Source organism: Panicum hallii, chromosome 5 (assembly GCF_002211085.1).
Source record: "Panicum hallii strain FIL2 chromosome 5, PHallii_v3.1, whole genome shotgun sequence".
Lineage (NCBI taxonomy): Eukaryota > Viridiplantae > Streptophyta > Magnoliopsida > Poales > Poaceae > Panicum > Panicum hallii.
In genome coordinates this window covers 31,177,564-31,249,652 of record NC_038046.1, presented here as the reverse complement: position 1 = coordinate 31,249,652, position 72,089 = coordinate 31,177,564, and the positions used below count along the sequence as shown (strand labels likewise).

General features: G+C 46.6%; 1 protein-coding gene and 1 pseudogene across 1 annotated transcript; both read left to right on the top strand.

Moving 5' to 3' along the window:
* Positions 1 to 28,753: 28,753 nt before the first annotated feature.
* On the top strand, positions 28,754 to 30,082 carry LOC112894210 (probable glutathione S-transferase GSTF1). The gene is made up of 3 exons (XM_025961844.1): positions 28,754 to 29,101; positions 29,230 to 29,278; positions 29,368 to 30,082. Exons 1-3 carry the CDS (start codon positions 28,949 to 28,951, stop codon positions 29,823 to 29,825), a joined length of 660 nt encoding a protein of 219 aa, XP_025817629.1. The 5' UTR covers positions 28,754 to 28,948; the 3' UTR covers positions 29,826 to 30,082.
* A 1,395-nt stretch (positions 30,083 to 31,477) lies between these two features.
* LOC112892599 lies at positions 31,478 to 68,256 on the top strand (annotated as a pseudogene).
* Positions 68,257 to 72,089: the final 3,833 nt, after the last annotated feature.

Below are 72,089 nucleotides of genomic sequence, written 5' to 3'. Positions count from 1 at the left end.
AGCCGGCTCGCCCGCTGCCGCAGAAGCGCGCCACCCAGCTCCTGCTCCCTCGCGCCGCATGCGCCAGCGCCTGCCACCGCGCTGCGCCAGCCTCCGCCCGAACCCGTGCCGAGCCGCCACTGCTCGCCAGCTCCTGCACCGTGCCCGAGCCGCGCCCACGTGCTTCCGCTCGCGAGCCGCCGCGCCGGCCCGCGCGCCGCATCCGCACACCAGCCCGCGCCCGCACCTGCGCCAGGCCTGCACGCCGCCGGAGCCGCACCGGGCCGCCGCCCTATGCACGGCCGAGCAGGGTGGAGTAGAGGGAAAGAAGCAGGGGGAATTCCCCTGGACAGAGGCGCCGCCGGCCAAGGAACAAAGAAGCGCCAGGGAGAAGATAAGGCAGAGAGAGAGAGAAAGAACAGAGGAGAAAGGGAAAAAGAACGTCCCAAGGACTTATGCGTAATTTTAGAAAATTTTAGGGACCTTTTTGTAAAGCATAAATTCCCATTAATCTAAAACCCGAATGAAGAAATGCCCAAAATGAAAGTTGGAGAGTTTTTCAAACTCTACAACATTGCTTTAGGGCCCAAGTTCAAAAACTCAAAACTTGCATTTTTACATGTGAATTTTTGAACAAAAATTGGATTTGAATTACTTTTGTCCTAAAGAGTGTAACTTTATAAAATTCAGGACCTAAATGCAAGCATTTATGACACGTCATGATGACGGGATAGACTCGTCATAATGATTGGATAGACATATCATGATGACTTGCACTTTTTACACTTTAGCCCTGAGTAATTTTGAAAGTTACTTTTGTAAACCAAATACTTGCATAAAAGGACTTGTACTTTTATAAAATTACATAAACACCCTTATTTTTACCATTTTACCCGAACTTTTACACAATTCAACACATGCATTTCTAATGCAACTTTTTGGATAAATATATATTTTTACAAGACATAAAGTAAGAAAAACATGTTTACAAAACCACCTTTCACTTATTTTGAAATTACCCTTATCCAAATACATTTTGCAAAAACAACCCTAGGTTTTTCTGTAATTACAAAAATACCCCTTTTTACTTGCACTTTAAATTTTCAAAAGCTTCACGCAAACACACACAAGCTTTACACAAACAAACACATACTTCACACTAACAAATTATAAGCCTAGCTTACAAATAATTGAACTGTCACAGAATAAGGAGCCCAACAAATTTTAGTTTGCATTTTTATGATTTTTCCTTGAATTGATATGGAATTTTAGAGTTGACGGCACAAATAACACAAGGGGGTCCTTAGGGCACTATTCCTATGAGTCACAGGCTTTGCAGATAGCCCCCTGGGCTTTCGAGTCTTCCAACCCGTGGTCCTTAGCCGGGGTCAGAGGGGGAGGTAGGGATTTCACCGGCCTGTTCTGGCGACGGTGATCGCCGGCGGCGAGGGTGGAGGGGTGGGAAAGCATCACTGAGTTCTCGCGCACCTGGGGGCGGTCGGGATTGGGTCGGGGTGGCTTGCTGCGGCGGCGTGACGAGGGCAGTGCGGCCAGCGGCGGAGATGAATGGCGGGAGCGGTGCTCCGGTGGTTGGGGGTGGCGAGGAAGTAGTCGAGGAGCTTCAGGGCGATGTGGAGAAGCTCGGGGTAGAGGCAATTGGGGTCGAGGAGGGTCGTAGAGGTGTGCTCCACGGTGGGCAGAAAGCGGCGGCGGGTGGAGATCGCCGGCACACGTCGGGGAGCCGGTGGGGTGCACTAGGGGATCAATTGAGGGGTTGCAGAGCTTCACGGGGTCACAAGGGAACTGGCTGGGGGGTTGTCGTGGTGCAGGGTTAGCTGAGGCGGCCTGTCCACGGTGAGCAGAAGGTGGCGGCGGAGCTCGTGCTGGCCGGAGCTGTGGAAGACGAGGCTTGGGTGCGTGAGGATGAAATTGAACGGGCTGGAGAGCACCAGTGGGTCACTGTGGTGCTCTAGCAGCGCTAGATTGGGGTTCAGAGGGAGTGAGGGTGGCTGACGATGGTGGGCAGTGGGGGCGGCAGAGGTCCGGTGAGGAAGTGAGCTCGGGGAAAGGAAAGTGCGGTGGAAAGGAAGTGCGGCAACGAGTAAACAAGATCACGGAGTAGTCGTGGGGCGTGTTTTAAGACCAGGAACGGTGCTACGGGTGCTAGCAGGAGCTGGCAATGACAGCGAGGGCGTGGCGGCCGGTGGTGGCTCGGGAATGCGTGGCGCGAGCAAAGGAGGGCAGCAGGGGAGGGGAAGAGGGCCGGGGAAGGGAGAGGACGACGCGTGGAGGTCGATGCAGCAGGAGGTGGAGCGGCGGCGGCGGCAGAGCGGCAGCCTGGGGCGAAGCACTGCGCCGGCGGCAGGAGGGCAGAGCAGAGCACGTGCCCGAGGAAGAAGAAGAGAGGGAGGGGGTCCGGGGGGCCTGTTTGAAAATTTTAGAAATCTCAGGGACCTCTCGGTAAACTAAAATTTCCCACTGATGTAGAAGTCTAATGAGAAAATGCCCAAAATGAAAGTTGGAAAGTTTTTCAAACCCTACAACTTTGAGTTAGGGTTCAAGTTCGAAAAGCCAAAGCTTGTAACTTTACATGTTAAATTTTGAGCAAAGGTGGAATTTGAATTACTTTTGTCCTTACTAAGATGGATTTGATGTAATTTTGGGTATGTTTACAAGTTTTCATGTGATGTCATGATGACTTGCATCCTTACATTTTGGCCCTAAGTAACTTTGAAAGTTACTTTTATATTTCAACAGTTTTGCACAAAAGGACCCATGATTTTTATTTTAATCACATCTAGGTCCCTGTTTTCATACAAAGGCCCATTTTGCATAGAATTCAACCAATCTTTTGCACTTTCTTTCCTATGGTGATATAAATTTGACACCTAGTGTCACATTTTTCCTAGGTTTTGATGCTATCTCCCATTCTTACCCAATTATGACTAAAGCGCCTATATTTTATAGAATTACAATTATACCCCTATTCCTTTGTACTACACACATACACCATAGCAAGCATACACTTTTTACACTAAAATCTAGTGTCTATATTTCTAATTACCTGAATGTCATAGTGATGGCCGTGATCTTCACAGGATTGGCTTCAATTCCCCAGTTGCTAACGATGAATCCGAGCAATTTCCCTGATGGTACTCTGAAAATGCACTTTGTTGGGTTGAGCTTCCACCAAAACTTGCGTAAAGTGCTGAACGTCTCTTCCAAGTCTGCAATCAAGTCGTCGGGATTTCTGATCTTGATGACCATGTCATCCACGTAGGCCTCAACATTCCGATGCAGCTAATCAGCGAAGCACATCTGGATTGCGCGTTGATTGGTTGCTCCATCATTTTTCAACCCGAAAGACATAGTCTTGTAGGCGTATGTCCCGAATGGGGTGATAAACGCGGTCTTTAGTTGATCTTCCTCCTTGAGCATGATCTGATGGTACCCCGAATAGCAGTCAAGGAAGCAGAGGAGTACACAACCCGCCGTCAAGTCGACAACTTGATCAATGCGCGGTAACCCGAAGTGATCCTTTGGGCAATGCTTATTGAGATCAGTGTAGTCAACGCAAAATCTCCATCCATTGTTCTTTTTCTTTACAAGGATGGGATTAGCTACCCACTCTGGATGGATTACTTCTTTAATGAAGCCAGCCGCTAGGAGTTTAGCTATTTCCCTTTTGATTGCCTCTCATTTGTCTTGAGCAAACCTGCGAAGGCGTTGCTTGTTGGGCATAGCCTGTGCGTGTACATTTAGACTATGCTCGATCAGTTCCTTGGGCACCCCTGGCATATCCACTGGTTTCCATGCGAATATGTCTCGGTTAGCCTGAAGAAAACTGACGAGCGCGATTTCCTATTTCTCATCTAAGTCTGCACCGATGACAGCGGTCTTAGATGAGTCGCCCTCCTGGAGCTGGATCATCTTGAGGGCTACATCGCCGGTCGACTGGATGCTCGACTTGCTGGCCTTCCTCGTAGGGATTTCCAGCCCGGCTTGGGAGAGTTGTTGCACGGCCGCGAGTACTTCTCCTGAAGCATCTGGCACACGCGTAGTCGAAGCGTACTGGATGGCCTCCTGGTTGCAATCATATGATTTCTTCAAGTCACCTCGGAGAGTGAGTACCCTACTTTGCCTTGGCATCTTGAGAAGTAAATAAACGTAATGCGGCACAGCCATGAATTTGGCCAGTGCCGGTCTGCCTAGTATGGCATGATATGAAGATTCAAAGTTCGCAACCTCGAATTTGATGAACTTCGTGTGGTAGTTCTCCCTTATGCCGAAGGTGACTGGAAGGTCCACCGTGCCAAGTGGATGCACTGCATTGCCTGGGACAATGTCGTAGAAGGGAGACTTGCTTGGGACGAGCATGTCCGTTAAGTCCAAGCCCATCTTTCTCAAAGTGCTGGCGAAGATGAGGTTGAGACCACTTCCGCTGTCATACTCTGGTGAGCTTGACTTCTGCCACCACCAGGTCCAGGACCAGGGGGAATTTGCCGGGCTCCGAGAAGATAGTCCACTGATCGTCTCGTGAAAATCAGATGGGGACCTCCGACCACCGGAGTGGTCATGGTACCACCGGCTCGACGGACATGATCTCTCGGAGAAGCAATTTTTGTTCCCTCCTGGAACTGATCTCTTCATCACCTCCGAAGATGACGTTGATGGTTTTCGAGGCATCTTGGAACTTCGCATTGTGCGATTTTTCCCCTTGGTCATCCTCTTCGGGCTCTTTATCCACTGGGTTGTTCTTCTTGTTGCTGCTAGGTTTGCTTTATGTCCTCCGGAGGTGGAAGCAATTGATTGCCACATGATTGGCACCTGGATGCCATGGGCATTTCTTCTGCAAGAGTTTTTTGAACTCCTCCTGCATCATTGTCTTCCTACCTCGCGAAGCACGATCCACAGCCACGATGAGGTCATCTGGCTTGCGCTTTCGGGATGGACCCGAGTAGTCCCGCTGGCTCTTGTCAGTACGGTTGTCACTTGTGCGCCTTAGGTTGTTGTCATTGCGCCTCGGGAACCGCTCTCGCATCTTTTCCTCTTGCTCGGACCAGTCGTGCATCATGTCATGAAGTCCTGCAATGGTTTTTGGTCTGTTCCGCCCAAAGTCTCTATAGATGCCTGGGTCGGTGATGCCATTGTAGAAGCAATGGTGGCTCGCACATCGAAGAAACGGCGTGTGTATGACCGTAGGAGCTTGTTGCGTACCTGTTTACACTGAGTAAGGTCATTGTGGCAGAACCAACCTGAATTATACCGGCTCAAGTACGCGAGTCCAATCCTGAGGGCTCCAACGTGCTTCAAACGGTATAATCCCTTGGCCTGTCGGGTAACGTCCCGATAAACCACCGATACACAGGATCAAATAAGGTTACCTCACACGAAGGTGAGTCCAGAGATACAATCACCCTCACATTTTACATCTCAGAGACTTACATTACAAGAGTTTCCAAAAGAAATACGAAGTTTCAAATCCAGAGAAAAGATTACACACCGTTAAAGCTATGGTTTTTGGCAGCGGAAAACATACGCGATGATCTACAGCACGTCGACAAGACGGGTGTCATGCTAAGCCCGGGCACGACATCACTCGATATCACCAGTGCTGGCCGGGGACGGATCCCATTCCACGGACCAACCTTCTGGGAGAGCACAGGGCCAAGGCAAGGAAAGAGTAGGGTCTTCAAGACATGACCTGCAAAACATATAACTAGCAAGGCTGAGTATACTAATACTCAGCAAGGCTTACCCGGGATTGGGTATACTTTAGCCCATAACTAGACTTATGGAAGCTTGAAATGGTTCTGGATTTAGTTTCAGCTGAAAAGCGATAAAGGTAGATCCTTAATGTCAACTTTTAGCTTTCAAATTCTATGTGATTATTCAATCTAGATGAGCACCTATAGCTATTCAATCATGGTAGAATCTTTGGTCAAACATCATCGTTGATAATCATATGATTGCTCTTATTACTCAATGTGGTAAAGGGGGTAAGCAGTCTCATTCATCGTGAGAGGCGGACGATTCCTGAATCGAGATTCAACCTTGCAAGGTAAACCTAACTCACACGCTTGGAACACCACAGGGTCGTTCCGAAGCAACCGTTTACCTTTGATTCCGACTCGTGGATCAGATCCACCACAAGCGACTGCCGGAACATACGCACTCCCAAAGTGCAGGACATACGTCTGTAGCGCGACTACAAAACTCGTATTCCTGGTTGCCCTTGCAACACGTATTTCCTCAATTGAACATAAGTAACCAGAAGAAGCAAAACGAGTGGTGGGAGGTATGTCCACTCCTCGGGCCGATTGGCTACTAGGCTTACCGCTTACCATATTTCACGACATGTGGTTAGTACTTTCAAACGCTTAACCACCGCTACCACACGCTGCGACCTTATCCAATTCAACAATAAAGACGGGGTATCACCTCAACCATGATACCTCATAAAACTCCCGTCCGTCATCCTTATAGTGATAACAGAAATGTAAACATTACAACTCCTATGTCGCGCGAGTGACAGAAAATCACCCGACTTCTACCGGCCCTATTAGCATAGCAGCTAGCCGGACTCAAGTGCTAGTATTCAATACATTGGTTCCTAGGAGAATTCAATTAGGGTTTCAAGCAATTCCTAAAAACTTAATGCATAGAATACGTAAATAGATATAGATTGCAGTGTAATAAAAATAGTAGGTTATGTCCAGGGCTTGCCTTTACTGGTGGGTCTGAAGTCAGTAAGTCAACATCTTCCGAACTTTGGTTCGGGCCTTCAGATAATCCTTTGGTGATGTTTATTTGGTCTTCAGGAAAATCCTCCGCCGACTCTGGGGAAATCTCGTAGATACCGTTGCTGAAGTAGTCGTGTCTACATGTAATGCAACATTACACTCAAGGTGTGCACATAAAACTATCTTATTTCACAATACAGTTGCAATTCAGCACTCATTTAACATACTATTCATATAACAAACACAAAGATCGGAAACTAACTTTGGTGGAGCTTTAGGAGGATAACTAATTAGAATCGGCTACTCGTTGAACATTACAATAGAGCCGATTGGAACAATAGGGGTTTAGCCGATGGAAAGGTGCATCGGTTTCCTAATTGATTGATGAAAGTATCGATCACTTCAGCAGAGGGATGATTCCTAAAACAGTTGTCTTAATTGAGATGTGCTTAAGTGTTACCCTAGGTAACTAGGTGTGGTTATATCGGCTCGATTACGTCAGGGCAATAGTTGAGTGACATACAGCCGATTGGAGTGTGGTTAAGGGTAGGTGACCGATAGGTAGATAGTCGATTGCTCAGCCGATAAATCGACTGATGGAAGGGTGTGGATAAGGATGAGAGAACTAAGGATCGATCGACTGTGTTTGACCGATATGGAAAAGCAACCAAAATCGGCTTGGGTCGGCCGATGGTGAGAACCCTAAGATTGTGTGTGTCTCTCTGATACATTGACTCTGTGCAGTCGATATAGAACAGAACAAAAGAATTGTATCGGCAGTAGCCAATACTAGAAAGGTAACAACTATATCAGCTAATCGGTCGACGATAGAAGTATCGACTAACAGCTGTTACACAGAAACATCCTAGACTCAAGGAAAGCGGATGCTTAGCAGCTGAATTGATAGCCAACGCTGAAGCATAGCCGCAGAGATGTTTTGGCTAAGCAGCAGACGCACAAGAACTAACGGGGATCCTTATACAACAAGGAACCTAAAGAAATAGCAATCGAGACGGGGACAATGTCTTAATGGCAGGGATATAAGCACTCATATGAAAGGATTAACGAAACATCACATATTTCTATTTAAGATCTATATTCTATGGCTTATTTTTTAGTTATAACACAAGCATACAATATAAAGCACAACAAAACATTCATGCCTTAACATTTGACCTAAACCACACATCAAAGACTTTCACTCAAGATCACAACATAAAACTTATAGGTTTTGACTTAGGGTTTCAAACGAAACTGATTTTACATTTTTATGAACTTCGTATGAAAATCTATGAAATGTAGAAGTTCATCGATTTGAAATAAAGAAAGTTCTGGAAATCTTACAGAAAACACCCTAGAACTATCTAAAACGTAGCAATCAAGTCCCTGGTCCGGGAAAACAGATAACAGGATGTTAACGATGATATCCCGGCAAAGGAATCGCCGGCATTAAGAAGATTCAGTAGGTTAGGGCAAACCTTGAGGTAATTTCGGATGTGGAGGAAGAGTGGGTAAAAAGTGAATTGCCGTGCTTGGTTGCATCGAGGCTCCTCCGAGCTCGTCACGCCTAACTGCCGCCTTCGCTCTATAACTTCTCCTTCCGACTTGCCGCACCATAAGCGCTTCTCCGCCTCCACGAGGATCGAGGGAGCTCACCGTGTGTGGTTCCTCTGAGCTCACCGCATCCGGTCGCCACCTCCACACATCATCGCTCTGTACGTCGTCGCCCTGCATGGTTATTCTTCTTCCTCTTGTTGCCGAGCCCGCACTCGCCTCGGCCTGGCCGCGTCGCAGGTCCCTCCGCGGCCGTCCTCGCCTAGGTACTGCCGTGCGTGACCTCGTCGCCCTCCGTGCGGGTCTGTCCTGAGCCCCCACACTTCAGCTCCATCCGCGCATCTCCGCGCTAACAACGCCGCGCGCTGCCATGCCTCCACGCGCTTCGATCCGTCGCTCCAACGCCTGATGCCGCACCGCTTGCCTGCCCAAATCCAGTCCCCGCTCTTGCCCGCTCATGCGTGCTTGTTCGCACTGCTGTTACTCCACTCGTGCGCCTAAGCCGCTTCGCTCCAGCACCGCCCGCGATCCGCTCCTGTGTCGCCACCGCGCACACCTGCTGCCACGCCACATCTGCTCCACGCTGACCCGAGCCGCTCACGAGTTTGCGTCACACCCTCACGCTGCCAGCTTGCAGGGCACGCGCGCGTCTGCTCCTGGGTCGAGCCGCGCCCACTTCCTGCGCGCCAGTGCGCCTTCACTCGCCCGCGCGCACGCGTTCGCTCCCGTGCACCTCCACGCCTCCCGCGCACGCTCCGCGCTCCTGCTGTCGTGCACGCCCGAGCCTTCCCCGTTCCACTCACCACCGTGCGCCATCTCGGGCCACCTGCTCCTACCCAGCTCCCACACCTGCCTCCTCGCGCCCGCGTCCGCCTGCACGCCGCTGCTGCCTGGCCAGCCTCCGCCCGAGCCCGAGCCGCTCGCTCGGCTCCGCCCTGCGCCGCTTGGGCTCTGGCCGCCCAGCGCCTCCCACGCGCGCGGGCCGCTCGCCCGCCGCCGAGCCGAGCCGCCGCGTCGCGCCTGGTGCCTGCTCCGCGCGCGCCCCCGGCTCCCGCCGCCAGCCGCGCGCTCCTCTGGCTCCCGCCGCCGGCCGCACGGCCTGCTGCCGCCTGATGCAGGAGAGGAAAAGAAAGAGAGAGAGAGAGAGGATACGGATCGGGACTGTGCTGCCGGTGGACAAAAGAAAGAAGGAAACACCAGGGAAGGATAAGGAAGAACAGAGGAGAAGAAGAAAAGTAACTTCCCAAGGACTTATGCGTAATTATAGAAAATTGCAAGGACCTATCTGTAAAACAAAATTTCACATCGATCTAAAACCCTAATGAAGAAATGCCCAAAATGAAAGTTGGAGAGTTTTTCAAACTCTACAATATTGCTTTAGGGCTCAAGTTCAAAAACTCAAAATTTACATTTTTACATGTGAATCTTTGAACAAAAGTCGGATTTAAATTACTTTTGTCCTAAAGAGCGTAATTTTATAAAATTCAGGACCTAAATGCAAGTATTTATGACACGTCATGATGACGGGATAGACTCGTCATAATGACTGGATAGACATGTCATGATGACTTGCACTTTTACACTTTAGTCCTGATTAATTTCGAAAGTTACTTTTGTAAATCAGAAACTTGCATAAAATGACTTGTACTTTTATAAAATTACATAAACACCCTTACTTTTACCATTTTACCCCAAACTTTTTACACACTTCAACACACACATTTCAAATACAACTTTTAAATAAACATACATTTTTTTACAAGGGATAACATAAGAAAAATATATTTACCAAAACCACTTCTCACTTATTTTGAAATTACCCTAATCCAAATACATTTTGCAAAAACAACCCTAGGTTTTTCTGTAATTACAAAAATACCCTTTTTATTTGCATTTTAAATTTTCAAAAGCTTCACACAAACATACGCAAGCTTTACACTAACAAGCACAAACTTCACACTAACAAATATGTGTCTAGTTTACAAACACATGAACTGTCACAGCCATGACGAGTACCTACGCGGATGATCGCCTCTTGGAAGTCGATCGAGTTTTTGCTGAGGCTCTCCAGCCTTGTGAGCAACGCAGGATCCAAAGCCATCGGGAAGTGGATGACCTTGGTGATGTTGGAGCCTCCTGCGACTTCTATGGCGGTGGAGTAGCATCGCAGCCATTGCTAGGGAGCTTGTTTGCCGTCGTACTTGGTGATCCTATTATCACCATAATTTAGGCGGGCCAGAAAGGTGGGCCATAGAGTAAGATGGGTTTGAAGGATAGTTATAATGGGCTTGCGGATCGGACCCTTTGCAGATGTTTTGGGCAAAGGTTGGCCGTGTATCTAGATAGGAATGTTTGTTTAAACGATTTAGATAGAGATAGCTAAGATTTGTGTTGTGATTGGTTAGGAAAGGCAAGTCTATGGACTATAAATATGTATCTTGGGTAAACAATATAGGAATCAATCAATCATTCACCAACAACTCTCGTCGCATCGCCACCCCTGTTCTAGGGTTTCTCGGGTAAGCGCCATGTGGCCCTGATCACGCCCTGCGTGATCGGGGCAGCATCATTCTTAGTTATTTACTTTTCGTGTTTCTCATTCTGAAGTGTTGTTGATGACGAGTAACACCAGTTATTTTAGCGTTTACAGGGTAGCATCGGCTCTTTCATGCGTTAATTGTGCTTTGCTTGTTACCTGTAAACGTCCGGCTGCCCATGTACTCGGTCTCGGGTATAAGGGCGGTGCCTTGCTTTGTTCTTGTTTAGTAGATCCAATCTATTATGGTTAGTCTTCGTGAATCGATGGTTTAGTTTAATATCTGCATGATTAGGTCCTTCAAATGGATTAAATGTTCTAGTAGTATTCTGGGTATTTTATAACAGCTTGAAAAGGGATTGTTCCGGGAATCGGCTTTTGGTTGGTTTTTAGGCCTCTATTTATGTTGTTATTTTCTTACCTTCAGCATCTATTAGGCTCAGTTACATGTAGGATGTTCCGATTACGTTGTGAAAGCCTTAATCGTTGTAGATTGGATTAGCTTAATGATTACAGAGCAAGATTTATATTACCATCGGATATATTTGCTTTATTTATAGATCCAATCCGGTACCCAGCACAATCGGCTCTTTACAGCCGATACCGGGAATCATCCGATGAGCCGATTACGGCTCGGACAAATATTTACATGTGTCTGTGCATGCAGGAAACTAACACATAACACCTTCCTGATCAGGTACAAGATCAGGTGGCACGCCTAGCAACTCAGAAGCCAAAGCGTGTGCCAGATCTCGGGCCGTTGACCGAGGGACCGGGGCCCACCAGCAGTCACGGGAGCCTCCCGGCTCCTCGTGTTGCCTGTCGCTGCTCGTCGGTGGGTTTTGACCGACAACACATTCTGGCACGTCCGGTGGGACAATCGTCGCCATCATCTTCTTCGACTCCATCGACTGCTATTGACGGGATGGCAAGGGATGAACCGATCACCTACGAGGAGCTACCTGCTGAACATAAGCAGAGATATGATGAGATTAAGGCTCAATTCGAAGCTGATGTCATCAGCTCTTTCGAGAGGAACCGCCACCACGGCGTCAAGTGGAAGGGGTTTTCACCCGAAGGCGCCCTTGATGGAGTGGATCTGTCCACCCCATCGGAGGACCGTACTAGAGCTCTATGGCAAGAAGTAAACTACGCAGTGGCCCACTAGCTACACCGACACTCTAAGAGCTTGGTTAACACTTTCGAGCGTGTTGCCCTGCGTGTGGTCCAGGAAATTATGAAGCATCAATACTCTCCAACGGGACCTACCTTGGGGAGCCACAAAGGGGAATTGCCATTCCAAGCTAGGCCACCACTATCTTATGCGCTCGCGGCTGCGGAGTCACATGGCTCTCTGGCCTACGTGGTTTACAAGGTGGGAGGTGATCCCATGGATCACCAATTCTTCAGCGAGCTGCCCAAGGAGATCCTGCATGGATATATGTGTGCTTATATACCGGACAGCAGTAATCCAGTACATTCAATATAGAGGGCAGCTAGAGGAGTCCCTGGAACGGATGCAGATAAACAGGAGTGGCTAGCAGCCTATGCCACCGGGCTAAGTCACGATAGTGCGCACTCGGCCCCAGGATCACAGACGGCGGAACAAATTAGTACCATTCTAAGAGAACAGTTTGGTATTCTACCAAAAAGGAGGGCAATCGGCTATACTAAGCCATATCCCAGTGATTATGACTTAATTCCCCTACCACCTAAGTATCGGCTTCCTGAATTCACTAAATTCAGTGCAGCAGAAGGATCTAGTTCTATTGAACATGTGAGCCGATACTTAGCGCAATTAGGGATGATCTCAGTATCGGATCCCTTGCGAGTAAGGTTTTTCTCGCAATCTCTCACAGGGCCAGCCTTTGGGTGGTATACATCATTAGGCCCTGATTCGATTCGCACCTGGAAGCAGCTTGAGGAACAATTCCATATTCAGTATCATTCGGAAGCTGCAGAAGCAGGAATTGCCGACTTGGCGTAAGTGCGGCAGAAGCGCGGGAAAACCGTGGCGAAATATGTCTGACGCTTCAGAGAAGTGAAGAACCGATGTTACTCGACACGGATTTCAGAGAAGGAGGCAGTCGAGTTGGCATCTTTGGGATTACTAAAGCCGATCAGAAGAAGCTATATCAAGATAAGTTCAAATGTCAAGTGGCATTGGTTGACACAGAAGAAGCTGAAGACTTTGGGGATGAGCAGGAGGTGGCAGTTGCAGAATGGACTCGGGGGGGGGGGGCAAACCCCGTGCCCTGTAAATGGGTGAAACAGAAAGGGCCTGTGAAGGGCTTCGACTTTGACTTTGGCAAAGTTGAACAGATATTCGATCTGTTATTGAAAGAAAAACAGTTGAAGTGTCCAGAAGGTTATAAGCCTCCTACAACATAGGAACTGAAGGGGAGATCATATTGCAAGTGGCATGACTCTTTCACCCGCAGCACAAGCGACTGCAAGGAACTCCATCGGCAGATCCAATCAGCTATCGAGCAAGGCCGATTGATGTTGGGCAAAACTGCTATGAAGGTCGATACCCAACCTTTCTCGAGTGTAAACATGGTAGAGGGTTGCGATCGGTCTGCGAGGCGGCAATTGGATTTCGTGCTCGGCATCAATATGGAAAGGTTGGCACCACACCGCCAAACCAAGAATAAAGAGGCTGATCCTAGTGATCGGCCCCAAAAAGAAGAAAAAGGATATGTCACAGAGGAACAAGTGAGGCATGTCAGGAATCAGCGCCCGACTTCTTCTAATCTCCTCAAGAAGTACGAGTACCAGTACCAGCAGCGTCTCCGGCGAGAATCAGAGGAAGAAGAGTATGAGCGCCATACTAGAAAGCGTTTGAAGAAACATGAAGACACGTGAGATCATTGGCATTACCCGTTCTTCAGGTATTATTGGGATTCTGGCATGAGTCGATTGCCTACTACCAGAGACTGCCCAGAGTGCGGACCTATGAAATCAAATGCAAAGGGGGTCTCGGTTTTCCACGTTTGGGACCTGTTCCAACTCAGCAAGAGCAGGTTCGATCGCCACAAAGGAGGGTGGACCTTGAGGAAGAAGAAGATAAGTATCATCATCCACGGTGGTGCTCTGATGGACTCAATCATTCTCAGAAATGCAGGGTTCAGCGGTTGCACAGCCTGGAAGAAGCTGAAGCCAGATCTCTCGAATCACTAAGGAAGGCGCACCCGGATTTGGCGGATAAGGTCTACCATGTGCAGAAAAGGGAGTCGCGCCCTCCCAGGAAGGAGTGGCAGCCGAAGTTGACAAGAGCCGATATGAGGACATCGGCTGATACACATATGGTATTTGAGCTCCATGCAGAATTCCATGCTCGAGCTCATGAGGAGTCAGTAGCTCAGCTTGACTTGGGACCCCGGCCGGTAATATTTGAGAAGCGACAAGCAAAGAATTACAAGCATTTGAAGGCTTTATATCTTAAGGGTTACATAAACGGCCAACCCGTTAATAAGATGTTGGTGGACATAGGAGCGGCAGTTAACATAATGCCATATTCAGTTCTGCGCCGCTTGGGGCGGTCCACCGGAGCTCTGATTAAGACCAATGTCACGCTGAGTGACTTCAACAGACAGACTTCAAAAGCTCAAGGCGTCCTCAGTGTGGATCTGACCATCGGAAACAAGACCGTCTCGACCTCTTTCTTCATCATCAATAGCAAGAGCACATACAACGTCCTACTTGGCAGGGATTGGATTCATACCAACTACTGCATCCCTTCCACAATGCATCAGTGTCTAATCCAGTGGGATGGAGATAAGGTAGAGGTGGTTCACGCAGATGATTCGATCGAGATCTTGCATGCTGCTATGAGCATTTGGGATGCGGAGGACGAGGAGCCGATATCAGGGATCAGTTTGGAGGGATGCGACCGCATTGAAGCTACAAAAAATAGGGTGAGGCTGGTCTTATCCACTGGCCTTACAGAGTAGATGAGTCACGGAGAACAAGCTGCTCCAACGCACTTAATGAGGCTGATTCCTGTGATCGGCCCCAAAAAATAAAGTGTAAACTTTTGATATCAAGTGTTGTGCATAGTCGTAGCAGTTACAGGAAGGCCCACTTTGACAGCCGGCCTTACTCTTGTTGTAAAGTTTCAGAAAGCAGTGAAAGACATAAAGCGGCCGATCTCGACGATCGGCCAAAATTCTTTTTATTATCTTCTTTGTCCATCTGCAGTATTGATTTAACAGATGATGGGAAACTAGGATATGGGTTTACATCGGCTGACGAGCTTAAAGAAATAGATATTGGTCCTGGGGATAAGCCACGACCAACATTTGTTATGAAAAAGTTACGCCCATATTTACGAGAGCCGATGATAGCCTTGCTAAAGGAATATACAGATTGCTTCGCCTGGGATTACACGGAGATGCCTGGGTTGGACAGAAGCATCGTTGAGCATCAGCTCCCTCTCAAGAATGGATTTCGGCCATTTCAACAGCGGGCATGACAGAAGAAGGCTGAGGTCCTGGTTGAAGTTAAAAAGGAAGTGGAGAAGATGCTAGAAGCAGGATTTATCAAGCCTTGCAGGTATGCTGAGTGGATTTCAAGTGTTGTACCTGTGCAAAAGAAGGATGGCCGATGGCGAGTCTGTGTGGACTTCAGAGACTTCAACAGGGCTACTCCAAAGGATGAATATCCGATGCCTGTTGCGAAGATATTAATTAACGTGGCTGCCGGTCATAAGATCTTGAGTTTTATGGATGGCAACGCCGGTTATAACCAGATCTTTATGGCTCCCAAGGATATAAACAAAACTGCATTCAGAGTACCTGGGGTAGTAGGTCTGTTCGAATATATGGTTATGACTTTTGGGTTGAAGAATGCTGGCGCTACATATCAATGTGCTATGAACTACATTTTTCATGACTTGATCGGCAAGCTGGTGGAAATCTATATTGATGATGTCGTGGTGAAGTCTGCATCGGTTGAAGGATATTTGGAGGATTCATGACAAGTTCTAGAATGAATTAGAAGGTTCGGGCTTTGAATGAATCCGATGAAGTGTGTTTTTGGCGTCTCGGCCAGTCAGTTTTTGGGTTTATTGGTTCATGAAAGGGGAATTGAGATCGGCCTAAAAAGTTAAGAAGCGGTGCGCACCATGGTACCACATACTACGAAGAGGGAGCTCCAGCAGCTTATTGGTAAGATTAACTTTGTCAGAAGGTTTATTTCCAATCTCTCCGGGCGGATTGAGCCTTTCATGGAGCTGGTAAAAATTAAAGCCAACGAAGAGTTTCGCTGGGGGCAAAGCAGCAACGGGCATTTGAAGAGATCAAGGAGTATCTATCAAAGCCACTTGTGCTTGTCCCACCCCAACAAGATAGGCTATTTTATGTGTACCTATCAGTAGATAACACCTCCATCGCGTCAGTAGTGATACAAGTGCATGACAACAAAGAGAGGGTTGTGTTCTACCTTAGCAGAAGGATGCTAGACGCGGAGACAAGGTATCCTGATATTGAAAAGTTATGCCTTTGTTTATTTTTTACATGCACCAACTTCATCATATCCTGCTATCGGCTGAGGTAATTATCATCTGCAAATCGGATGTCATAAAACATATGCTATCGGCTCCTGTGTTGAAAGGCTAATTGTGAAAATGGATGTTCGCATTGTCAGAATTCGATATCCGCTATCAACCCGCAAAGGCGGTAAAAGGGCAAGCATTGGCGGATATTATTGCAGAGAGGATTAATACTAATATAGTAGTACTTTCCATACGTGCATGGGCCATGTACTTTGACGGGTCAGTTTGCGGAGATGGATGTGGCATCGGTATCTTGCTGGTATCGCCTCGAGGGGCAACGTATTATTTTTCAATCCGATTGCATACCGCTTGCACCAATAACCTGGCAGAATATGAAGCAGTGCGTAGAGGTATGGAATTGCTCCTGGAGGCCGGGGCTGAAGCAGTGGAAATTTTTGGGGACTCGAAATTAGTAATCTCACAGCTCAAAGAAGATTACAAATGTGAGAGCGAGTTGCTTTTCCTGCTATGGGTACAATGCCAAGAGCTGATGACCCAATTCAGGTACATAAATTTCTACTGGATACCTAGGGCGCGAAACTCTGAAGCCAATGATTTGGCATAGATGGCTTTGGGGTACAAGGCTGTGACAGATGAAATCAACCTTCAGGTGCACCTCCTGGACCAAGGCGATTGGAGAGCCGATATCTTCAATTATTTGAAGGATTCGGCTCAGGGGGCACCCAAGAACATACACTACAAGGCTATGAGATATGTCCTGATAGGAGACGACATGTTCTATAGGACTTTGGAAGGATTGCTACTCAAGTGCCTAGGGCCGATTGAGTCCAATCAGCTCTTACATGAAGTTCACGAAGGAACCTGCGGGACTCACCAATCGGCTCACAAGATGAAGTGGCTGATTAGGCGATCTGGGTATTACTGGCCCACCATGCTTGAAGACTGCTTCAAATATTATAAAGGATGTCAAGCGTATCAGAGGTTCAGAAAGATTCAGATGGTACCAGCGTCAGTGATGAATCCCATTATCAAATCGTGGCTGTTTAGAGGCTGGGGGATGGACATGATCGGCGAAATTAATCCTCCATCCAGCAGAGGCCACTAATTTATTTTGGCCATCACGGACTACTTTACCAAGTGGGTAGAGGCGGTTCCCATAAAGTCAGTGGCATCCAAAGATGTTATCAATTTTATCAACGAACATGTCATTCATAGGTTCGGGATCCCTCAAACCACCACAACAGATGGAGGCTCGGTCTTTATTTCAGAAGAATTAAAGAAAAATGCCGCCAACATGGGCATCAAATTGATCAGGTCATCACCATATTATACCCAAGCAAATGGACAAGTTGAGGCATCCAATTAGAGCCTCATCAAGTTGATCAAGAGAAAGATTGATGAGTATCCTAGACGTTGGCACGAGGTCTTATCAGAGGCGTTGTGGGCATACCGTATATCTTGCCATGGAGCAACAAAAACCTCTCCTTATCACCTGGTGTAGACAAAAGGCTATTTTACTGTGGGAAATTACAGCCGGCTCAAGGCGTGTAGAGTTCCAGAATGACTTAACTGCTGAAGAGTATGCTACTCTGATGAATGATAATGTGGAAGACCTCACAGAACTCAGGCTTTGGTCACTTGAAAAGATCAAGGAAAATAAGGCCAAAGTAGCCCGCGCATACAACAAGAAAGTCAAGCCGAAGGAATTCCAAGTTGGAGATCCGGTTTGGGAAGCGGTGCTACCATCAGGGACTAAAGATGCAGCGTATGGCAAGTGGTCTCCAAATTGGCATGGGTCTTATAGGGTTGACCAAGTTCTATCTAGAAATGCATATATGCTTGAAGATATAGATGGCGTCAAGTTCCCGGTGGCGGTCAACGGTCAGCATCTCAAGAGATACTTCCCGAGCATGTGGGATGGTGAGCGGTGAACCTGATGTTGTACACCAGGCCGTAAGCCGATGTGACCAATGGGCCTGAATAAGGGAGTGCCGAAGCTGCGTGGAAGGGTACAAACCGACAGAACTCGATGGCCTGTATATGCAAAACTGGTAACATGTGCCAAAATAAGAATAAGGAAAGAAGGCCGATGCGTGCAGTCGGCCCACATATATAAAAGAAAAAAGAGAAGCATTTCGTGCCCAGCACACTAAGTTGACAGAATAGCCGATGTGCGACCATCGACTCTAGGGTTTTAAAGTGCCCAACACATTGGGACCATCGAACAGCCGATGTGTGACCATCGACTTTAGAGTTTAAAATGTACACATACAAGTTTATCTGTTAAAGAAGCAAGCCTACTGAAGAAATTCATCGATGGCAGTGATGGCCTTGAGACGGACATGATCAGCTTCAACAATCACTGCTTCGTCTTCGTCGTCCACTCCTGGCACCACCTTCTTACTCAGAGCACTCAGCTCGGCCAGATCCACCTTCAGTTGAGCAGTCAAGGCTTCTGCTTCCCGTTTGGAGCTTGCAATAAGGTCTTTTTCTTCTTGGATGCGCTTCTTGAGGTCTTCTAATTCCTTCTCCAGAAGAAGAAGCCGTTGAGTGTGCATAGACGTGTCAGCCTTAGCGTCCAGAATAGCTTTCTTCTCATTAACCGACCGGCACCTCTCGGCAATGTTGGCCTTCAAGGGGGTTTGAGAGCGATGGGTCTTAATCCTATGACGAGCTTGTGCTACTCTTGCCCGAAAGAAAGGGAGGTGCTCAGTTGGCCAGAGCTTGATTTGAAGAGCCACGGGAAGCTGAGAGTTGATCTCCTCGAGGATCTGCCTTACCGCACTGGAGTCCTGGACCAGGGCGTCGATCGGAGCTAACAGAATGTCCTTCACATGGAGAAGCTGACTGGCGACTCTGTTCGAATCCGGTTGAGGATCATCAGCTTCTAATATGGCCGATCCAACAGATGTAGGATCAAACGCGAGCAATTCCGAGAGGTTCAGGCCCTGAAGGGAGGCATGTGAGTAGAGCAGCATAGAAAAGAACGAAAATGATCTCGTGGTAAAACATACCTGTCCTAGGAGGGAAGTAGCGACAGCCGATGAAGTAGTGATCGACTCCTAAGGACGTGTCCCTTCTGGAGGAGGAACATTGACAGCAGGAGAAGCAAAGGTCGGCTCTCGAGGGTTCACCCTTTCAGAAGGAGGAGCGACAGCCAACAAAGCAGCGGTCGGCTCTTGCAGGCGTGCCCCTTTTGAAGGAAGATTGGCAGTCGACAAGGTGACAGCTGGCCTCTCCAGAGAGGAGCTAACGACCGACACAGCCACAACCGGCTCCTGCGGACCTTGAGGGGTGACTGGAGCATCAATCAACACCGTAGGGCCTTTCAGAGTTGTTGGGTCAGGATCCCGAAGGGTAACCAGAGCACTGACAGGCACTTCCACATCTTCTGGAACTTCTGAAGCTGAGTCGTTTTGGCATGGGGGTTCCTCCCCACTGGAAATGTCCACAACGATGGGCTGCAAGAAAGGGGAGACTAATCAGGATCCCGAAGGGTAACCAGAGCTTCTTGACTGGTGGAAGATGGCCCAGCTGCCTTCCGGATTTTCCTGACAAGTACCTTCCTCGTCTTAGCATGAGCCCAGGGGGCAACAACGTCAGAAGATCGTCTCCGCTCGGGGGTCAGCTTTGCGGTGCTGGGCTGGATCTGCATGATGCTTTTTGAAGGGGGAGGTGCGTTTTTTCCAAAGAGAACCATAGGCACAATTGGCGAGAATTGGAAGTTAGATCCATCATCGTTCTTAGGCTCCGGGCCATCCTCCTGTTGCAAAAGAGTAAATGGAATCAGAAAAGAATTCAGCAAAGTCAAAAGGAGAAACGATGGGTGGACGGTAATACCTCTTCTTCAGGGATTTCATACTCAGCATGAATCTGCTGCAGCATCGGCCCTAGGGCTCTCTGGAAAGCATGAGTCTTCCACATCAACCACCAGTCCTCGAAGCCGACAACTGGAGAAATGAAGGCGAGGTCAACAGGAATTGGGATGAAAAGGTCTGAAAATAGACTGTAGCATCTTTGGGTGGTGACGGCGCAGGAAGGTCTACCCTGTTTGATGTCAAATGATGAAGGAGGAAGTGTGGAGGGACTTGCCCAAGACCAAATTGCCGGGCTGCTATAACTGGCTGGTAAAACTTGTATCCTGGTTTGATGATCCAGTTGGAAGTGCTCATGCCGACTGGGAGGAGGCAAGGGCGAATCATGATAGAGTACAGGCACCGGGTGTAGATATTGTTGGTGAAGTCAGCCAATTGGAACGTGGCTGGGCTCTCAAAGATTTCAGACTCAGCATATGGGAGGAAGATTGGGTTGTCCAGGCCTTTGTAAAAAATCCTCAACCATCATGAGGCGTCTGAAGGATTCAACTTGCCGCCAAGGAGACTGTACAAGGCCTAGCCGAAGCTGGTGCATCGGATTTGCCTCCCACTTTGGTCCGAAAAAGAATTGTTGTCCAGAGAGGGGAAGTTTGGGATGAAATATTGAAAGTAAAGGTGAGCCCACAGCTAGATGAACCACCAGGGACCACCAGTCCTAAGTTTTTTCTGGGAAAGAAGGCTCAAGGACATCAGATGAAGATATCTGTAAATTTCTCCAAGGAATAATTACCAAGGCCAATAGTATGACCTTTAGCTAGCTCATACGCCAGAGGAAGATTATTCTTGGTTGGAGCAAGTGAAGGACCACAGAAGAGAAAGTGTTCTAGCCAAAGATTCAAGAAGGTTGTGTGTTCCTTCTCTGTCACAGGCCCTTTGGTTTTCAGATGTTGGTTCAGATATGCGCACTAGTTCGTGCACTCTGCTTTGGAAGATAGTTTGAAAGGAACTTCAGATAGTCTATAAGCAGAGGGACAGGTTGATGAGATGTCTAGACTAGTGATCATCATTACGTCTAGAAGGGTTGGAGTCATTGGACCATGTCCAAAGAGAAAACAGTTTAAGGCATCGGACCAAAAATAGCCGATGGTCTTTAGAAGGTTCTCATCCTTTTCGAGAAGGGAAAGAGATAGAGATAGAGCATCGGCTGTCCCTATGGATTCCCATGTAGGCTGGTAGGTGTTCGCCACTCTGTTATACCAAGTTACCCAGCCCTCGGGAGGATTCGGCCAAGCACGAAGGCTATCGGACCAGGAGTCTAGATCTATGTTTTGGCTCACGAATGGGATTCGATTAGCCTTGTAAGAAATTAGATCTATGGGCTTCTCGTAAGAATGGGGCCCAAGACAGAAAGAATTGGGGGAAGAAGGATGCGGTAAGAGGATATCAGAAGCCTGAAGAAACCCACAAAAGACAAAGTAATCGAAGAAAGGTCATTTAACAGCGCAAGGAATCTTATGATTACTGCATTAAATTAACAGAGGTCGGAGTTTTACCTTCAGACCAAAGACTTTCGCGTCAGTGTTCGAAGACTTCGCCATCGGAAACCTTGATGAAGTCAAGGACTTGGGGAATAGATCTAGGGTTGGCGGCGCAAGATTAAGCGCATATTCTGAGGCTCAGAGGAGAATTTTGTGGCTAGGGTTTATGAGCAAAAGGGGTTTTGGAAAGTAACCTGGATTTGGGGAATCTTCAGAGATCTATTTTGGAGAAGGGTCTGGATTGAAGTGGAAAATAAAATGAATTGAAGATCCGGTTCGAATCCAGGTCGGTATATTTTTGAGGAAGAGGAAGAAGCCATTGCAAGAGGAAGAAAAATCGGGCTAGATGTGGTTACTAATGTCTAAAGGGAGAAGACGATTAAGAAAAGTTGCTGGGGGTAGGTTTATAAAGGTGAAGTGGAGGGTGAATCGGCACCATAACGGTTTCCAAGGAGCTTGATGCAGAGCAATCACATTCCCTGGAAGTTGAAGAGGCGCGCCTGTACGGATTTTGGAAGTCAAAGAGACGAGGCGATTAAAAGGGAAATGGTTTCGGAATAATTATTGCCGAAACTATGGGGCATGTGTTATCGCCATAATTTAGGCGGGCCAGAAAGGTGGGCCGTAGAGCAAGATGGGTTTAAAGGATAGTTATAATAGGCTTGCGGATCGGACCCTTTGCAGATATTTTGGGCCAAGGTTGGCCGTGTATCTAGATAGGTATGTTTGTTTAAATGGTTTAGATAGAGATAGTTAAGATTTGTGTTGTGATTGGTTAGGAAAGGCAAGTCTACAGACTATAAATATGTATCTTGAGTAAACAATACAGGAATCAATCAATCATTCACCAACAACTCTCGGCGCATCGCCACCCCTGTTCTAGGGTTTCTCGGGTAAGCGCCGTGCGGCCCCGATCACGCCCTGCGTGATCGGGGCAGCATCATTCTTACTTATTTACTTTTCATGTTTCTCATTCTGAAGCGTTGTTGATGACGAGTAACACCAGTTATTTTAGCGTTTACAGGGTAGCATCGGCTCTTTCATGCGTTAATTGTGCTTTGCTTGTTACCTGTAAACGTCCGGCTGCCCATGTACTCGGTCTCGGGTATAAGGGCGGTGCCTTGCTTTGTTCTTGTTTAGTAAATCTAATCTATTATAATTTGTCTTCGTGAATCGAGGGTTTAGTTTAATATCTGCATGATTAGGCCCTTCAAACGGATTGAATGTTCCGGCAGTATTCTGGATATTTTATAACAGCTTGAAAAGGGATTGTTCCGGGAATCGGCTGTTGGTTGGTTTTTAGGCCTCTGTTTAGGTTGTTGTTTTGTTACCTTTAGCATCTGTTAGGCTCAGTTACGTGTAGGATGTTCCGATTACGTAGTGAAAGCCTTAATCATTGTAGATTGGATTAGCTTAGTGATTACAGAGCAAGATTTATATTACCATCGGATATATTTGCTTTATTTATAGATCCGATCCGGTACCCAGCACAATCGGCTCTTTACAGCCGATACCGGGAATCATCCGATGAGCCGATCACGGCTCGGACTAATGATTACACATGTCTGTGCATGCAGGAAACTAACACATAACACCTTCCTAATCAGGTACAAGGTTAGGTGGCACGCCTAGCAACTCAAAAGCCAGGGCGTGTACCGGATCTCGGGACGTTGACCGAGGGACCTGGGCCCACCAGCAGTCCCGGGAGCCTCCCGGCTCCTCCTGTTGCGTGTCGCTGCTCGCCGGTGGGTTTTGACCGACAACAGATCCCAATCGGCTTGAAGCCCTTAGGGTACATGTAAATTCTGAATCGTGCTGTGAACGCTGGAAAGTGATCACTGCAGTCGGTACCCTCTGGATCGGCTACTTCACGCTCCCTGCGTCTAGACTCAATTATGGACCGTGCATTGCGTCCTTCATTGATTCTCTGGCGCAGGTCTTCTGGAGGATTCCAATGATTGGGCTGTCGCGGGTTGCCTCCTGGAGGTGGCTGCTGCCTTCCGCCAGTGCTCTGACTCCCGCGAGCATTGTTGTTGTTATTGCTTTGCTGAGGTCGAGGGCGGCTGCCTGCCATTCGACTATTATGCTGGCTGCGGCTTTCGTCCACGTGTTCTTCTCCGATGGTGGACGCCGGGTTCTGTTGATCGAGCTGAATCCATGCCCTCTGCGCGTAGCGAAGTGCTAGGCGCAGGATTGGATCGTTGCTACGTTCGAGTATGGCAGTTACCCTAGCGATATTGGCCACAAGAGTTCCGAAGCCCCGCCCACTTACGGCAGCGAATTCGACGTCAAGCTCACGATGCATAGATCGCATGCGCTCGTTGACCCTCCTTCGCCGGGCTGTGCGGGCTTGGTTCCTAGCCCTTCGTTCCACACGCTCCGTGTCGTTTTCATCACCGACGTTGGGTGATCATATCAAGTGCGTCGTTGGGTGAGATGACATCATCCTCGCCCTATTCTGCCATCAACACTTGATGTGATATGAGCTCATCGGAGCTCGCTTCGACTAGCTCGATCGATTCTTCTGCCATGGTGGCTAATGGCTTGCCCTCCTGAAAAGGCAAGGGCTCGAGGTGTGCGACGAGTCGGTCTTCGACTTCGAGTAGATCGTTGAGTTTCATGCCCTTTCAATGCACGAAACGGCCCTCAGGAGTGGAGGTGATCATCAAACCATTGTCACCAAGGCAACCCGCAGCCCCCCGACGTGCGGTGGCTTCAGGTTTTCCGATTTGGAGTAAATAGTCCAAGTCCTTTTCCAATGCGGAGAGGGACTCGGAATTGTTGGCCTCCTGATGTTCAGTGGCCGAACTGCGTAGACCGAGTTGTGATCGGTTATGCAAGTTCTCAGATTGGAGCAGGTCTAATCCGAGCATTGTTGTTGCAGCGTGGGGTGGAGTCAGATTGAAAATGGACTCCTCCTCGGTCTTCCTAGCGGAGCCATGGGTCGACAAGTCGTCAAGATTGTCGACGAACTCGTCGAGCTCGCTATGAAAACTCGCTGCGAGAGTTTTCGGCTTCATGATGTCGTGGTGAACCGATGAAAATCGCCCACGCCGTCTGCGACGCAGACCCACGAGCAGAAAACGAATGTCATGCCCTAGGGGGCACGGCTCTGGTGAAATTGAACGATGCCATCAAGTTCGCCGGTGGATCTTTGATGCGCACCCCTACCTGGAGCGCCAGCTGTCGGTGTTTTACTGTCTGCCCACCGAGGGGTATACCCGAGGTGGTAAGTTTTAGGTAGGGTGACGCCGTGATCAGGAACTTGAAAGTGCAAGCAACATAAGGTTTAGACAGGTTCGGGCCACGATGTGTATAATACACTACGTCGTGTTTGGTGGTTTGTATTGCCTTGGGTGTTGATGCTGTGGTTTGAGGGGGTCCCTGCCTACCCTTATATATCCAGGAGGACAGGGTTACATGAATCCTAGTCCGACACTAGCCTAGAAATCGTACTCGAGTACAACTCGAGAAGCTTCCTTCTTTATCGGCTAGTCCTACTTCGTATGCGAGTAGAATACAACACAGATAAGGTATAACACATGTCTTATCCCCTATTCCTGTATGAACTACGTTATGTATGCAGTCCCGTAGTCCCGGATCTGACATAGTTTCCCTGTAAAGGAGATCCCCTTGGACTATAAAAGGGAGGGTTAGCTGCCTAGGAAAGGGGATCGAAATCCAAGAGATTCATCCTCCACTCGAAAGCTTGTAACTCCCCAACTCTAACGAGCATCTGGGCTCAAGCAATACATCCGACCGACCCCCGAATGGACATAGGGCACATTTGCCTGAACCAGTATAAATCTTGAGTCATTATGTGCTAGGCCACCTCTGATCAAGATGCACGATACACACTTCGAGTAGGTTTAGCTGCCGGCCATTTTTGGAACCGACACATGATATTAAGTCGGGAGCGAATCCCAGCATTGTAAAATGCATGTAAAATTTTTCGCGTCTTACTCTTGCTAGGTATGCTGAGTGCCTTGTCACGTCCAGCCCCCGAGCATGGGAGTTAGACGAGCCACTGAAGGTACGCTGAGTAGCATAGGTACCGGCTGAATCAGAGGAGATACGCCACATTATCGGCGGTGCTAGCCCTCAAGCCTGGGGGTCGGCCGAGTCGCCGCTAGCACATCAAGTGGTCTGTGCTGATGAAGTGATGGCCAAGTAAGGCAGCTCGCGGGAGCATACCTCACCCAATGGCATGATCCAGGTTTGGTCCCCTGCAAGGTAAACATAAAATTATGTTGTAACTGATATACATGATATCGAGTCGGGAACGAATCCCAGCATTGTAAACTACATGGAAAATTTTCGTGTCTTACTCTTGCTAGGTCACATAATTTCCCCAGATAGGTAGCCTATTATGATTAAGCACCTGATCCCTGATAGCCGTAGCCCATAAGCAGGGAGCATGGCCGCATGCACGCGTAGAAACATAGGTGTACAGAAGAGTCTAGGTCTCACGGATTAAAGCGTGTGCTACCCGGGTATTTTAACGACCGTTAAGAGAAAACTAGAGCAGTCGGCACTGTGCGAAAAAAGAGAATGCTCGTGGAGCGCATATTATACACCTGTTATTTGTAGGCCCGACTACTAGCCTGAAGCTGCATGAGTAGTCGGGAATGCAATTGTGGTGTGGCCGCGGAGGCACATGGTTAATATCTAGAGATATAAAGAATATTTAGAAAAATATTAAAGCATCACTTAGCTTTCATGGGCGATTTGTCGATGAAGCTGTAGCGCTCGTCCATGGAGCCGCGACAGTTTATTGATGAAGCCCGACTAGTCGGAGTCGATTCTGACTAGTCATTGACGGTGTAAGCCTGCTCCCAACTAGTTTTGTAGTCGAGGCGAGTAATCGAAGTAGTCATCGGTGGGTCACCGAGCGTACTAGCGAAGTTGAAGTAGTTGTACACCAGCTAGCAAGAGCTATTGGGCCTCCTGGTAGCCTTGCTCGTGCACATGGTAAAAAACTCCTTCAATTTGATTCTCGGGTTGCACATCTCGTATGTCTGTGCCTTCATCTTAATGCATGTGCGTTGCTAGCTAGTCAACTCCATCTTGTAGATGGATTACAGTCGGCGGGTCATCCGAGTTCTAGTACATGTCAAAGACGGGGGCCACCCGGCAGGCGGTGGCTCGCTCCTCTCCGATCTTGAGTAAGCGATCCAAGTTCTTATCCAATGCGGAGAGAGACTTAAATTGCATGGGCTCCCAGTAGACAGGAACCGCGTTGCGTAGCCTGAATAGGAGTCGGGTACACTCTTCCCTAGATCGGATTGGATCCGATCCGAGAAGCCTTGGTGCAGTACAAGTCGAAATCGCGTCGAGAATGGACTCCTCCTCGATCTCCTTGGCTAGGTGAGGGAGCAGCATCTTGTCGAGGTTGTCGATAAACTCGTCAAGATTGTTGCGTTGAGTTGCTGCAGACATCTACGGCTCCCTGGAGTAAGCTAGATGGCTGTTGAAGCCACCTGAGCTATTGGCGACGCAGATCCAGGTGCCGAAAATGAAGGTTGTGCCCTCGTTGAGCACAACGCTGGTGAAGTCGAAAGATGCCATTGAGTTCTCCAATGGATGCTCGATGAACACCCCTACCTGGCGCGCCAGCTGTCGGTGTTTAACCTCCAAGCGTAATACCCTACATCTTGTGTGTACTTTAGTTCCGCGTGTGACATACCTACTTAGGATGCTCTTATTATTATGCTCTAGTTATAGGTTAAGAACTTGGTAGATTTCAAAAAAGTCCCAATTCAACTCCCTTCTTGGACCATGATCCTAAATTTTTGATGCAGAAGGAATGAGTCGGGCCGTCGAGCAGTGGACGTCTATCGGTGGCTAGCACCACGTTGCCCAACAACAGGCGGAGGCAGGTGGCACAGCCGACGTGCATGCCAGGACATGAGTAAGCTCATGTTGCCCGATGCGGAATAGAGAAGTTCCAGGCGTCCAACTCCCTTTTTTATTTGTTTTTATTTTTTCTAATCTTTACGAATCATGCCCTAACTTTGTGAGGGAATATTTCAGATGAATAAGTTTCTGATTCACAAAAATGTACTCATAGAAATATGTTTCACCTTTAATAAAAAAAATGCTTTATTTTACCTGGAAAATGTCTAGCTTAAAAGAAACTCTTCCTTCATCGGAAAAGAAACATTCCATCTTAAACAATTAAAAATACACCAAATGAACAATTTGAATTCACAAGAACTCGTTAATTTTCGGAATTGCTAGTGCTCAGCTATTTTGGTTGTCAGCAAGATCCAAAATAAACCTAATACTCCCTTTGATTCCTTTTATATATGGCACATTAGAATTCGGAGATGTTTTTAAAAACTGTACACGGACCATTGATTTCTCCTACAACATATTATCAATTTCTACAAATTAAAATCGTGTGGAGGGTATATGAAACAGGACTACTAATTCATCTTTTTTATACTAAGCATGCATACACTACCACTATAAAGGATCAAGTCCAATGATAGAATAAACTGTTTTCGAGACCCTCTGTATACAGCATAATTATTAATACATTTTTATTAGGACCAAACATCTAAACTAAATTCTATGTGCACAAAAATCCACTTATGAATAAATAATACTACATATAGTATATTTAAAAGAATGTTCTTTCCATACATCATACTGACCATGATTTTTCTTACAGACCATGTACAGTACATTATGGACGGTTTTTCAACATCCATTTTTATTTCGCTGGTAGTGTTTTCTCCTTCTGTGTTCGGAAAACTCAATTTCGTAGTAGTGTTATTTCACCGATGTTGGGTGTAATATAAATTATGACTTGAGAAGCAGACTAAGAAACGCAAGTCCAGATGTACATCCATTTTAGAACTAGATGATTAGTTTTGTTTCATCAATAATGACATCGGGACCACACGAATTATGATCTGACTAGCAACCAACTACAATCATGCATCGTCCCAAGAACGACAGCGGCCTCCGTTCCTCCAACAACCAAATTTCTTGCTTTTCTTCTGCTTTCATCCCTACCAAATCGATACTTTTCAATTCAGCAGGTAGCGCAACACAATTTTTAAACTAGAGACGACTAGTAGAGTCTTGAGTGATGTCTTGCTAGTTCACTTCTTCTTGTAACAGCAACACTGCTACTGGGATTGCCACTCAGAGCATATATAAAAGGGCACGTTTGCCTGGCGGAACCTGTAGTTATCAATCATCCACCCACAAGCCACAACCATCTAATAGGATAGCGAATTGCGTCAAAGTTCACGAACATGGTGTCGCCGGTGAAGGTATTCGGGCACCCGATGTCCACGAACGTGGCGCGGGTGTTGGTGTGCCTGGAGGAGGTCGGCGCTGAGTACGAGCTGGTGACCGTCGACTTCCTCGCCGGCGAGCACAACGTTTCCGACCACGTCGCCCGGAATGTAACACGATTTTCTTATCTCCTCTAAAGCTCGCATACTTCTTTTAGTATCTGTATATCATTTCGATCAGTAGGTTACAGAGTGGAAATAAAGTGGATACAGTTAATTACAACAGCGTTTTCTTGCAGCCGTTTGGGAAGATCCCCGCCCTGCAAGATGGCGACCTTATCCTGTTTGGTAAGTTCAATAGTATCATTAATCTGTTACTAGTACTTTGTCTCTCTTGTTTTCACCTATCAAAAGTTGATGAACTCGTGTGTTTTCAGAGTCGCGAGCAATCGCAAAGTACATCCTCCGCAAGTACAAGTCAAGCGAGGTCGATCTCCTGAGGGAGAGCGACATCGAAGCGGCAGCCATGGTGGACGTCTGGACGGAGGTCGAAGCGCAACAGTACTACCCCGCCCTGTCGCCGGTCGTGTTCGAGTGCATCATCTTCCCCATCGTGCGCCGCACCGCCACCGACCAGAAGGCCGTGGACGAGAGCCTGGAGAAGCTGAAGAAGGTGCTCGAGGTCTACGAGGCGCGTCTGTCGAAGCACAGGTACCTGTGCGGCGATTTCTTCAGCTTCGCCGACCTGAACCACTTCCCGTTCACCTTCTACTTCATGGCGACGCCGTACGCGTCCGTGTTCGACGCGTACCCTCGCGTCAAGGCGTGGTGGCAGTGCCTGATCTCGAGGCCGTCGATCAAGAAGGTCAGCGCAAGCATGCCGACCAAATTCTAAGCTCCCTTTTGCCATCTCCGGCAAACAAGCGTTAGTTGATAGCGTGAAATAAATCGAATGCTGTGTACTGTCACACGAAAGACAACAGCAGTTGCCAGTGTGTTTACCTCGGGCTGTTAAAATTATCGTTGTGTCTATGCACGCACTATCATGCGGCAGCAAGCTCATGGACCAAGCAGTTGTTATCTTGGGTTGTAAATTAAACTGCATGAGGATAATTTGTGACTCCAGGATAATAATAATTTCTTTTCAGGAGTGGTTGAAGTGTACAACGTATATTTATGTTTGTGTCATTTCTTTCAATATAATCCACGCGGATTAGTGGCATCTTTACAATGAAAGGACAGATTTATTTTATTTTAATTTGTTGTTGATCCGAATGAGTTGTTTAATCTAGGCTAGGTAGATGATGGATGGCATAGATCATTTAGAAGATGTTTTGGCTGTGGCTGTACAGCTCAGCCACTCGGCTGCACGCTGCAGCTGCAAACGTTCACGAGAGTATCTGCAAACTACAGTGTGGCCTGGCTGCAGCGGCTGCTCTCTGGGCTGCCATGTCGGGAGAAGGGAAATATGTGTTGATGTGTGGCGAAGAGGAGACAAAATGTGCGCTGTGCGATAATTTGATATTACTTATCAAATCCAATTTGAACTTCTATTTTCTATAATTTATTTTAATTCATTATACTAGCTCGTCAATTTGTAGTCATTGGCTAGTAATCTAACAAATAACCATTAGAAATTAATAGATAGATTTAGCCCCGACATATATTCAATCTTGTTTACCTATTCTTCGTATCATTGTAACAGAATCCTATTTACCTTTCCGTAATAGATAAATTCTATTTTTTCTTTATTCGTTTGTAATAAACTACTATAGTTTCCACTAGGTATTCATTTTTAAATGATGGATAGAGCATAATAATTTGACTGTTTAATGTTTTGTATTCCTAAAGTATATGATTTATTTTTTTTTTGTCTGCTCGTGAGGTTTGATATGAATCCTAAAAACGAGGTGTCTAATTTTTTTTGCGCGGAAAAGAAGTGCCTAATTAGCAACAGAAAAATAAAATGTTTGAAGTTTCGAAAACGTACGGTTAAGGACAAATATCCAAACAACCTGGGCACGTGGAGGGTCCATCAATGTGTTGGAGGTTTGGCCTTAATTTAGCTCGTCCGAGTACAGACTTTTTTTTGAACAGTGACACAGACACGTCACGGCCATCTGCTAGTAAAGAAAATTCAACACGAACAATTCTAGGTTCATTGCTTTTGTGTGTTTGGATAGATACGATCCACGAATGGCACTGCTCCTCCTCTCAGCCCGGCACACCTGTACAAATACCGGTGTTTCTGCTGTCACGCCGTGTAGCGAGCAGGCTCCGCAATTCCACATCACCCGAGGCGGAGCGCTCGATCCATCTGCTCGCTCTCTCCGCTAGGTCGAATCCAGCCGAGGACGCCGCCGCCGCCGCCGATCCAGCAGGGTGATGACAGCGTACAAGATGCGCCAATTCAACTTGGCACACAGGTCAGTTGCGTATGCAAATCCAGCCTTGTGTGTGTAACAACTCACCGGCGTCACGCAGGATCGTGCTCTCGCTCCGCTGACGAGATGCCGGGCGTACGGGAATGTGCCGCAGCCGGCACACATGTCCCTCTACTACGGCCAGCGGGCGACGCCGGGCGGCCTCCTCATCTTCGAGGCCTGCGCCGTGTCGGTATCACACCCGATTTATAAGAAAATAAACCGAGCAATCATATATACGTCAGGATCAAGTCACGGATATATACAACAGAATCATCAAGATATCATAACACATATCTCGAAATAAAAGCGTATAAATTGTAAATGAATATCTTTATTACAACTAAATCAAGAATCAGTTCAAGGAGTGCGGAAGCGTAAAATGAATACATGAAGAACAGGGCGCCACAGGGACGTCGGCTGGGAGACAAACGCCTAAAAGTCGTCAAGCCCGTTGATGTAGTCCTCCACGTCGCCTGGTACTGAGCAGCAGTCGAAGATGTCCCAAAAAGAGCAGTCGAAGATGTCCCAAAAAGAACAGAAGAGTAGAGAAGGCAAGTGTGAGTACACAACTTGTACTCAACAAGTATAACACGAATTATGAGGCTCTACGGTTAGCTGACTCAACTGCATTAGCTCTTAATCTTGGCAAATTTTATTAAAGCTACTTACTACCGGTGGATGAATAACCATAACCCAAGTTGCATAATAATTAATTAAAATTAATCATGAGTGTACTGAAATCCAAACCAAACCACCAAGAGTAAACTACACTAATCAGACGGAGGATCTGGGCCGCTCATGACCGTGAGCACGGCTAGTATACCAGTTTTACACTCTCGATAGGTTGCACAACTTTACCCACAAGTCGTGAGCTACGCTAGTTGTTCATCACACTTCCTTAGGTGAGATGACAAGCAACCACACCACGAGACCGTTACAAAGGATCACGTTAGTAAGGTGTAACCGCTAAGGTTTCTGGATCAGCGATGATGGAGCCCACCTCACGGGGGTACAAGCACACAACACAGACCAAGCCGGAGGAGTAGGGACCATTGAAGCTTACCACCCCTCTTGCCCCGCAGGTAAGTTACTCCCAAACCAAAATGACCTAATTAGTAAGTCAAGACTGTCCCATTCCAGTCTTGTGGTTGCGCGGTTGTCCCAGATTGTCGCTCTATGAACCGGTCCTTATGGAGAGTGGCCAACCAAGTACTAAGCACCGTGCTAGCCCCCTAAACCATGTTTCTAATAAAAATATATTTTAACGAGACGTGAGCCGCTCAAGCACACAGCACAGAGGGCCACTCTTAGAATCAAGTTGCATATACCATATATCAAAATTAATTAAAAGGACCATAATGTGTGAGAGCGCAGCACCTAGCACAACTAACCCAAAATGCAACCCAAGGTATTTATATAAAGGATAAAAGTAGCTAGGAAATCCTTATAGGCATACAGTATTAAAATGCAGTATGAAATTGTATTTAAAAAGATGATAGGATGTTCATATTATACTTGTCTTCCTCAAAGTTCTCCTGCTGCTGCTTAAAGGGCTCTGAAGAAGGTAGCTCCTGGTACTCCTCCGATGGCTCAACGTCTACTCACGATCGTAACGTCCAAGCATGGTTCACACAGGCACATACATGCAAACAAAGGGAAAAAGATAAGAAACAGTACAACAATACTATAAAACAGCACACAAAGCTAAGCTAAAACTATTCTACGCGTTAGAGCGCGAAAATCACCTAAAACGCAGCTAAGACGCGAAAACTAGGGCTAAACAAGCTCTAGGGACTTTTCTGTAAGAAAACCGAAGGTTCTAGGGTTTCTGTGCAAAAACCGAGGGCCTAAACCTAATTAAACTATAGACACAGGGTCTAACGCGCTAAAACTCAAGGGTTGGACTGCGGACCCAAAATCTAGAAAGCTTAGGGGCTTCGGTGCAAAGATCGGGGCTCCACTGGAATTACTTCTGAACTGGGTTGGACCGCGGGTTGGTTTCAAGGGAACTCAGGGTCTCTTTAGCAAAGCTGCCAGAGCGAAGGGGTACCTTCTAATCTGGACCGTCAGATCTGGATCGGACGGTTCGGACGCGTTCCAGTTCGGACGGTCCAATCTGAACGGTGGGGGTCCGGACGGTCCGATCTGCACGGCAGATCTGATCCGCTGCATCTAGATCTAACGGCTCGGGTTGAAGGGGTACACTGGATCTAATCTCGACCGCTAGCTTCGGATCGGACGGCTCGGGTTGGGTGGGGGAGCGCGAGCGGTGGTGGAAGACGCTGGTGACCAAAACCCGCGGCAGCGCGGCTCGGGCTCGCCGGAGTTCCATCGAAATCGATGCTCCGAGGGTCAAATCGACCTGTGCTTGGGTCTGCCGTGATCAGCATGGCACGTGTGATCTACCTGGGGCACTTGCGGGCCTCGGGGGTGCTCGGGAATACGGTTGCGACGGCGGAGGCGGGTCTGTGCGGCGGCGCTCGCCGGCGTGCGGCGTTCTGGCCTAGGGACAGGCTAAGATCTACAATATCTAGCGCCAAAAGGACCAAGGGAACATGCTGATGCTCATCGGGGGCTTGGATTGACCGGAGAGGCAGCGCAGGGTGATCGACGGCGAGGTCCGAGCGGCGGGGACGGGCGGCGCTCGTGGGGAGGGCTGCTGCAGGGGTCCTCCGGGCTTCTAATCCCCACGGGTCGGCTCGTGGTGCTCCTGCGGAGGTGCCACGGGGGTTAAGAGGGTCGGAGGGCTAACGGCGGCGAGGAATCGAGGTGGCGGAGCTTCTCACCGGCGGCGGGTCTCGGTCAAATTCCGGCCACTACCGGCAGAGAGGTCGAGGGTGGAGGCCTCGGGAAGCTTCCTGGTGGAGCGGTGAAGCTACTGCGGGCCTTGGCCGGGGTGGAGGTGCAACGGGGCGGCGGGTCCGCGGCGGAGCGAGCGGGCGGCGGTTTAGGGTTTGGGGCGGCGGCTACGAGGTAGGGGATAAGGGTGCAGAGGGCGCGGGGTGGTTTAAAGAGAGAAGCCAGGGATCTCGGGGGGGCGCGCTCGGGGAAAGGCCGGCGAAGATCGCGGCGGGCGTTGCACGGTCGGTGGAGGGAGGAGGAAGAAGGGGCCGACAGGTGGGGTCAAGCGGTCAGAGGGAGAGAGAGCGCATGCTGCTGGGCTGCGGGGAGAGGAGAAGTGAGCTGGTCGGGGAAAGAAAGAGAGAAAGACAGGAATGGGCCGAGCGTGGGGGAAGAAAGAGAGCCGAGCGTGGGGGAAGAAAGAGAGGAACGAGCTGCGGGCTGGGCTGCTTCTCTGTTTCCTTTTCTTTTTCTTTTTCAAACCAACTCAAATCTATTTGAATTCAACTAAAATTTGAATTCAAACTCTTTTGCACTCACTCAAATAAAATTTATGCACCAGCATGAATGCACAAACATGTTGATCCTAAATAAATTTTTAATTACTTGTGTAATTTAATTAAATTAAATGCAAGCTAGGCAAGATAAATCTTTAGAAAATTAATGGAGCCAATTAAATCAATTATAAATCTTGAAATTTTACATTAGGGTGTTACAGTCGGAGGCCGCGCGGGGGTTCCGGACGTGCCGGGGCTGTGGACCGACGAGCAGGTGGAGGCCTGAGAGCCCATCGTCGACAACGTGCACGCCAAGGGCGCCGCTTTCTTCGCCCGTATATGGCACCGGCCGCGCCGCCGCCGCAGGTACGGCGCTTATTAGCTTCTCGGTGTCGAATGGCTCCGGCCAAGCAGACTAACCAGTGGCCACTTCTGACAGGGATGCGGTGTTAGTGCTTGACATTAGACTATTACAGATATTCTTCTCCCCTTTATTGCGTGCGAGACTTATTAGATATACGACGGGGGCTGTTTGGATTCAGCATAATTTTTAATCCGGATTATATCAAAATATTTGGATGCCAATTAGGAGAATAAACATGAGCTAAGTATAAAATTAATTGTATAAATGTTAACTAATTCACGAGACGAATCTATTAAACCTAATTAATCCATCATTAGCATATATTTACTGTAGCACGATATTGCCAAATCATAAACTAATTAGGCTTAATGGATTCATCTCGCAAATTAGGCTCCATTTATGCAATTGGTTTTATAATTAGCTTATATTTAATACTTCCAATTGATATCTAAATATTAGATGTGGCGGGGTTTAAAGTTTAATCTAGAGATTCAAACGGCCCTTATCTTCATTTGTGACAGAGTTCCAGCCAAATGGGCAACCACCAATCTCAAGCACGGACAACAAGCAGGTTCCACCTCAGGTCGCCCACGATGGTCACGTCTACGAGTGCACGGCCCCTCGAAGGCTGGAAAAAGAGGAGATACCGCACGTCGTAAACGACTTCCGGGTAGCCGCCAGAAATACCATCAATGCAGGTAAAAACATAGTCTAAGTCCTCAAAAGTCAATTAACTAACAATATAATCATAGATTCATTAATCTTTTACTGGCAATTTAATCAATATTTGTGCTGGATCCTTGCCACTGGAAGGGTTCGATGGGGGTGGAGATCCACGCCGCGAACGGGTACGTGATCGACAAGTTCATGAAGGACACACTATAAAAGAGAAACATCGCATCTTTTTTATAAAAAATATAACCCGTTTCTACAAATAGAGCGGGGCTACTGTAGCAACCGATCGTTCTTGAAAAATCATTTTCAGAAGCAGGTCACCCTCACCCGTCCCTAAAAATGGATGCTATTTTTAGGGGTGGGTGAGGGGGTGACTATCCTCTAAAAATACCATTTGTAGGGGTGGATCACCCCCTCACCCGTCCCTAAAAATATCCGATAAAAGTAGCAGACCACCCTTCTTCCTCCTTCCGAACATTTATTGTTTGCTCGGGATAGGTGCTACCTGGAAAATGAAATAAAGTGAAAGGGGAGGGAAGGTTTCAAACTTGATTTCCTTCGAGTTAGGGGCTGTAGGAGGTAAGTTGATGCTAATCTCATATCTTTTTTATACTTTTTGGATAGTTTTAAGACTCAAGTGGAGCTCTCTTTGCCTCTAACTAGATCTAGATCTCCATGGTGTGGATTTGCCATTTGAGGCTCCATTCGCCTCAAACTTTTGGATGAAGTTATGCTATTTTATTAGAAGAACATGATTATGAAATCATTTGGGCTCAATCTATAAGTTTTAGCCTCATTCTCAAGTAAATAATTTTCTAGATCCATGGAGGAGAGAGGAAGAATTTTTTTTCTATATTTACATAAATGCATGATAGTTTTTTTCCAAGATTTAGTGGTACAATAATAGATTAGGTTTTGATTATTTTATTTAGTACAAGTTAAATTAATTTTTTTCCAATATCAATGCATATATAGACGTATACATTTATGGCCATATGGGGCTCCATTTCCTTCGAGGAAAAGATTTGATTTATATTTTTCTATCTTTGCACACATGCATGATAGATTTTTTTCCAAAATTTAGTGATATAAATAATAGGTTCGGTTTTGATTTTTTTATTTAGTACATGTTGAATTGACTTTTTTCAACATCTACGCGTATATAGAAGTATATATTTATGGCCATTTAGGGCTCCATTTCCTTCGAGAATAGGATTTTGATTTATTTATTTTCTATATTTTCATAAATGCTTGATAATTTTTTTCCAAGATTTAGTGGTACCATAATAGGTTGGGTTTTGATTTTTTATTTAGTACATGTTAAATATATTTTTTAATCCATTTAAATTATTTGTTGATGTTCAGAGATGGATAGGACATGGATGTACAAGGCACGAAGGACGTATGCCTATTTCTGTGGAGAACTTAATAAAATCATGCAAGCTGCGGAAAACCACGCAAGAAATAAGAAGACACGGAGGATACCTTGCCCGTGCAAAACATGCAAGAATATGAATATGAGAGTATTCACCAACACAACTACAATCACATCGCATGTGTTGGTGGATGGTTTTGTTAAGAACTACATGATCTGGACGTATCATGGCGAGAATGCTCCACCTCCGACTGATAATCCACTCGATGAAATCAAACGTCTAGTTTGATAGAATGTTTGATGCTTACAATGATTTTGATGTTGGTGGCGGCGATGATGATGGTGTTGATGGATCCATTATGATGGTGTCAACGAGGGGCCCATCGATGGTGACAATAGTGACGAAGAACTTGACGATGGTGATTTCCTGAGCCAGTTGTTGTGTCACACAAAAGCAAAGCTATTGGTTGGTAGTGCCAAGGGGTTCGCAAACTTCGAGACGGTGAAAAAATCAGCAGAGGAAAATGTATACGAGCGACCAAAGGGATGCCTGAGATACTGGACCGTGCTTCGTTTCATACTTGAGCCATTGACTGTGAAGGCTAAGCATAGTTGGTCAAATGGTAGTTTGAATGATCTGCAATGTATCTTGGCTTGGTTGAATGTCAGCCAAAATATATCGAGCAAAGAAGCTTGTAGGCATTATATTCGTTACCATCCATGATTAGTAGGCATTGCGTGTCCTCTCAGGATAAATTAAAGGTAGGATGAGATGCACGGTGTGCGTGGATGGCACCGTATCATCTTTCCTGGAAGGTTCTCGAAAGGTAGTTTACCTTGGGTATAGGCGCTTCTTGGTGGAAGGACATAGGTACCGAAGTAAGAAGTTCTATAATTTTTTTGATCGCATGCCTGAACTGCATTCTGCTCCAGTAAAACGAGACGAGCACTACATTTTTGATATGGTCCGGACCATCCAGGTCACTTATGGGAAAATGAAGAAAGATGGAAAGAAGAGAAAGATAGATAAGGCACCTATCAATGGTGTACCATTCAAGAAACAATCCATCTTCTACAAGTATTTGCCGTATTAGGCGGATCTTGAGGTCCACCATGCAATCGATGGTATGCACCTGAAGAAGAATGTGTTTGGTAACACAATTGGGCTCCTTCTAGAGACATCATCCAAGATAAAGGATACCTTGAAGTCGCGCTAGGACTTGGTAGCCATGAAGATAATAGAAGATCTTCACCCTGTGGATAAAGGGAATGACAGATATGAACTCCCCCCGGCTAGCTATAATTTGACACATGATGAGAAGAAGGCAATGTGTGAGAGCTTACGGGGGATCAGAATCCCAAGTTATTTCTCCTTCATCATAAGGAAACTAGTCTCGATGAAAGACATAGCACTATGCGGTTATAACTGTCACGATTGTCATGTGTTGATGACGGTACTCCTCCCAGTTGCAATCAGAGCGATCAAGCCAGTATATGTAAAGATGGTAATCACTCGATTGTGTTACTTCTTCAACAAGATTTCACAAAAGGTGATCGATGAAGATGAATTGCAGGATCTCTAAGAATTTATTGGGGAAACTATGGCGCAGCTCGAGATGTGCTTCCCTCCTGGATTTTTTGATATAACAGAACACGTAATGATTCACATGGTCAATCAGATACGAGCACTAGGTTCACTTTACATACATGAAATGTGGACGTATCAGCGTATCATGTCCATTCTCAACCGGTATGTACCTGAATCGTGCTTATCCTGAGGGGTCCATGATAGAGGGATATAGTACTTAGGAAATCATCAAGTGTTGCCTAGGTTACCTAAAGGATAAAGTGGGCCTTGGTTTGCCTATTCCAAGCTTTTTAGGGAGGTTGGAAGGTGTTGGCACGGTTGGGAGGAAAACCTTCATCGAAAAGGATTTCAAAGGTGTGCAACAAGCACATTATAGTATCTTGCAGCACCTCACAATAATGACACCTTTATTCAATGAACACTTGAGCATGATTCGTGCAGAAAGTAATGGCCGCTCGGATGATTGGATCATGAGAGAGCATAAGCGTCGGCTGACTGCATGGGTGAAGGACCTGGATCTACTAGATGGGGAGACCGTGGATGAGCAAACGATTAAAAGATTTGTAGCTGGCCCATCTAGCCAGGTCATATCATGGCAAGGGTATGATATTAATGAATATCAATTTTATATTGCCTTAATATAATGACACTTGGAATCAATATATATGATAAAATATGCTGTGGTTTTGATATTTTTTTAAAAAATTCACCTATGTTTTGCTATTTTTGAATTAAATGAATTTTTAGAATTAAAATAAATTATTATATACGCTGAAATATGGTTTTAGCTTTTTTAAGTTCTACATGTCAGAATAGGCTTATGGTACAAATTTTACTTTTTTTATCTGTTTTGCTATTTTTTTTGAATTCAATGATTTTTGAAAATAAATAGAAAATCATTTGTAGGGGCGGGTGGGGCCTCACCCGCTCCTAAAAATGCATTTGAAGGGGCGGGTGAGGCCCGCACCTACCCCTACAAATCATTTTCAATTTTACTCCAGAAATTCATATAATTATAAAAAATAGCAAAACACATAAAAAAGGTGAAATTTGTACGATAAGCCTATTATGATCTATAGAACTAGCAAAAATACATATGTATATTTCAGTGTATATAGTGATTATGAGTGTGGAAACCATAAAGTGAGACTTGAGTTGTAGGAGACAGTAGAGTGTGGGTGAGCTATACATTATGGTTCCACACTCTTAAGAATTATGTACGCTGAAATATGGTTTTAATATTTTTTAAGTTATAAAGGTCAGAATGGGCTTATGGTATAAATTTTATTTTTTATATGTCTTGCTTTTGAAAATGCATTTGTAGGGCGGGTGAGCACCCGCCCCTATAAATCATTTTTCAAATTTATTCTGGAAGTTCGCATAATTCAAAAAAAATAGCAAAACATATAAAAAAAGTAAAATTTGTACCATAAGCCTATTGTGATCTATGGAACTAGGAAAAAACACTACATGCATATTTTAGTGTATATAGTGATTATGAGTGTGGAAATCACAACGTGAGCCATGAGTTATATGAGATAGTAGAGTGTGGATGAGCTATACATCATGGTTCCACACTCTTAACAATTAGATACGCTGAAATATGATTTTGATATTTTTTTAAGTTCTACAGGTCAGAATAGGCTTATAGTACAAATTTCACTTTCTTTATGTGTTTTGCCTTATTCTAAATTATGCAAATTTCCAGAATAAATTTGAAAAATAATTTGTAGGGGCGGGTGGACGCCTCACCCACCCATGAAAATGCATTTGTAGGGGCGCGTGGATGCCTCACCCGCCCTTGAGAATGCGTTTGTAGGAGGCGAGATTTGGCAAAATTTTGGCATTTGGATTTGGACGCCGTTAGGTTGGCAGATTTTCCCGTGGGCTCCTCTCTGCCACCGCTCCTCTGCCCACGCTGCACTCACCGCGCCGTCGCTTCCTGCGCCAGCCTCCTCCCCGCGCCGACCTCTACCCCATGCACCGCCTCCTCTACCTGGGCCGGCCTTCTCCCCGGATCCAGCGCGCCCTCGCCGGATCCACTAGCCCCGACCTTCCCGCGCTGCCTCTTCCTCCTCTAGCTGAGTTCCGCCCGCCCCAGCGGCCCTGCCCACGGCCGCGCCTCCACCTTGTCCATGCGGCGCCTCCCTCCCTCCCCGCCGGCCGACCCCCTTCGGCGCCGCCGACCCACCTCACTGCCGGCCTCCTCCTCCGCGCGCGGCCCACCCCAGCCCTCCTCCTCCCCACGCCCGAGGCTCCCCGTCGGTGCGTCCTCTCGTAGGTAGTGGATTTCCTTTTTTCTCAATTTTTATCCTTTTGCCATTATTTCTCTGATGAATTACATTAGTTCCATTAGTTTCAAATTAGTTAATTTGTGGATTAGTTAATATCTATGTCTGAAATTATTTAATTAGTTAATTTGTGGATTAATTTCATTAGTTAATATGTATGTGTATTCAATTTTAGTTTCAAATTATTCAAGTTATTTTCATTACTGAATGTGAAAGTGATTTGCTACTTATTGATACAAGAGGTGAAGATATGTATGTGAATGTGAGTATATGAAAGAGTGTATTTCTAGCATTTCTTATTCAAAATAATTATAATTTAAATGTGAAATTTGAATGCTCTATAATGTAGCAGTCGTAAATAGATCCTCCGTCATCATCTTCCCCATGAAGGGATGATGCAGCAGCGCAAGATGACGATATTGATCAAATTGCATCCCAGTTGGAGTGGGGTGACAGCGCCGACATCGGTGCCCAATCTGGGGATGATGAGGCCGACTTGGGGCTGAATTTGGGGATGAGGACGGCCCTAGAATTGGACAAGGGGCTTGGGTAGGAAACAGGTGGCACGATCCGCTTGATCCACACCCTTTTCGACCAAGACAAAGCCGTTCAAGGGAGGAGTTTGATCCGGATTACGAAATAAATCCAAGTCAAGTAATGGATACGCGATTAACTACAACCAAGCATTAACTATACATTTTCATAGACTACGCGTAATGACTTGCTGAATCGTATGATCCATCAAGGCAGCTCAAACAGGAAGGAGTAAACGCTGATGCTGTCCCCCAAGCCCCATAGAGGAAAACAACGAAAGCTCGGGTCCGGAACGTGAAACTACAACCTCTGGCAGCCAAAACAAAAGGAAACGAGGTCAGTGAGGAAGAAACCAATACCCCGAAGGGCAATGGATAGTCAATGCAATTAGTGCGGCAGGAGAGTCCATAGATCCTCCAGAGATTATGGCAAAGTTTCAGAATGCCATTGGTGCTATAATCACAACAAAGGTGGTTTTGGATTCAACGATCCCCAAATGGACGCAGGTTCTTGAGGGGAAGAAAGAAGTGATGTGGCAACTGTTGAGCAGAGCTTTTATTCTACCAAGAGGAACTAAAGATAAAGTAAAGCATTATGCTCAGAAGATGCTGGGTGAAACTTTCTGCCGATGGAAGAGTGATTTGAATACCAAGTGTGTCTAGAAGGGCTGAACGCCATTTGCAGATTACGGTGACATTACACCAGCACAAGGGGAAGAGTTTGTTTGATTAAAGACCTCTGAGGAAGCTCTAGCCCTAAGCTAGAAGAATCGAGATCTAGCACTGAGCAACATACATAGAGTCCACTTTGGGCCAGGTGGATATCAAAGGCAGGTTGACAAGTGGCAACATGAAAGAGAGTCGGCAATAGCTGCCGGGCAGCCCAACCCTTTTCAAGGCTTGGAAGAACATGGCTGGTGGTGGGTTCAAGCAAGGAAGCCAAAGATAGTTGAAGGAAAACCAAAGATTGACCAACCCGAGACCGAAGCAATGGCAGCAAAGATGTTAGAACTTGCCGAGCTTCAGAAACAAGGAAAGTTCGAAGGCAATAGGGAGGAGGATGTGCTCAATGTAGCTATTGGCTCCAAAGAGCATGGAGGCCGCGTTAGAGATGTGTCCTCTCAGTTGACCATCAAGGATGGGTTCCAGAATGATCGGGCTAGATACAGGAGCCATGAACGCTACACAAAAAGTTTAAGGATTTGTTCATGGCAACACTTGCGGAGCAGTAGTAGTCGGGGCTACTTTGGTTCAACCCATCGCAAGAGGTGGGGCAACAACAGATGGTCATGCCCCCACTAGTACTTGGCCAAGCGAGTATGTATGCTCAGAGTAGTGTCAACTTGACCACAGCCCAGTTGTTATCACCATAATTTAGCTAGGCCAGGAGATGGGCCGCGAAGCAAGATGGGCTCGAAAGATAATTGTAGTGGGCTTGCGAATCGGCCCTTGCGCGGGCGTTTTGAGACTAGGGTTGGCCATGTATCTAGATAGGTGTGTGCATTTAAAATAGTTTAGATAGAGATAGCCAAGATTCGTGTCATGGTCAGTTAGGATTGGTTAGGAAAGGCAAGTCTTCGGACTATAAATATGTACCTTGGATTATGAATAAAATCAATCAATCATTCACCAACAACTCTTGGCGCATCGCCACCCCTATTCTAGGGTTTCTCGGGTAAGTGCCGTGCAGCCCCGATCACACCTCGCGTGATTGGGGCAGCATCGTTCCTGCCTATCTAGCTTTGTGTTTCTCGTACCGAAGCGTTGTTGATGGCAAGTAACACTAGTTATCTTGGCGTTTATAGAGTAGCATCGGCTCTTCCATGCTTTATTCGTGCATCGTTTGTTACCTGTAAACGCTCAGCTGTCCTTGTGCCCGATCTCGGGTGTAAGGGAAGCACCTTGCTCTATTCTTGTTTAGTAGATCCAATCTATTATGGTTAGTCTTCATTCATCGAAGATTTAGTTTAATATCTGCATGATTAGGCCCATCAAATGGGTTGAATGTTCCGGCAGTATGCTTGGTGCTTTGTATCAACTTAAAGAGGGATCATTCCGAGAATCGGCTCTCTGTTTAAGTTGCTATTCTGTTACCTTTCATATCTGTTAGGCTCAATCATGTGTAGGATGTTCCAGTTATGCAGTGAAAGCTTTAATCGTTGTAGATTGGGTTAGCTAATGGATTATAGAGCAGGTTTTATATTTACCATCGGATATGCGTACTTTATTCAAAAACTTAGATCCGATCTGATGTTAGATACAATCGGCTCTTTACAACCGATATCAGGAGTCACCCAATGAGCCGATCACGGCTCGGACTAACGTTTACACATGTTTGTGCATGCAGGAAACTAACATAGATCACTTCTACACCTTCCTGATCAGGTAAAAGGTTAGGTGGCACACCTAGCAACCCAGACGCCAGGTCGTGTGCCGGATCTCGGGCCGTTGATCGAGGGACCGGGGCCCACCAGCAGTCCTGAGAGCCTCTCGGCTCCTCGTGTTGCCTGTCGCTACTCACCGGTGGGTTTTGACCGACAACACCCGTCATACTCAGTGGATACAATAACGAGTACTACTCCCTGCTTGTTGCTCTATCCGATTGGCAGAGCTGGGAAGAAAAAAGAAGTTGCCAAGGCCCAGGTGGAGCCTGTTGGAGGTTTATTTGAGAGAAAACAGATCCCGCCCCTATATGCGTGCGTACAAGTGGAGCAACTCTTGAAATCAAGCTACGAGGATAACGAGATAGACATCCCCACCGCAGATGGGAAGAATTACCATGGAGAATGCACCGGCACTACCCTTGTGTGCCATAAACGAGATATCGTCTTGGTCAGTCAAGTACATTTGGCTTCTTCGGATTGTATCTCGCCAGCACCACAAGAGCAGGGGGCACCACTAGAGCATACTCTACCGGCTCTGCCATCTCTACTGGCCCCGCTATCACCACCACCAAGAGAGCCATCACCGCAAGCCCCGCAACCACCGCTGGCTAGAACATCACCACCACCATGAGAGCCATCACGCAAGGCCCCACTATGTAACACCCTAAGGTAAAATTTCGAGATTTATAATGAATTTAATTGGGCTCCAGTAATTTTCTATGGATTTATTTTGCCTAGCTTGCATTTATTTATAATTCAATTCACAAAGAATTAAAATTTATTTTAGGTTCAACATGTTTGTGCATTCATGCTGGTGCATAAATTTTATTTGGTTGAGTGCATAGGGGTTGAATTCAAATAGAATCGAGTTGGTTTGAAAAAGAAAAGGGAGGAAACAAGAAAGTAGGTCAGTCATTCCTTCTTTTCTCTCAGTCATTCCTTCTATCCTCAGTCATTCCTTATATTCTCAGTCATTCCTTATATTCTCAGTCATTCCTTATATTCTCAGTCATTCCTTCGATCCTCAGTCATTCCCTATATTCTCAGTCATTCCTTATATTCTCAGTCATTCCTTCTATTCTCAGTCATTCCTTCTTTCTCAGTCATTTCCCCAGCTCGACCCCACCTGTCGGCCCCTTCTTCCTTCTTCCTCTACCGGCCGCGCAACGGCCCCCGAAACTTCCGGCGAGCTCTCTCGCTTCGGGCCCGCATGCCAATGTGGGCCGCTGCCCTACAAGAAGGTTCCGCGCCCTAGAACCCTAAACCTAGCCGCAGCAGCACCTCTGGAGACCCGCAGCGCCGCCGCCTCCTTCTTCCCTCCGCCGCGCAAATGCCTCGGCCTCACCGCCGACCGGCCGTTCCGCTGCACCCCGGACCACCACAACCCCCGTGTCCGTTCCCTCTCGCCATCCCGAAGCTCCACGAGCCCAGCATCGAAGCTCTACGCCTCGGCATCGACCGAATTTCCTGAACGAACCTTCGACGGTGAGCCGCTCCGCCGTCGGAATTCCTCATCGTCGTTGCATCCTGATCCGTCTTAACCCCCTGGTTACCTCCGCAGGGAGTTCCCCGACTGATCTGCGCGTCCAAGGGACCTCGAGCCTCTCTGCAGCAGCCTTCCCCACGAGCGCCGCCTGTTCCGCCGCTCGGACCTCGTCGCCGACCATCTTCCGCTGCAGCTCCGGCCACCACGAGACCTGGGTGAGCTTTCCCGCCATTCCTTGGTCCTTTTTGCGCTAGATGTCGTAGATCTTTAGCCCTCTCTTAGACTGGAACGCCGCGCGCCGGCGATGCGCCGTCGTGCCGATCCGCCCCGTCGTCGTGCGCGCCGCCTGAGACCTCCCCGAGCTCTGCAGTAACCCTAGGTGGATTACCCATGTCGCGTAGGCCATGCCAGACCTGAGCTCGAGTAGTTTTGACCCTCGGAGCATTGAATTTGAGGAACTCCGGCGAGCCCGAGCCGCGCGCCGCCGCGGGAGTCAAATTCCAGCGACCGTTCCGCCGTCCCCGCGAGCCAGCCAGATCGGACCAGTCCGATCCAGATCGGACCGTCCGGACCCCGCTGTTTAGATCGGATCGTCCGAACCGGAATGCGTCCGAACCGTGAGATTTAGATCCAACCGCCCAGATTAGAAGCCGTGTACCCCTTCAGCCATGGCAGTTTTGTTAAAGAGCCCCTGAGCTTCCTTAGAATAAACCCGCGGTCCACCCTTAGTTCAAAAGAAATTGCAGTCGAGTCCTGTTTTACCCGTTTAGACCCCTGAGCTTTCCAGTTTTTGAAACCGCCGTCCAAGCCCCGGGTTTTCACATGCTAGCCCCTGTGTCTACCCTTTATTTACGTTTAGGTCCCTGGTTTTCGTCCAGAACCCCCCTGTAGTCCAGTTTTTCTCGCAGATAGGTCCCTGGATCTTGTTTCAAGCATAGATTTCGCGTCTTAGCTCCATTTTAGGTGTTCTTTATGTCCACGCGATCGTTGTAACGCATAGAATAGCTTTAGACTAGTGATGTGTGCTACTCTGTTGTAATGTTGTACTGTTTCTTATAGTTTGCTATTGTTTGTGCATGTGTGTATGTCTGGACCATGCTTGATGATCGTGAGTAGACGCGGAGCCTTTGGACCAGTACCAGGAGCCACCATCTTCTGAAGCTTTTGAGCAGCAACAGGAGAACTTTGAGGAAGGCAAGTATAACATGAACCTCCTATCACTTTTAATACAAATTTCATACTGCATTTTAATTCTGTATGCCTATAAGGATTTCCTAGCCACCTTTTATCCTGTATATATATCCTTTGGGTTGCATTATGGTTAGTTGTGCTAGGTTGCTGCGCTATAACAAACTTGGTCCTTTTTAATTAATTTTGCTAATGGTCTTATGCAACTTAATCCTGAGCGTGGCACTCTGTGCTGTGTGCTTGAGTGGCTCACATCTCCGTAAAAGATGTTTTGTTAGAAACTTGGTTTAGGGGGCCAGCACGGTGCTTAGTGCTTGGTTGGCCACTCTCCATAAGGACCGGTTCATAGAGCGACAACCTGGGACAACCGCGCAACCACAAGATTGGAATGGGACGGTCTTGACTTACTAATTAGGTTGTGTTGGTTCGGGAGTAACTTACCTGCGTGGGCAAGAGGGGTGGTAAGCTTCAATGGTCCCTGCTCCTCCAGCTTGGTCTGTGCTGTGTGTCTTGTACCCCCGGAGGTGGGCCCCATCATTGCTGATCCAGAATCCTTAGCGGTTACACCTTACCAATGTGATCCTTTGTAACGGTCTCGTAGTGTGCTTGCTAGCCATCTCACCTAAGGAAGTGTGATGAACAACTAGCGTAGCTCACGACTTGTGGGTAAAGTTGTGCAACCTCTCGAGAGTGTAAAACTGATATATCAGCTGTGCTCACAGTCATGAGCGGCCCAGATCCTCCTTTTGATTAGTGGGGTATTCAACCTTTGATTAGAGAGATTCCCCGGGTGGTTTTGGTGTGGTTGGTTTTTCAGTAGTTCTTAACTAATATTGATTAATTTCTTATGCAATGTGGGTTTATGGTAATTCATCCACTTATAGTAAATAGTTTTAATAAAATTTGCCAAGATCAAAAGCTACTGCAGTTGAGTCAGCTAACCCTAGAGCCTCATACTCGTGTTATACTTGTTGAGTACAAGTTGTGTACTCACACTTGCCTCTTCCTCTCTTCTGTTCTCTTTGGGATATCTTCGACTGCTGCTCAGTACCAGGCGACGTGGAGGACTACATCAGCGGACTCAACGATTTCTAGGCGTTGTCTCCCAGTTGACGTCCCTGTGGCGCCCTACTCTTCATGTATTTATTTTATGCTTCCGCATTCCTTGAACTGATTCTTGATTCAGTTGTAATAAAAATATTCATTTTATAATTACATGCTTTTATTCATGACATGTGTGGTGATATCTTGATAATCTGTTGTACATATGCGTGACTTGATCCTGGCGCATATATGATTGCTCGATTTATGTTATTATAAATCGGGTGTGACACACTATCACCGCCGGCTCGAACATCACCACCACCAAGAGAGCCATCACCGCAGGCCCCACAACCGCCGTTGGCTAAAACATCACCACCACCAGGAGAGCCATCACCCAAGGCCCCGCTATCACGGCTGGCTCAAACATCACCACCACCACGAGAGCCATCACCACAGGCCTCGCTATCTCCACCACCTCAAACATCACCAGCACCACGAGAGCATACTCCACCAGCTCCGCCATCAGCTCTGGTTGCCCGATCATGAGAGGATACTCCACCGGCTTCACCACCGGCCCCGACACCGACAGCACCACAACAACAGCAGCTACCTTGAGTGTTACGGGCTTACTAGGACCAGACGGAAGAGTCAGAGATTTTGGATAGATGGCTTGCCACAAACAAGAAATCTACTGAAAAGGCTAGGTCAAAGGATAATCCAAATTCTAGTGCCAGCAGATGATCGGGCTTTTCCTTGCCCCGCACTGACACGGAGCACAAACTGGACGTTGGGGTTGATCAAATTCAATACTTAGATGATTATCCTATACAGTTTTAGTATGGTAAAGACTTTCTACCGGACTGGGCAATCGAGGGGGTTCCAAGTTGCATGCAGAGGATGCATAGTTGGTACAAGAGGTCATGCAGACTAGGGCTCAGAATCATATATGCTCTGCACGATCCGGAGGTATTTGGTGTTAAAGGGCCTCAAATCCATGATATCACATTCGAAAAGACATCCAAAACATGTTCTGCTTCAATGAACTAGGCATTGAAATGGTTAGACTCTATGTATGTAAGTGCCTCATCGATACTAATATCTAGTATATTATGGCCTAAAGTACTATATATGCATAAATATCTAATTGTCATACATTATATTCTACAGGTTGCAAACAAGAGATGTTATTATTTTAAAGAAAAAGATCCAGTACCTTGACCCAGTAGCGATTTACGAGTCCTTGCATGCCAGGTCAAGATGGATGAAGGACGATGATGACTTCCTAAAGCCGTTTAAAACGTGCAAGGAAAAATAAAAGCAACAAAATGAATTTCACAAAGAGACCATGAAGAGGACTGCGGCCTACATATCGCTTATGATGCGATGATGGCAAGACATGGATTGCATATTTGTGCCGTACCACATCTAGTAAGTCTAATTTTAATCATTTGATATAATAACACTTGTTCTGATCCATACCTAAAAGTCGTATTGTCAGATCCGGTTTTTAAGGACAAAACCAAATGCATAATTATATGTATACCAGGATCAAGTTCCATACATATAGTGACTTTATTAGTGAATAATCAGCAACACTATCACGAAAAGAGAATTAAAAGACTATAAAGATTATCAGAGTTATACAGCTTATCCTGAAAACGAAGACTCCAAACTTCACAGGCAATCGACTGGGGGTTGCGTAGGCCTAGAACTCAGCATCATCTTCAAAAGACTTGACATCACTTTCTCCTCTGAGCAGCAATTATAACAAGCGTGAGTACACTTATGGTTGGTACTCAGCAAGTGTTGGAAATTATATGACATGAAGGCCAATATCAAGGAAAGGCTGACTGGCTTACTGCTATAAGCAATTTTAGTTGGTCAAGTTTTATTAGCACCTGTTTACTAAGGTATAAGTTCATACCAAAACCCACATTAAAAGAAATAGAAGCGATACAGCATAACCATAACCATAACCATAAACATGGTCCAACATTTAATTCATCTTCAAGTTCAATTATCATGTGAGGGTTCAAGCCGCTCTTAATCATGAGCACGACTGATATATCTGTTTTTACTCTGCAGAGATTGTACACTTTACCCACAATTCGTGTCTCCCAATTTGCCTGAGGTAGCTAGCCTCTTAAACACTACCGAGGTGAGTGGCAAGATATTCACTATAAGACCTTTACAAAGATTCTCTAACTTATGACAATCCGCTAAGGTTTCAAGTCAAATCGGTCATAACTCTCCCTAATGAGGCACACGCCTTAACTAGGACCATATCATACCCTCAAGAGGACCAAGCTATACCCTGACGATGCAACCCCTCTTGCCCTTTTGGTAAGATCATCATAAGCTAAAGTTTCTAATTAATTAGCCAAGACCATAGCCATGTAGTATTGTGGTTGCACTATTTTCCTAGGTGGTTCTCCATATTCCAATTAAAACATATGATCTTGTGATTAACAACACAAATAGCATGAACATGGATAAAACAGGTGTAACATCATCATTGTTGTCATCATGGTTATATATTATTCCCAAACCATAACCAGTTATAGCAACTAAGCAATAGCTACCCAATCATAAAGGTAAAACCCAGGTTGACAAGGAATGATCATAAAGACTAGACATATCCTTATTTAGGATCCATCAAAATTAGGACACGTGCATGCATAAAGAAAAGTTATATTTCTTGTGATTATTAGGACAAAAGAATGATTAAGGAAATACTTGCCTTTCTTTTAAAGAATAGATGCTCAGAGTCTTCAATTCTTGTTCTTGAAACTCTAAATCTTCAAAGCTCTTGGATCACGCTCCTTCTAACGTCACATAAGCATCGGACCCAAGCATACAAGCAAGCAAACAAACAAGAACGACTAAGAACAGATACACCAAATAAAAGGAAAGCTTTAAAAGAGAGTACAAAAGGATAGGGCTCGTTGCTATGGTGAAAAGGGCGCAAGAAATGCGGAAAATGGAGCTAGGGATGAAAAGAAACAGTTATCGGAAAATTTGTGTTATAAAAGAACTATAGTCTTTCATTTGTTTTAATTTAGAAAACTAATGTAAAAGATATTCAAAAGAGAATATCCCTAATTATAATTAACTCATATTATATTTGCATTTATAAAGATGAGTTACAACTTAGTCAAATTTTATACATAATTGTCTATGTACAAATTATCCTAATTAAACAATTAATTAGAAAAGAAACTGGTGCGACCATCTAAACGTAGAACTTTATGATTCATGTTGAACTAAACAAATTATAACTAAAACACATTTAAGTTGATATTAATCAAATTAATATTAATTAAGAATACCTGAGTAAAGACTTAATTGGATTTTAATTGGAAAACTAGATGAGAGGACATTAATCAAATTAAATCTATATTTAAATTTAAAAATAGGATTTATGATACAGCAACACTACTAAATGATAGCTTAGGGTTTTAGAAGACTAACGCAAAAAGAACGGATCGAAACAGATCTGAAACGCGGAAACTACGCATGAAATAAGGTTGCAGGGACCTATACGTAATTAACTATAGACTTCAGAGGTTAGCAGCAAAGAATTACAAAAAATAGAAAATAGTGCTTGCCAATTAGGAAAAGTTTAGGGTTAGATCTGAAAAATTTCACGGTGGGGCTGGATTGAGAAGATGTGATAGATCCAGGGGGTTTTCTATAAATTTTACAAGACACAGAAATATACACGATAATTGCAGATTCTTTCGGGGCTAAATTGCAAAAAGCTTTAGACACAGCAATGGTGGCTGGCGGCTCACTGTTCCTCAAATTCCTAGCGATTCCGGGCACGAGAGGTCGCAAGGAGCGGGGCAAATGTAAGAGGATAATGAAGGGATTCGATTCCATACCTTACTTACTGCGAGGATGCATCGTGGTGATCGAATTTTGCGAGAGAAGAGGCAGCGACAGCTCTGTTCCGTGCGGTTTCACTCATGTTCATGGCGGCGGTACTGCAGAGCACCAGGGGCGGTGCAAGAGGTGCAGGGCGCGACACTGGGTGGGGCTAAGGCGTGCAGGAGGGGCGAGCACGGTAGTAGCAGAACAAGCTGGCGGCGGTGTTCTGGACAGGGGCGGCGCAGGAGGAGGAAAGGGCAGGGCGCAAGGTGATGCAGGAAGGGGCCAACGGCGTCCAGGTGGCCAGCGGTGGCTCTGCAGGTCTGGCGCACGGAAAGCAGGAGGGAGGCGCGGTGATGCAGAGCATGTGGCGGGGGGGGGAGGGCGACGCTCCTGGCTGCAGCGCTGCATAGGAACAGGCAGCAGGGGCGTGACGCAGGGGAGAAGTGCAGGGCCACGGCGTAGGGGAAGAAGGGCGATAGCGGCTCTCAGGGGTAGGTGCATCGCGGGGGATAGAGGCAACAGGGGTGCACAGGAGGCGACGCAGGGGAGGGCGACAGCGGTACTGGCTGCAAGGGGTGCGAGGGCTCGCAGGGGTAGGGCACAGGAAGAAAGGCAGCGCTAGGAGGTGGAGTGCGAGCAGCAGGGGGCACGCGGGGGAGAGAGACAACAGGGAAAAAGGAAGGTCGCAGGATTTATAGGAATGCGGCGACCTAAGATTTGGCAAGCAGGGACGAGGAGATGCATCGGGCTGGGACTCGTATTTGAGTCTAGATTGCCCGGGGAGAACGGGATTGGGCTGACCAGCGGGTCCCACAATTTAGCGAGCAAGGAGAAGAAGGAAGAGATAAAGAAAGGAGGAAACAACCTCGTGTCGAGACTTGAGTGGCGAGTGAGTTCGGTTATGGACCAAAACAGGTTCGGGTGAAGGCTGTTGTCGGTCAAAACCCACCGGCGAGCAGCGACAGGGTACACGAGGAGCCGGGAGGCTTCCGGGACTGCTGGTGGGTCTCGGTCCCTCGGTCAACGGCCCAGAAGTACGGCACATGCCCTGGCTTGGTGAAGTGCCAGGCGTGCCACCTGACCTATACCTGATCAGGAAGGTGTAGAAGTCGTTCGTCAGCTATTTTCCTGCATGCACAGCCATATCAAACATTAGTCCGAGCCGTGATCGGCTCTTACAACGACCCCGAGATCAGCTAAAGAAGTCGACGGAGCCACTGTACTAGGTCAGACCTGTCTTCATGCCAAGTTAGACCTTTGGTTACCTTTTAGAATCGGCTACAAGAAGCCGATTGCCACGTTTAACAGATCGGATCTACTTAACATGTGAACATTTTGTACAAATCCGATATGAAAGATAAAAGCATGCTCTGTAATTGCCAAGCTAATCCATTTTGCGATGGTAAAAGCTTTCACCGCATAACCGGAACATCCTACATGTGGTTAAGCCTAACAAACATGAAAGATAACAATACGCTAGCCCAAAGAGAGGCCTAAAAACCAACTAACAAGTCGATTCCCGAAACAATCCCTCGTTAGGTTACCATAAGGCACCAAACATGCAGCAGGAACATTTAACCCATTTGAAGGGCCTAATCATACGGATGTTAAACCAATTCCTTGTAACACAAAGAAGTACCATAACAGATTAGATCTACTAAGCAATAACAGAGCAAGGCGCTGCCCTTGCACCTGAGATCACGTACAAGAGCAGCTAAACGATTACGAACAGCAAGCAGAACATGGATTTGCTATTCTAAACCAATACAACATCATAATCATTTAAGATAACTAGTGTTACTCGTCATAAAAAATGCTTCAGTACGAGAAACACAAGGATAAACAGATAAAAGCAACGCTGCTCCGACCATGCGGAACATGATCGGAGCAGCATGTCGATTACCTGGAAAAAGCCCTTGGGGAAGGGGTGGCGATGCGCCGAGAGTTTGTTGTGAATGATTTATTGATTGTTTTATTAAATCTCACGATACATATTTATAGTCCGGATACTTGATCTTTTCTAACTAACCCTAGCTGATTACGATACAATCTCTAACTTAGTATATTTAAACTATCCTTACATACATGGCCATCCTGGCCCTTGACACGTTAGCACAGAAGCCGATTCGCAGACTGTTACCATACTTTCCTTCAGCCCATGATGCTCTCGGCCCATCCTTTGGCCCAGTCAAGTTATGGCGATAACACATGCCCCCCTGGTTTTGGCAATGATAATTCCGAAACCATTGCCTCTTCGACTTCTCAGACTTGTGCACGCACATACCGCTCCCAATGCCATTGGACGCGGCCCTTCAACTTCCAAGGCCTGCACACGCGCGCTGCCTTCCAATACCATCCGACGCGACCCTTCGACTTCTCCCTTGGGAATCGCGATAATGCCGCTTCACCTTCCATCTCTGCCTTTATAAACTGTTATCTGCGGATTTATTTCTATCCATCTTCTCTCCCCGTGCATTAGCCGCACCAGCACACTCTGCATCCCCTGACAATGGCTTCCTCTTCCTCTATTTCCTCCAATTCCCCTTCGTCTTCTTCCATAATCTCCATCACTTCTCCTGACTCCAAAACCTCCAGGGAGGCGATGCCGGAGTTTGATCCAATAGCTTCGTATGAAACTCTCGCTCCTCTACATTGGGATGCAGAGGAGTGGGACTTCAGCACTTGGTCAGAGGACGATCAGCCCCTGACCGACGATGAGGACCTCCAGATTCTCCTTCATGGGGACCTAGACGAAGGCGATGACGAAGATTCCTGGGATGACGATTTCTTCTCTTTCTCAGAAGAAGATGCCAAGGACACTTCCACCGACGACGACTCAGCAGCAGGAGGGTTCCTGCGTGGTGGATTGTCGACTTCAGAAGACGACGGGGACACCAGCGACGACACCAGCGATGATGGTGGCAACAGCAACAGCACCGGCGGCAACGATGGCAGCAGCGACGATGACACCAGCGTGTCCCCCCGTACAAACGCTGCAAGACCTTAGGGACTCACTGGTGGTAGTTCATAGGGTCTTCCGCCGTTGTGCGCATAGCCGGTAGATCGGCTTCTTTTGTAATAATTTCTTGTAAATGAACCCATTTGTTTCAGCGAGCCAGTGTTGAAAAATCTAATCTTCTAAAGTCTGATGGCATCGCATCGGCCTCTTTCCTTGAATTGCCAATCCAATCTCAAACTTTTCTTTATTCCGGATCAAAAATCCCAAGAACTCGAATACCCTTCAAACGATCTCATCAATAACAAGAGTACTCCGCAGTAGACTTCTTGCTTGTTGTTAAATCTCAATCCCCAATCAGGTCGAAAAATATGAGTACCCAGGAAACCCCGCAAAGGAGTCGAACCTGTTCTTTTAAGATCAAGAGACACCTGCAACCAACCTCTCTGCTCTTATCGAAACCCAGGATTTGCAAGGCCCGATTATTGCTTCTAAAGTCAATGGCTTAACATCGGCTGTTCAACCTTCAGCTCTGTGTACGGACCGGCGCTGCTTTTTCTTTATAGATCTGGCTTGCTCATCTCATTCTGTCTTACAGGCTGATGCATCGCACCGGCTTCCAAAGTACCCGATAGATACTGTCCTGCAGCCTAGTATACCATGAGGTCCCCGATCAGATCAACTCGATGTACCGCAAAGTACTCGATTATATTTTGTAGCCCAATGTGTCATATCGGCTTTCCTCGTAAACACCCTGATTGCATTGGTCCATAGCCTGATGCCTTACATCGGCTTCATTACTCATCTTCCCACATGCTCGAAAAATATTTCTTGAGATGTTGACCATTGACAACCACCGGAAATTTAACTCCATCCAATTCTTCAAGCATGTATGCATTCCCTGGCAGAGCTTGATCAACTCTATATGGCCCGTGCCAACTCGGAATTCCTTCGGTTTGACCTTCTTGTTGTACGCCCGGGCTGCCTTAGCCTTATTTTCCTTGATCTTTTCCGGTGACCAAAGCCTGAGTTCTGTAATGTCTTCTACATTGTCGCTCATTAGTGCTGCATATTCTTCAGCAGTCAAATCATTCTCAAACTCTATCTGTCTTGATCCGGCCGTAATTTCCCATGGTAATACGGCCTCCTGCCCATACACCAAATGATATGGTGAAGTTCTTATTGCCCCGTGGCATGACACACGATAAGCCCATAATGCTTCTAATAATACTTCATGCCAACACCGTGGGTATTCATCAATCTTCCTTTTGATCAGCTTGATCAAGCTCTGATTGGACGCTTCGGCTTGTCCGTTTGCTTGAGCATAGTATGGAGATGACCTAATCAATTTAATCCCCATGTCGGCAGCAATCTTTTTGAATTCATCAGATATAAACACCGACCCTCCATCTGTTGTAATGGTTTGAGGAATCCCAAACCTATGAATAACATGTTCTTTGACGAAATTGATGACGTCCCTCGACGTTACTGACTTCATAGGAACAGCCTCTACCCATTTTGTAAAATAATCTGTAATGGCCAAAATAAACTGATGGCCTTTACTCGATGGAGGATTAATCTTACAGATCATGTCCATGCCCCAGCCCCTGAATGGCCAAGGTTTGATGATAGGGTTCATTGCTAACGCTGGTACTATTTGTATCTTTCCAAACCTCTGACAGGCCTGGCATCCTTTATAATACTTGAAGCAATCTTCCAGCATATCAGGCCAATAATATCCCGAGCACCTGATCAACCACTTCATCTTGTGGGCTGATTGATGAGTACCACATGTACCTTCATGGACTTCATGTAAAAGCCGATTGGACTCAATCGGCCCCCAACACTTAAGTAGGAGCCCTTCCAGAGTCCTGTAAAACAAGTCGTCCCCTATCAGGACGTACTTCATAGCTCTGTAACGTATCTTCTTAGGTGCCCCCCGAGTCGGATCCTTCAAGTAATTGAAGATATCGGCTCTCCAATCCCCCTGATCCAACAAGTTTATTGGAAAATCGGCTTCATCCGCCGTGTCCTTGTAACCTGAAGCCATCTGAGCAAGATCATTGGCCTCAGAATTTTGTACCCTTGGTATCCAATAGAAATTTATGTATCTGAATAGGGCCATTAGCTCATGGCATTGTCTCCACAAGGGAAACAACAACTCGCTCTCACATCGGTATGTCTCCGTGAGTTGAGAGATGACAAGTTTGGAATCCCCAAAAACTTTTACTGCTTCTACTTCAGCTTCGAGAAGTAACTCCATACCTTTGTGCACTGCTTCATACTCGGCTAGATTATTGGTGCAAGGTGTTGGCAATCTGATAGAAAAGGAATATGTTGCCCCCCAAGGCGAGACGAGCAACATACCTATGCCAGAACCATCTCCACAGACCGACCCATCAAAATACATTGCCCATGCGCGGATGGAAAGCGCCGCTATGTCTGAGCTGGTCCTTCCCGCAACGAGGTCAGCCAGCGCCTGCCCTTTGACTGCCTTCGCAGGCTGGTACCGGATATCAAATTCTAACAGAGCGAACATCCATTTACCGAGTCAGCCTTTCAACACCGGGGCCGACAACATATGCTTAATAACATCTGATTTGCAGATGACAATCGTCTCGGCAAAAAGTAGGATGTGGCGGAGCTTCGTACAGGTAAAGAATAGACAAAGGCATAGTTTCTCAATTTTAGGGTACCTTGTCTCTGCATCTAGCATCCTCCTGCTAAGATAAAAAACAACTCTCTCCTTGCCATCCTCCACTTGTACGATGACCGAAGCAATGGAAGTGTCACCTACTGACAGATAAACATAGAATGGCTTACCCTGCTGTGGTGGGACTAACACAGGCGGTTTGGACAAATATTCTTTGATATCTTCAAATGCCTGTTGCTGCTCTGCCCCCCAGCGGAACTCATCATTGGCTTTCATTTTTACCAACTCCATGAATGGCTCAATGCTTCCTGACAGATTTGAAATGAATCTCCTAACAAAATTGATCTTGCCAATGAGTTGTTGGAGTTCCTTCTTTGTAGTAGGTGGCACCATTGTTTTTACAACTTCTTGACTTTTTAGGCCGATCTCAATTCCTTGTTCATGAACCAGAAAACACAGGAACTGACCGGCTGATACACCAAAAGCACACTTCTTTGGATTCATTCTAAGCCCGAATTTCCTAGTTCGCTCCAAAACTCGTTGTAGATCTCTCAAACGTCCCTCAGCCGATGTAGATTTCACCACCACATCTTCAATATAGATCTCCACCAGCTTGCCGATCAAATCATGAAACATATAGTTCATGGCCCGTTGATATGTAGCACCAGCATTTTTGAGCCCAAAAGTCATGACTACGTGCTCAAATAATCCCACTGCACCTGGTACTCTGAATGCAGTCTTATGAATATCTTCTAGAGCCATAAAAATCTGGTTATAACCAGCGTTGCCATCCATAAAACTCAACATCTTATGACCAGCAGCCGCATTAATCAACATTTTTACAACTGGCATCGGATACTCATCTTTTGGTGTAGCTCTGTTAAGATCTCTAAAGTCTACATAGACTCTCCACCGGCCGTCCTTCTTCTGTACAGGCACAATACTGGAAATCCATTTAGCATACCTGCATGGCCTGATGAAGCCTGCTGCTATCATCTTTTCGACTTCTTTCTTGACTTCTTCTAGGACTTTGGCCTTCATTTGCCGTGCTCGTTGCTGGAACAGCCGAAATCCTGGCTTAAGAGGGAGTCGGTGCTCAACAATACTTCTATCCAACCAGGGCATCTCCGTTTAATCCCAGGCAAAACAGTCCGTATATTCTCTCAGCAGCGTTATCATCACCTCTCGCAACTCTGGATTTAACTTTTTGCTGATAAATGTTGGCTGTGGCTTATCCCCAGGACCAATATCGACTTCTTCCAGCTCATCAGCAGATGTAAACCCGTATCCTAGCTTCCCTTCATCCATTAAGTCGATACTGCAAATAAATGACGAATATGAAGCAGGAGGATTTGGCCGATCGCAGGGATCAGCCGACTTGTTCTTTGCATTAATGTGTATTATCTTACAATCACATGGCCGGCTGCTCGGACGGGCCTCTTTGCGATCATTATAACAATGTAACATGGATGACAAAAATAACTCGGTTCTATTTTTTGGGGGCCGATCGTAGGGATCGGCCCTTCCTGTTACTTTCCCATCTACTCCATAAGGCCAGTGGATAAGACCAGTCTCACCCTATTTTTTGTAGCTTCCACATGGTCGCAGCCCTCCAAGCTAATCCCTGAGATCGGCTCCTGGTCCTCCGCGTCCCAGATACTCATGGCGGCATGTGAAACTTCAATAGAATCGTCTGCGTGGACCACTTCTACTTCATCTCTGTCCCATTGAATCAGACACTGGTGCATTGTAGAAGGGATACAGCAATTGGCATGGATCCAATCTCTCCCAAGTAGAATGGTGTATGAGCCTTTGCTATTGACCACAAAAAATAACGTAGGGACGGTTTTACCTCCTACCGTCAAATCCACGCTGAGGACTCCTTGCGCCTCTGAAGTTTGTCCGTTGAAGTCACTAAGCGTGATGTTGGTTTTGATCAAATCTCCAACAGAATGCCCCAACTTGCGCAGCACTGAATACATCATTATATTAACCACTGCTCCTGTATCGACTAGCATCCTGCTGATAGGCTGGCCGTTTATGTACCCCTTGAGATATAAAGCCTTCTGGTGCCTGTAATTCTTTTCTCAGGGCTTCTCGAATATGACTGGTCGTGACCCCAAGTCAAGCTGAGCCACTGGCACCTCCTCATATCTTGGTGCATGAAACTCTGCATGGAGAACAAACACCATGTGCGCATCAGCCGATGTCTTCACATCGGCTTTCGACTTCTTAGGTCGCCATACCTTCTTGGAAGAACTCTCTGCTTTTCGAGGGTTGTGGACCTTTTCCGCCAAATCTGGCCGCGCCTTCCTTAATGTTTCCAAGTATTGGGCCTCGGCTTCTTCTAGGTTGCGCAGCCACTGTACCCTCCGCTTCTGGGACCGGTTGAGCCCATCAGGACACCAGCGTGGTCGGTGATACTTGTCCTCCTCATCTTCTGAATTTCCTACTGTATGTGTCGACTTGTCTTGTTCATGGCGGGGTTGCCCTGGTCGCAAATGCTGAAAAACTGAGCCATTTCTTGTATCTTGCTTCTGAGAATTGCACTCTGGGCAATCTTCAAGGGTGGGTAGTCTTTTCATACTAGAATCCCAACAGTATTTGAAGAACGTACAATGCCAATGATCTCGTGTATCCTCTCGCTTCCTGAGGCGTTTCCCAGTGCGTCGCTCGTACTCTTCTTCTTCAGTCTCGCGTTGGAGACGCTGTTGATACTGATACTGGTATTTTCTCAGAAGATGAGAGGAAACCGGTCGTTGATTCCTGACGTGCCTGACCTGTTCCTCGGTGATATAGTCCCTTTCTTCTTTTTGGGGCCGATTGCGGGAATCGGCCTCTTGCCTCCTTGTATGCTGTCGTGATGCATGCCCTGCCATGTTAATACCGAGCGTAAAATCTAGTTGACGACGTGTAACGCCCGCATTTTTATCTTATTTAAATTGCATTACCAATCACTCGCTTAAAAATCTTTTAAACCTTTTCCGCCGGTTGAGCTCCCGAAGCCCACCTCCCGATTTTCCACCGTTCCGACATCACGCAGTCTCTTCCTCTTTTTCCCGCGGAGCCACCCGTCCCTTTTCGTTTTCCACTAGCCCTGCCATCCTGTTACATCACCATCGTGCCGCGGTCAGCCGCGTGCGCCTGCCAGGCTGAGATCGTCGGCGCCGCGCACGTGTCCCCTCTTTTCTTTTCTCATATTTTGTTCAAATCCATTTTATTTCTCTCTTCTAACATTTTTTTTCCAGACTCTTTTTTTTTGCGCTGGCTTCCTCTTTCCTCTTCTCCCCTGTGCTGCCTACTGCCTGCTCGAGCTGTAGCCCGCTCCTTGCGCGCACGCGCATCACGCCGCCTGCGTCACGCCACGGCCGCTGCTACTCGCTGTGCCGCTGCACGCCAAGCCGGAGTGCGGCCCGCTGCTGCGCCGGCCCATCTCCGTCCCGTCCCCTCGCCCTAGCAGCTTGCGCCTTGTCCCCGAGCATCCCGGCTGCCCGTGACCCTCCCAGGCCAGCCATCTCCCCTCTTCCTCTCGGCCTATAAATTAGACCCCAGGACGCTCCTCACTCCGCCCACACCGCCCCAGCACCTCCCCTCCTCCACCTCACGCTGCAGCTCGCCGCCGCCGCTCACCATTGCCGGCCACCACCCATCTTCGTGGATAGCCCTCCGTAGACCATCTCCGCATGAGGTGAGGGCTGGAATCGGACCCCCCTCGGCCTCCTCTCCGTTTTCCCCTCCTCCCCGGGCGTTGCCATGCACCAGGGGGCCGGCGCCCATGGCCTGGCCGCCCCCTCCTACCGTTTCCCCCCTCCTGTTCTGTATCAAGGAAGAAGAAAGGCAGACTTGTGCATAACCCCCTCCACTTTTCCTCCTTATGCAGTCCACAGCCCTCCATTTCATGCGATATTATGTTCCGAATCGATTCCAAACTCCACCACGCATCAAATATTCTCTCCAAGTCTCAGGATCCACATCCGACAAATATAATAGTCTTCTCTATTTTTTAAAAAAAAAAGCTCTCTATTTCCCTCTTTTTTTGCTCATCGGTGAACTTTGTTTTTATTGTGTGATTGTTTGTGCGTTGTAGCCGATGGTGTGACCGAGGAGGAGCAGGACCACGACCCGGAGCCCAAAGACCCGTACCTCGAGGAGGAGCTTCCAGAAGGCTTTGAGGACGGCAAGTCCAATCCCATCCTTTGATGCATATTTATCCAAGTTTTATAAACACAACCTATTGGCCTGTATTATGAAATGCATTGTTGCAAGACATGGTTGGATAGCCACCCCTTGATTGCTATGACGATTCCTTGATGACCTGGATTAATGTCTATATAGGGTTTGCTCTGCTGGACGTTAACTACTGCTAGAGATGCGTAGGACCCTTTTATTCCCTCTATTATATTTTAATCATGACCACAATGCGCTTTATCAAAAATAAAGGTGTGAGTGTTATAAAAGATAAAATGGGATTTCAGGAAAATAAAAGAAGGATATAATCTGATGAGATGGATGGTGTTTCCTGTGTGAAATGCCACGGGTGAGCTTGTACCTTTGTGGTTGAGAATGGTTGGGAGATGTCTGTCTTGTCAATCTAAGGATGAACTGAGGTGTCATCTTGCCTAACCAACTTATCATACAACCACTCGACCGTTGTGTGGGCAACGGCTTAGCATAAACCCCACTAGCTGTTCTGCTAACCAAAAGGAGAGCTGGTGAGCAACTGGAGATCATGGAAAAGAAATACGATCTGTGTGAGTTATGTCCTGGTTATGACTTTGTTGATAGGTTATGAACCCCATGGTTGCTTCCGTGTTGGCTAGTTAGATTCAGCTAAGGTGGGTAATGGCTTTGTTAGGATCCAAAGCGACACTAAGGTGTTCGTAGTGCGGTATCCTACTTGTGGGTAAAGTGTACAACCTCTGCAGAGTGTAAAATCTATTCGAATAGCCGTGTCCACAGTATTGGACAAGTTACGGCATGGTCACTTCATTAGACATTTTGGGATGGTTGGTTTTGTGGCGTGAGTTGTTTTGAAAGTGTCCAGCAGTTGTGCCGTGAGCTACTGTGGACGTGGAGTCCGGTAGCATTAAAACTTGGATCCTTTGTGTAGGATCAACCCCACTTATTATTCGAATACTACAGAAATGTTTTGAGAAAACTCTTTTATTAAATGAACCTTTGCATGTGTAAAACCTCGCTTTATCGCAAATGAACCCTAGCCTTACCCTTGATATATCCTGTGCATGATCTTTATTATTCCCCCCGTGGGTGTGGTTGGATTTGTTGAGTACGTATGTACTCACTCTTGCCTAGTTTTTACAGAGGAGGATCCGAACTTCGCTCCTGAAGACGTCGAGTAGGTCGCCGTCCTGCACCCAACCTTGCCTGTGGTTCAGGGTCTCCAAAGGAAGCTTACCATGGCGCAAGACTCTGATGTTATCTTAGATTTCATTGGCACTTTAGTTTGGCTTGTAGTCCTTATGGTGTCCCTCTTGATAGTGGCGCTTTAGTGCCCGCTACCTCGACGGTTTGTACGGTAATGAACCATCTGATGTAATAAATGTGTTATCAGCCTCCTGGGACTGATATTTGTATCATATTTAGTCACCTCGGATGAGGGGACGCTTCACGACGCGTTGATCGGTCGTAACATTCCACCATATTTACGTTCGGAAACGGTTGAGTATCAACCTTCATTGCGTACTGCCCCAAAATTAGTCGGCCTTGCTCAATAGCCGATTGTATCTATCGTCGGAGTTCCTTGCAGTCACCGGTACCGTGGGTGAAAGAGTTATGCCACTTGCAGTATGATCTCCCCTGGAGCTCCTGAGCTGTTGGGATCTTGAAACCTTCAGGGAACTTTAACTGCTTTTCTTTCAAGAGCAGGTTGAATATCTGTTCGACTTTGCTCACATCAAAATCAAATCCTTTCGAAGAACCCTGTTGTTTCACCCACTTGCAGGGCATAGGCTTTGCCCCCCGTGCCCATTCCACAACTACAATCTCTTGGTCATCCTCAGAGTCTTCGGAGTCTTCAGCATCAACCATTACTACTTAACTTTTAAACTTGTCTTGGTATAATTCTGGGTGACGTTATTCGTATACTGTCATTTTCTGCACCAAATGAGCCAAAGAATTGAACTCCAGCTGGAAAACCAGATCTCTGATCGACTTTACCAATCCCAAAGTTGCCAATTCAACTGCCTCCTTCTCTGAAATTCGAATCGAGTAGCATCGATTCTTGACTTCCCTGAAACGCTGGATGTACTCCGCCACTGTTTCTCCCCGTTTCTGGCGGACCTGTGCCAAATCAGCAATTCCAGCTTCTGAATGATATTGCATATGGAACTATTCCTCTAGCTGCTTCCAGGTGTGGATAGAATCAGGGCCCAATGATGTGTACCATCCAAAAGCCGGCCCTGTGAGAGACTGCGAGAAGAACCTTACCTGCAACGGATCCGACACCGAAATCATCACCAGCTGCGCAAGATATCGGCCCACATGCTCTATGGAGCTGGATCCTTCTGCTCCGCTGAACTTGGTGAACTCAGGTAGCCGATACTTGGGTGGTAGAGGAATCAGGTCGTAGTCACCTGGATATGGCTTGGTGTAGCCGATCGCTCGCCTTCTTGGGAGAATGCCAAATTGATCTCTCAAAATGGCACTAATTTGATCCACTGTACGATCTCCTGGGGCCGAGTGCGTACCTTCATGACTCGGCCCTGTTGCAGAAGTAGCCAGCCATGCCTGTTTGTCAGCATCAACTGCAGATGTTGCTCCAGTTGCTCTCTGCGTGGGTTGCGCCGGGTTACCACCATCTGGTATATACGCACAAACATATCCATGCGGTACCTCCTTGGGTGGTTCACTGAAGAATTGGTGATCAGCAGGGTCACCTCCCACCTTGTATATGACATATGCTGGAGAGTTCTGTTGCTCTGGAGCGGCAAATGCGCAAGGCACTGGTGGTCTGGACTGAGAAGGCAACTCCCATTTGTGACTCCCTAAAGTAGGTCCTGTTGGAGAGTACTGGTGTTTCATAATTTCCTGCACCACGCGCACTGCAATGCGCTCAAGGGTGTTCACCAAACTCTCAGAATGTCGATGTAATGAGTGAGCCACCATGTAGTTGACTTCCTGGCGGAGAGCTTGCGTATGTTCTTCCGTAGGAGTAGACAGATCCACTTCGTCGAGTGCTCCTTCAGATGAAAATCCCTTCCATCTGATGCCGTGGTGACGAGTTCTTTCAAACAAGCCGATGAGATCGGCTTCAAAAGCAGCTTTTATTTCATTATACCTCTGCTTGTGCTCATTGGACAACTCCTCAAAAGTAATCGGGTTCTCATCCGGCATCTTGACAACGGAAGTCGATGAAGCCGAAGAAGATGATGCAGCCGATTCTAGTCGATGTAGTTGAAGTAGTCACTGGAGTAGTCGATGTAATCAATGAAGTTGATGAAGTCCCACCGGGCGTGCCAGAATGTGTTGTCGGTCGAAACCCACCGGCGAGCAGCGACAGGCAACACGAGGAGCCGGGAGGCTTCCGGGACTGCTGGTGGGTCCCGGTCCCTCGATCAACGTCCCAGAAGTCCGGCACACGCCCTGGCTTGGTGAAGTGCCAGGCGTGCCACCTGACCTATACCTGATCAGGAAGGTGTAGAAGTCGTTCGTCAGCTATTTTCCTGCATGCACAGCCATATCAAACATTAGTCCGAACCATGATCGGCTCTTACAACGACCCCGAGATCAGCTAAAGAAGCCGACGGAGTCACTGTACTAGGTCAGACCTGTCTTCGTACCAAGTTAGACCTTCGGGTACCTTTCAGAATCGGCTACAAGAAGCCGATTGCCACGTTTAACAGATCGGATCTACTTAACATGTGAACGTTTTGTACAAATTCGATATGAAAGATAAAAGTATGCTCTGTAATTGCCAAGCTAATCCATTCTGCGACGGTAAAAGCTTTCACCGCATAATCGGAACATCCTACGCGTGGTTAAGCCTAACAAATATGAAATATAACAATACGCTAGCCCGAAGAGAGGCCTAAAAACCAACTAAGAAGTCGATTCCCGGAACAATCCCTCGTTAGGTTACCATAAGGCACCAAACATGCAGCCGGAACATTTAACCCGTTTGAAGGGCCTAATCATACGGATATTAAACCAATTCCTTGTAACACAAAGAACTATCATAACAGATTAGATCTACTAAGCAATAACAGAGCAAGGCGCTGCCCTTGCACCTGAGATCACGTACAAGAGCAGCTAAACGATTACGAACAGCAAGCAGAACATGGATTTGCTATTCTAAACCAATGCAGCATCATAATCATTTAAGATAACTAGTGTTACTCGCCATCAAAAATGCTTCAGTACGAGAAACACAAGGATAAACAGATAAGAGCAACGCTGCTCCGACCATGCGGAACATGATCGGAGCAGCATGTCGATTACCTGAAAAAAGCCCTTGGGGAAGGGGTGGCGATGCGCTGAGAGTTTGTTGTGAATGATTTATTGATTGTTTTATTGAATCTCACGATACATATTTATAGTCCGGAGACCTGATCTTTTCTAACTAACCCTAGCTGATTACGATACAATCTCTAACTTACTATATTTAAACTATCCTTAGATACACGGCCATCCTGGCCCTTGACACATTCGCACAGAAGCCGATTCGCAGACTGTTACCATACTTTCCTGTAGCCCATGATGCTCTCGGTCCATCCTTTGGCCCAATCAAATTATGGCGATAACAAAGGCTGGACACGAAAATGAGCTGACAGAGCTGGTTGAACGTGAACGAGTTATTCGAGAACATGAAATAGAAAAGAGAGAAATCAGGCCGAGTCGTTAGAGCTGACAGTGATCGAACATCATCGGAAAATACTGAAGATGAGCCACGAGGCATCGTTTCAAGCATGACTTGATCGGGGATAAAGGTTAGAGAACCGGGAGCTCGATGGAGCATGTTAAGGAATCGGAGAGGATAAGTTTAGAAGGATATACAACAAAGATACGACTCGGTCCGAATACGATGAGAATTTGATATCAAAATAGAAATATTTTTCAGAACATATTTTTAAGCTTAAATTAAATCTAGGAAAGTCCAGTTAAATCTTCTAAACTACGAAAAAATTATATCCAGAAGAATTCTAAAAATTCCGAGAAAAACTCTGGAGATAATTTGGGTCACGTAGAATCCAAATAAAATACTTGGAATTTGAGAGATAGATTTTTAGAACTTTCTAATAAATAGATTTAGCTCCACGGAAAAAGAGAATAATCGCCAAAGAAATCTGGAAAATTCTCAAAAACCCTAAAGATGGATAAACACATTGTAAAAGATATTCACCTCCTAAAATTAAATATTTTAGGATGTGACACGTATATAATATTTTTGCAGGAATCACTGGATTACTTTCCAACTACAGCCAAAGCGTGGAAGAATCCTCATATTGGACTCCTTGGATTGGCCAAAGAGTAGATACAAAGAATTCACAACCATCCTAAGATTGTGAGTGAATTTCTTATTCTTCCATATGTACATCATGCTAATTTCTCCACAGAAGTTTATATATATAAACTAACTTCCTATTTTTTTCTTATTAAAACAGGGTTTACCAGTTCTATGTTGCCAAAGGAGGAGCTCATCTGCCGACAGAATAGATGAAATGACTATGCGCACAAACTTCCCGTGCCTCAAGCAGTCTTTCAATTCCGTGTACCGTAGGTACAACATGTGGGAGCATATGAGGGTGCAAGGGAGATATACTACTGATCGAGGACATGTAAGGGGCTACTCTTTATTAGAGATAGATGCGTATGTGTATATTATTTTTTACTCTAACTAACACTTGCTTAATTTTTTCGTGAATTCAATAATTGCATATTCACTCGGAAATGCACAAGGACCGACTCCATGAGAAACAACTTCTAAATATAGTCGACGATTTGTGCCGTTTCATTATGCATGAAGTGGTCAATGCAAGGGCAAATATTTTTACGATGTACAAGAATTAGCAACGGAATCTAAATACATTGGCCTTCGTGAGTGGGAGAACCAAGAGCACCGTGCCGGCTCTAGTAGCGTTCGTAGGGATAGGGAAAAAAAATATATATTCAATATGTATTTTAATGATGTATTCTAATGATGCTTTATAATGATATTTTATTTTCATATGATTTAATTTTGTATGAGTAAGTATTTATATTTATTAAACATATTCCATATCTCGATCGTGAACTATCTTGATAAGTTAAAATTGGCGGAAATCCAAATTTTTTAAAAAATGAGAAATAGAATTGAAAATATTAAATTCAAATCAGTGAATTTTTTGGTGGGCTGGGAATACATTTCCAGAGGCGGGTCACCCCTCACCCCCTGGAAACAGATGTGTAGGGGTGGATCACCCCCGTCTCTAAGGGGGTACCCCGCCCCTACAAATTAAATCTGTTTCCAGAGGCGGGTGAGGGGATGATCCACCCCCGAAAACGTGTTTGCAGGAGCGGGTGTATTATCCGCCCCTATAAATAGCATTTTTAGCTGCGAGAACTAGAGGTGGGTATCGCACCCGCTTCTTAAAAACACCTATAGTAGTGACAGCGCCAATGAGCGCGACAATGAGTTCGGAGGTGGCCTGGAGAACCGGTGCCGTTTCGCCGCGGAGGTGATCGCGGCCGTAGCGGACGAGATAGGAGCGGATCGTCTCGGCGTGCGCCTCTCCCCGTACGCGGACTACATGGACTGACGCGACTCCAACCCAGAGGTGCTCGCGCTGCGTATCATCAACGACGTGCTGAACTCGATCCGCGCGCGTGCTCTACTGCCACGTTGTGGAGCCGCGCATGCGGGTCAACCCGGAGGATGGAAAGCTGAACGTCTTCCGTATGCTCTTCCCGTTGAGGGCGTTCCATGGGACTTTCATCGTGAACGGGTCTTATGATAGGGAAGAGGGTGACGCAGCGATCAGAGATGGCTACACCGACCTGGTGGCGTATGGGCGGTTGTTCCTGGCGAACCCAGACCTGCCGGAAAGGTTCGTGAGGAATATGCTGTGTTGAATAAATATGATAGAGCACCTTCTACACCTCAGATCCGGTGTTCGGTTACACGGACTATCCTTTTCTCGGTCAGAGCTCGAGATAGTTTGCTTAATGGTCACGGTTTGTACAAGATGCATATGCATGAACCAAGATGTTTGTGTTATATTTGATCTTGTTTGGGTTCGTCGGTCAATAAAACAGGGGATTGCTTACATCGATTTCCTCGTGGACTGATACGTGGAGTTTAAACCGAAGAGCTGGACTACTTTATTTTATTTACACGGATCTCCCATGTTGACAATACAGATAAAATTATCGAAGATTATCTTCCTGCTTGTTTAGGAAAACCAAGTTTCTCCAGCGATCTTAAAAGCTGAGTGCACCAAATGAAAATGGCTGAGATACGCTCTTCTGCATTACTCGGCCAAGGCACGAGAGCTGGCAGCGTATGGGGACGCCACCATGTCATCCTTGAATAGGGTCCCTAACCGTAACACCCTAATTTTTAAATTATAAATCTAAATAAATTTTTACTATATTATTTTCAGGATCCATAAGGTTTTTATTGAAATTATTTTGATTTTAGAGCATTTGCCGTGCATTAACAGTAATTTACTTAACCATAAAAAGAAATATAAGTAAATATAGATCTTGTACATTTCATGCCGCATTGCATTGTTTTATTGCTTGTCTTTCATTTGAATTTAAATTTCAAATTTAAATTCAAATACATTCAAATATATTTCTTTTTCTCCCTCTTTTTCTCTTTTGCCCCCCCCCACTCTCTCTTTCTTTTTCCCCTCTCTCCCTTTCCTCCCGCAAGGCCCAGCCTAGCTGGCCTTTTCTTTTTCCTTCCCCACGCGGTCCAGCCGACCAGCTCCCTTTCTCCCAGCCCAACCCGCTCCCGTCCCTCCTCCCCTTCCTCTCCCTCACCGCCAGGCGGGACCCGCTAGTCGGGCTCGTCCTCAGCTCGAGCCAGGCTCGGACTCGCGCCCGAGTTCGGCCACGGCACGTCCTCCGCCCGCGCGGCGCTCTGGGCCCGCACGCCGAGGCCCCTCAGCCGTCCCGCGCCCTTGGTCCCGCCAGCGTCGCAGCCACCGCCTCGCCTTGCAAAACCCTAGCTGCGCAAGCCCGCCGCCACCGCTCCGCCGCTTTCCGCCGTCAAGCAAGTGCCTCCGGAGCTCCACGTTGCAGTAAGGAGTATTACCAGCCCCTTCTCCCCCTTTTATCCCGCCTTCCCGCACGCTCCATTCCTCGCCAAAGCTCCGCGGCCATGCACTACCGCCGTGCGCCCCTCTCCGGCCCCCGTCTTGCCAACCCGAGCCCCTAGATGCGTTTCCCATAGCGTCCGCGTTCTTCCCGTGGAGCCCGCACATGAAACGAAGCCCGAACGGCCGTTTACGGTCAAGTCCAGTGAGTCCGCCGCCGCCTGCCGCCGTGTGCCCTCGCTGCCGGCGTCCAGCGCCGCCACCCCGAGCCGCCAGCCCCTCCCGACCATCCGATCCAGATCTGACGGTCTAGATTAGATCTAGACCGGGGTCAAATGACCCAATACCGGTCAACCCTAGGATCTTTTGCACTTTAATCCCTGAGTTCTATCGAAATCAACCCGCAGTCCACGACAGTTTAAAAGTATTCACGAGTGGATCCTTTTTCTTCTATTTAAGCCCTTGTCTTTTTCAAAAAGAGAACTTGCCGTCCTTAGCCCTCTATTTTTCAATCTAAACCCGAGATTTAAGGTTTAGTTATGTTTAAGTCCTCGTTTTCTTTTTCCAGAGCCCTTTTAGTTTCAAATTTTCTATGAATAAGCCCCTGGAATCATATTTTAGCCATAACTTCTTCGTTTTAACTCCATTTTCATCGATTCTCCTGCTCACGCGACCCTTGTGATGTATACGGTAGGTTTATAATGTTGTTTTGCTCTATTTATATTGTTTGGTATACTATTTATTATTTATTGTACTTGTTTGTTTGTATGTAATTGTGTGTTGCAATAGACGGTGCGCAGTTCGAGGGTCCGCAAGTGCAAGGCTTTGAAGGCATCCCTGAGCAGCAGCAGTACTTTAACAAAGGCAAGTGGTCCTTGATCGTATTCTGGTCCTAATAACTTTTTAAATACACACATTTACTTTATATGCATGCATGTGTCTATAATATGATGGATCCCAAACTAAGGATGTGCCTAGTTTCTATTGAACTTTCTTGATTAAACCTGGGTTATTATATTTATGTTGTAGCTACTGTGACACCCTAGGTGTTAAATAGAGCAAGCCAATAGGAAGAATGTTTGCTGTGAATTGAATTGTGTGAAAATTTAGTAAAGTTATGAAAATAAGGGTATTTATGTAATTTTATGAAAGTACAAGTCCTTTTACATAAATTAGTTGAAGTACAAAAGTGTGGCAGAAAAGTCTGAATTATTCCGGCTCAAGTGCGCTAGTCATTGCTATGCAGCCAATACTAACCCAACGCACTTCAAACGGAACAACCCATTGGTCTGTCGGGTCTCCGCCCGATGCAACCACGGTTCAACAGGATCGAAGCAGATTTACCTCGCACGAAGTCGAGTTTACAACCACAGTACAGCTCATCCACTTTTAATTTACAGATATGCAAATACCATTACAAACCTTGTTCAAAACTTAAAGTAAAACTTATACAAACAGTGTTTAAACCGACAAGCTTAACTGCTTGTCCATGCTCACAGCGGAAAGGAAATAAACACGCGACTACATACGTCGCAGAGGTTGACACCATGCTCAGCCCAATGCCTGGTGTCACTCCGGAGGATCACTGCCAGCCGGGGACGGATCCCACTCCACGGACCAGCCATGTGGAACAGAAGTTGGCCACGCAGAACTATCTGCGGGGTTCTCGAAGGTTATACCTGAAAATGTTACTAGCAAATTTTAGCTTTCATGTTCTAGTAATCATCCATTCTAGGTTAGCACCTACACTAAGCAAGCAAGGTAGAGATTATCATTCACCATGATTATTTCATTTATGGATTCACTTCTTACTCTATGTGGCAAAAGGAATAAGCAGTCTCAATTTCCGCGAGAGACGGACGATTCTGAATCGAATTTCAAATCTTGCAAGGGTAAACCTAACTCACACGCTTGGAACATCCAAAGATCGTTCCGAAGCAACCGTTTCCCTCATATTCCGGGTTATGGATCAGGGCCACCACAAGCGACTGCAGGACAGTACGCACACCAATTGTGCAGGACATACGTCTATAGCGCGACTATATGATTGTACTCCTGTCTGCCTTGCAGAACGCACTCCCACACATCGGTGCGTGTAAACATAAAATAAATGTCAAGTGGTGGAGACATGTCCATTTGCCGGGCCATTCAGGTACTAGGCTTACCACTTTACCATATTTTGCGGCATGTGGCTAGTACTTTCAAACGCTTAGCCACCACTACCACACACAGCGACCTTAACAACTTTCATCAAAACAGACAGGGTAAAACTCCAGGTCATGACATCGTACATGACCCTGTCCATCATCCTTATAGTGATTGCAAAATAGTAAACATGCAACTCCTATGTCACGCGAGTGACAGGAAATTACCTGACTTCTACCGGTCCTATTAGCAGAGCATCTACTCGATAAGGACTCAGGTACAATACATTGGTTCCTAGGATTCAATACATCTAGGGTTCCATTTCATCTCCTAGACTTAATGCAAGATATAATATATAAGTATAAGATTGCATAATGTAGTAATTTGAAATACTGGGTTATACATCGGGGCTTGCCTTCTTGAGTGGGGTTGGGGGCAAGGATATCAGAGACTTCCGAACTTTGGTTCGGGGCTTCAGTTAGATCCTCAGCGATGTTTATCGGGTCTTCGGAAAACCCTTGGTCTTGTCCCAAGACCAACTCGTAGTCTCCGTCGTCGAGCGTCGTTGATTCTACATGATATG

Excerpts from the sequence above, each read along its gene's own strand:
- LOC112894210 (XM_025961844.1), top strand. The coding sequence starts at position 28,949 with ATGGTGTCGCCGGTGAAGGTATTCGGGCACCCGATGTCCACGAACGTG. Across the intron at positions 29,102-29,229 it reads CCGACCACGTCGCCCGGAAT|CCGTTTGGGAAGATCCCCGC; the intron begins GTAACACGATTT and ends GTTTTCTTGCAG. Across the intron at positions 29,279-29,367 it reads TGGCGACCTTATCCTGTTTG|AGTCGCGAGCAATCGCAAAG; the intron begins GTAAGTTCAATA and ends GTGTGTTTTCAG.